The sequence below is a fragment of the Tinamus guttatus genome, unplaced genomic scaffold (genome assembly GCF_059628265.1).
Source record: "Tinamus guttatus ecotype Peru unplaced genomic scaffold, ASM5962826v1 Tinamus_guttatus_pri_ptg000222l, whole genome shotgun sequence".
Taxonomy (NCBI): domain Eukaryota; kingdom Metazoa; phylum Chordata; class Aves; order Tinamiformes; family Tinamidae; genus Tinamus; species Tinamus guttatus.
Genome location: NW_028288756.1, coordinates 297,741 through 369,829, shown reverse-complemented (window position 1 = coordinate 369,829; position 72,089 = coordinate 297,741). Strand labels below are relative to the sequence as shown.

The 72,089-nt window shown below is 39.1% G+C and overlaps 1 protein-coding gene across 1 annotated transcript; it reads left to right on the top strand.

Annotated features, from left to right (window-relative positions):
• Positions 1-19,016: 19,016 nt before the first annotated feature.
• On the top strand, positions 19,017-70,334 carry CDH6 (cadherin 6). The gene is made up of 12 exons (XM_010223173.2): positions 19,017-19,035; positions 21,991-22,346; positions 44,969-45,263; positions 47,832-47,951; positions 50,247-50,414; positions 51,948-52,135; positions 53,557-53,810; positions 59,411-59,547; positions 63,615-63,736; positions 64,533-64,650; positions 64,741-64,992; positions 68,971-70,334. Exons 2-12 carry the CDS (start codon positions 22,119-22,121, stop codon positions 69,459-69,461), a joined length of 2,373 nt encoding a protein of 790 aa, XP_010221475.1. The 5' UTR covers positions 19,017-19,035; positions 21,991-22,118; the 3' UTR covers positions 69,462-70,334.
• The last annotated feature ends 1,755 nt before the right edge of the window (positions 70,335-72,089 follow it).

The window sequence follows — 72,089 nt, the reverse complement described above, 5'->3', positions numbered from 1 at the left end:
CTGTTTGACTTTACAAAAGTTTATTTTCTTCCTTTTATTTTTTAAAAGAGTAGAAAGATATTGGTGTCACTGTCCTCTGCTATGAAGGTAGCTATTTTTGGAAGGATATGGTCAACATATGGTGTTATGATTTTCTGAAATCTCATTTGCTTAACCTATATAGTTTTCGCAAGTTTTTTTGTTCGAAGTCTATACTTTGCTTGAACCAGAAATTAAAGCATACATCATCCAAGACAAGGACAGAAAATTCCAGTGAATGTCACCTTACTAGTTCATGCAGCTCTAGCTGTGCTGCAGTTGCTTCCTTCCTAAAACCTTTCCTGAGGTCCCTCCCTGCAGTCCTGATGCGGCTTCCTTGAGCACCTCTCTCCCTAATACATATTAGGCTTCTCTTCCACACAACCCTCTGCCTCATGTTAGCTGCTTCCTTGGGAGCTGCCCTTAGCTCGAACCAGGTGAGGAAAAAGCAAGTAGAAGTACTATGCAATCCAAACCAGGCAGATAGGCCACGGGTGTAAAGAAGTAAAAAGACAACCAAGTCTCTACCTTCCCACTAGCAACATGAGCTCTAAATAGCTCCCACTGCATGCACCCAGCTGACAAGCTGACAGATACTTCACAGCCCTCTGGCTCCGGATTTGGTTCTTATGCAAACCTATGCCTTTGGATTGCATTAATACAAGAGGATATGGGGGGTTTAAAGAACCAGATGCGGTTTTTGGCAGGAGGGCTCTGTGTGCGTGTGTGTGTATGTGTAGAGGGTGGCATATTCAGGTTCAAATTCTCCTTCCTTTCCCTTTCCCTGCAAGGGGATTTGTTTACTCAAGGAAGACATTGGTACTATTATACTATTGTTTGCTTTTCCCAGTTCCAGAAATCCTGTTGTACTTTGGAAATGGTGAGACACAGTGGTCTCCAGCATAGATGATAAAGAGTATCATCTCACTACTGATCTGCCAATCCCTTTCAAGATAAAATGCTCTTTCCCATTTGCAAAAGAATAATGCTCCAGTCTCAGCACAAAGTTGCTTCTCACCTGGAGCCCTCCATTACTTGCAGAGAGGGCGATAGCGAAAAACTAGGGGCACCCTGAACTTGCAGAACAATCAGAAGAGTTCATTCACGTCCTTCATTACGAAACTCAAACATAAAATGTGTGTTTGGAAAAAATAAGTAAAATAAACTTGCTGGAAACATAAAACCATTCATTTCAATGAATGAGAGAGGAGATGCAGAAATCCATTTCTCACCTGCAATCCCTACTGTTTTTATGTGCTCTGAAAATGTGCTTCTACCAGCATGATGCCATCCCACAATTTCTTAGATAACGATCAACATTTTCCCCGTTATGCTCTGTTTCTTAGGCCTCGATTCAGCAAAGTGGTCAAGTACATCTTTATCTGCTAGCAGGCTTCAGCAGAACTATGCAGTTTGAAAGTTAAGTGCTCTGCTAAATTGGGTCTTTCAACAGGGCTAGGAGAAAAAAACAGCTCATACAAGAGCAAAGCAGCATTGCTTTCCTTCCAGCCACACTTGTTTTATTCACTTGCTCTGGCTGTGTACAGCTGTGGATTGCTGGCAGCATGTCTGCATGGAATTGGAGGGATTCACAGCTTCAAAGATGAAATGTGCCAGCCTTTACAGCAGGCTTGTATAAACACAGGAAACAAAAGCATCCATGTAAGCAGAGGGAGGCAAGACATATATTCACACCTGGGCAAGCACACGCACTTTTACATGCAGTCCTGCATCGACAGCGCTCTAGTAGGTTACACAGCATTTGCTGTATCAACAGCAGTAGAGCTCATTTCTGCTGTTGCTCATGATCTGCTATTGCTTTGCCTCATGATCAGACAAGTGTTGGAGCCAAGTTGGTTTTGCAGCATGCTGGAGAAAGAATGAAGGTTCAAAAGCTCTGTCCGTATCTAATTTACACTGGAATAGCAAAAAAACCTGCTCAAGGGTTGCAGTAGGTCCCATCCTCTTGAATTCCTACATTACTTTGTGTTGTCTGTGAGTTAACCATCTTTTTTTTTTTTTTTATCTGTAAGGATGGATTTGTTGTATCTTGGGGTTTCGGGGGAAGGAGATGCTTTGTTTTCAAAATGACAATTAGATTTCAAAACCTCCTTCTAATTCAAAAAGCTTATAGAAGTTGTGTGTAAGCATAGAGATCAGGAGAATAGAGAGAAATTGCATTGCAAACAGTGAGCATTTCTAAACTCTGTGCCACAAAAGAGCCACCAGACATCTCAGTATTCAAGGGCAGCAAGTTGCTCTCCTCATAGTCTTCACTGCCTCTGCTTCTTCCCTGTCCTGCCATCAGCTATGCCAGGAGGAAGCAAGGTCTCCATGCTAGCATGAAATGAGCTCGGTTTTATTTCCTGCTCTGTTACGGCTCGGCATTGCTCGAGTCGCCCTGGGGAGGTTAGGATCTGGGGGGCCATCCAGGCAGGGCTGCTCTCAGCACCAGGTAAAGAGCAAGCCCGGAGGCCCCGCCAGAACGTGCGGAGCGTCTCCGGTTGGAGCGCGCTTAGCCACAGCCCTGGCAGACCTCTGCCTCCGAGTGGTGCAGCCGACGTTTTGTGCAGCCCCAAATCCTGTTTACCTCAACGAGAGATGGAAACGCTCAGCGTCCATCGCAGCTGGCTCAGGCCTGACACAGTCTGCTCTGTGAGGTCTACAAAGACAGGACGTTACCTCGACAGGCTTGCTGAGGGCTCCGAGGGAGTTCATCCAAGGCAGCTAGGTGCCTTCATGGGATGCACAGGAGTCAACCAGGTGTCTAATTCCCATTAAGTTAACTCACGCAAGTATTTTTCTAAGTCCTTCTTGGCACTAATCACAAGCCTCTTGGCATCTCCCTTCCTTCGTCTTCCTTCCCCCTCATTTCTAAATACAGCTAGCACTTAGCTTAAAGAGGTGTTGCAAGGCTCTGCTCAGTGCTTTTAAGATCGTCTAGGAGAAATGCACAAGTGTAGAATATGCAGTGAAACTGGAAACAATGGGGATTTTATGGAGATAATGTGCAGGCTCTGCTTGATCAAATACATTCATCTCAAGCTTTCCTAGTGTCAATGCCACACAGCTAAAAGAGGGTGCCGAATCCCCAGGGCTCTCCCTCCATGCCTCTTGGCACTGTGATTAAATCCCCCAAGCCTGATTCCCATTTCATCCATTTCTGCATGACTGAAGCAAAAGATATAGTTTGAGGGATAAGAGGAGAGGAGATATTTTAGCCAAAGCAGTGTAGCTAAGCTTAGTTATACTTTGTTATCTTCAAAGAGAAGACAGATTATATTTAAATCAACTGCATTGCAAACAAAAGTTGATAGAAAAAAAACACATGGAAAGAGGGTAAGAAAGGGTAGAAACACACATTTGACAAACCTATAATTTGGTAACTGGGAGATGAAATACAACAACTTATTTGTTTATCAGGCTGCTCTATTAACCTTAATGCAACATTTCATCTTTTATAATTGAGCTTTCCATTTTTTTATTAGACCTTAATAGCTAAATTGGCAGCTTGCAGACCAGGCCAGGAAATAGAAGCAAGCACAGCCGCTCAGACACAGCTCAGTCGCTCCATCTGTTCTGCACAGAAGTCTTATCAGCCCGTCTTTCGTGATACAACCATAGCTTTGTCGCTTCGTCCCCTTCTTGCTGCACTGCGCTAGCTGAGGAGATACCCCTCTTCCACCTGCATCCTTCCTGGGAAGGTTCCCCAGCTATGTTGTGTCAGGACTATGTAGGTTAGCTGGAGATCTGCACGCTAAAATGAGCTCATTTTGACTGAAATGGCTTAGGAGGAAACAACCTCCTCTCCTGGCAGGGTGAAGAGATGAAGATCTGGTGACAAAAAGACTCTTCAGCTAACACAGCTGTGGCTGGGAGAGGACATGTGGGCAAGACCTCACTGCCCCATCTGAGCCCATTTAGTTGTGCAAGGAAGTGCCACGATGCACTTTGTGCTCTCTCCATTTAGACAGGAGCAGAAAAAAAAAGATAATAACCGCAGGAGAGAGACCTTGAGCCAAAACTTTGCCTTTGCTACTAGGCCAAAGGAAAGAGGCTTAGGGCTGGTGCTTAGGGCAATCAGGTGGACCGTCCTGGGTGCTGATCCCTGCTAGATGTATTCCAGTATGCTACTCACGCAATACAAACTGAAAAGGATCCGTCTCAGAAAATCTCACCAAAGCACAGAGGCAGGAAGTGGCAAATGGGTTGGAATGGCTGTTCCAAGCTGGTGGATGCATTTTGATGTCCCAGCTGAGGCTCTTGAGGTGAAATGGGAAAAGGAGGGTCCAGCTCATGAGTCATGCCAAGCTTTTGCTGCCACACTGCCTGCCTACAACAGACTTGGGTAATTTTGCGGTAGAAGTACAGGCACCTGAAGGGCTTTGATGGCAGGAACATAAGTGCCTGGGGAATTCTGGCACCTCTACGGTCAACTGGCAGCTGAGGAAGAAGTTCAAAGGCTCTAAATATGTAGCTTCAGGGCCCAAGTTCTTCAGATCAGACTTCCTAAACTGATTCTACCGAGTATTTTATTGCAGTGATTGGACAAATACCACCTGCATAATATGAAAGTTGCTTTTGTAGTTCTCAACCTTCTTTGTCCCTCATGTGTCACTAATCCATTAAAAATCCCACATAATAACCACTCTCACTGCATTCATTTCTCCTTTTATTTTTTTCACTGATGTACTCATCCTTCTAGAAGAGGACAGATTAATAAAGCTTGTTCCCAAAACTCTGCCGATTATATAAGTAGAGACTGTTATCAACCACATTTGGGAGAAAAAAAAAAAGGCATTGAATTACCTATGCTGTCAGCCAATGCCACAGCAGATTATACATAAAACTAGATACATTCACACCAGTGATTCGTTACAACAAAATAGGTCAGTCCATGGCCATCTTTGTATTTGCAGTGTGAGATGTTTCATGAAGCAGCAGAGAAAAGGGATAGCAACATTTGCTAAGTGGAACTGGATCCCACACTACTCTTCTGGAAATCCATGCAAGAAGTTCTTCAAGTATATGTAAGAAAAAGGAAAAACCCAATACAGAGCAAAGTATATTTCTCTGAACAGTAGGATTATTTTACTAGAATATTATTCAGTAGTAACAAACAAACACGAAAGCTACAGAGCTGCACTTGACATGAATGTCTTTTTAAAATAAACAACATATTTAATTATTTGTAATCCAGTATAATCCAGTGTGTAATGTTAAATATTTTAAGAGAAATTTTCTTCCATTCATTCTCCAAGCTGTTGGCCTGTTTTTTTTGTTTGTTTGTTTGTTTGCTTGTTTTGGGGTGTTTGTTTGTTTGTGTGTTTTTAAGGCAACATTCCACTCACTCTGGGTTCTGAAATTCTTTCATGTTAGCTCAATTTAAAATTGATTGTGCATAGCAAATTCACAAACAAGAGAAAAAGAGGAAAAAAAAAAAAAAGGCAGACGATATCCCCAATGTAGGTAAACTCCTGGCCTCATTTCCCAGAGTTCTGCATCAGGAAAGACTCTATAAAGTAGTTGCTAGGGGAAATAAAATAGGGCTGTAAGAAACAGGAAGAACAGTTAAGATACTGCTTCTGCACCTACAAAACGAAACTACTACCAGTTCTTCTGCCCCTGCCAGAGAAGGAGGTGGATTTTTAAAGCACTACAGAGCTGAGGATGCTGCTGATGAAGGTTTGGGAGACCGGGAACAACAAGGGGAACAAGCCTGCGGGTGGCTCGTGCTGGACTCTGCAGGTCAGGCACATCAGGGAGAGTCTGTGCAATGCATGGCTTGCTTTTTAACCCCCATGTCGACAAGTGACTCCTGTGTTTCATGTGACAAGTTACACCTTGAAGCCAAAAGATGGAGTGAATCAATCTCTGTAAGATTCAGGCAGTGTTTTGCATTAAAAAATGAGAAAATATACTAAATGCAGACACTTTTTCAAAGTGTTCTAGCTCTTGATATGCTAGCATGCAGGTCATATTTTCAAAGTTTCTCTGGCAAACATCAAACTAGAAATACACTTCCTAAATGAAAACGGAGATTCTCACACAGTCACTTGTCTCTGGGAGCTGAGACTTTAATGAAAACATCAGCTAGTGCAAGTTGTGCAATGAAATTGCAAGTCAGCTGTGCTGAATCTCTCAGATTCCTCTGCAAGCCATGCAGGTTTTTAATAAGGTAGCCCCCTTTTATTCTTAAAACTCCCTGCAACGTAAAAAATAATCTATACAAACAGCCCTGTTCTCTTGTGGGATATTTGTATAGGTCTGTAACCTCTTTCAGGGACTTCTTCTTAATTTGTATTCATTCACGAGCAGCAGAGAGAATGCAAAGTGTGGCAGGGAGAAACTCATTTCAAGAGCGCTGCAGCACCCTGCAGCTTAGCAAAGGTAATTTGTGTAGTTACAGCTCTTCTTTTATTGAACGCATCTGCAGCATTCATTGGTTGGGGATGTTTCCTTTATGCCTCCTTGAGAGCTAGGACATCTCCTAGGTGGAAGGTTGAATTTGAAAAATGCGCATAGAGCCTGTGACCCGGTGGGGAACTACAAAGCCAGACCGCCTTGATCTTATCAAAACATAGAAATATTGCAACACACACGCAAAAATGAGAAGCAATAGAAAGGACTCGTGGGTAAATAGCTATTTATTTGTTATGATCTAACCCTAAAGATTTTCTCATTAAGACTTAATGTGTTTTGGTACAGAGGTGAGTTGGGGGGCGGAGTTGGACAGCAAACCTATAAATAAAAGCAAGCAAGAAAAATGGTTTGGAAAAATTGTTCAGAGTCCTTTTCCTTGTCTAAATAGAATTTATAGATTTTGCCCTACTGCCACCACCTAGTGTTCTTTCCTATAAAAATGAAATGAAAATAGGATGCAATAGCTTTTAAAAGCAATGAAAATAATTCAGAAAAACAAACAAAAAAGCTAATCACAACACATGCAAGTACAAAGGCAAAAGAAAAGATCATAATTAAAATCCATTCTCAGTTTCTTATTTCAACATCTTTCCCTCCATGCCTAGAACTACAGGTATTACTTCCACACATACCCAGGGAAAGAAAAAGGCACATTTAAAAATGAAGAAGTGAACCTGTTCAAGGTGCAGCAGAGCTGGCCATTAATCTCCCTTTCCTCCCTGCCACAAGCCTTGCTTACATCCCACCGTATCAAAAAAGTACATTCACCAATTATCCACCTCCTCCTCATCTCACTCACCAAACAGCCACAATAAAAAGTTTCCCTGATAAAAATAGCCAACTCATTACAAAATGCAGATTTCCCTTTGTCTTCCACAATGTTTTAAGTGTTTTATGCTAGCCTGTACTTTCTAGGACATCTTACTTCATTCTCAATTTACTGCAAATGCTCATCCAGATTACTGCGGGGTCTTGTAGCAAATGCAGAAACAAATTAACATTAACAAGACACATATTTTCTGTAGGGGGTCACTATCTGTGAACTTTGTCTGACCATAACTATGGAGAAAAACACATCTCCTGAGGAAAAGATTGCAGTCTTATGCTGAGATTATGGAGGAGGGATGTTCTACTATTAATAAATCCAAGTGTTAGGCTTAGTTAAATATGCAGAGTTTAGGCAGGGATGATACTTCGTAGGGCCATATTTGGGAAGGAATCATTAAGCAAGACAGGCCAGGCATCATTTTTCCTTGAAGACAACTCATTTTCCTTTGCAGAATGCAAGGCTTGGGCACCTTGTAGCTGGGAGCCCCTCCATGAACAGGGTCCTGGCCCCCTTCTCACCACATCAGTTCAACAGGCTGGCAACCTCAGGAGATAAAATGCTCAGTGCTCCCTTTCCCAGGGAATTCCTATGGATCCCTGAAGGGTCTGTATTGCCATTAAAGGATCTCAAGAGCCCCGATCCCAGCCTGGGAAGATGCATTCCCTCATACCTCTTTGTTTACACAGGAATCGAACTTTGCATGTGGCTTTGCTCACCTGTACACCAGCATGAAGCACATGCCACTCTTGGGCTACTTCTACAGTGCTACAGAAATTCAGGGAGGTAAAGACTAAGCATTACAGGATGCTGCAGTGACCACAGGGATACTTAAGCTATGTGACAAGCCACCTCAAGCCCCAGAGCATGCCAGCAGCTGAGGATGCTTAAAATCACCTTGATCCATGTTCCCCTCTGGCCTCTAAATCACCGTTGCACCTGAGCAATGTAGTGCTGGGCTTTGGTCAGCCCTGACTGATGAATTGCCTCTGTCGGCTTTGGCATGGAGCTCATCCCCACAGTGTGGAACTCTGAGAACAGGGTCAAAATCAGAGGCTCCTTCAGGAGCAAAACTGGTGCTGTGGACAAGAGTGAGAGGGCAGCCCCCATGACCGCACAGTTCGATAGCTCCCCGTGGCTGGCGCCTGGGAGGGATGCCTGCCCGGGGCTCCTTGCAGCGCGGGTGCCTAAGGAAATGCCCACGCCGTGGTGTCCGATGTATCTGCGTGCCATCGGCATGAGCAGGGTGGAGCGCAGCAGCGCGTGGGGAGGCGTGCCTGTGGTCCTCAGTGCCTGCCCGCGACCCAGCCTCGCCGCTGGACAAGCAGCTGCAGCCCAGCTCTGAGGCCACGCGAAGCCAGGAGCCTCCATGCCGGCGCTCCCTTCCTTCCTCCTTGCTGCTAGTTCTCATTGTTTTCCTTTCTCCCACTCTTCTGCCTGTCTGACAAAGACTGTTACAGTCAAAATCTCCTTATGGGCACAAGGGAGCACACCTTACATACAGAGCCAAGAACTAGAATTTACTCATAGTCTAATTAATCCATCAGCAGCCAGATCAAGGTGAAGCAGCTAATGAAACAAAGAGCTACTCCTAGTCCAGTTACAACAAAGCTAATATTTACAGTCCGAGTTATCTCATTGTTATTAATTCTCATTAATAATACAATTCATTCTAATAGTTGCCCACTTCTTGGTGTTTACCTCACCTTTCTTATGAGCAGTAACAGCAAGTTTTTAGCATTCCAAGATATTCACTGGCAGAAGTATGCTGCTAGTGGTATGAGTTTCTTCCTCCTCCATCTTGGCCAAGTTGGAGCTTATTTTTACATGTTTTCAAACAGTTTGCTGCTAATTCTATTTTTTTTTAATTTAGTTCAGTTACACAAATTTAGTTTAATTTAAGTTTAATTACATAAAGATTACTTATGATTTGTTAAATCCTTACCATACTATGGTATATTTTCTTTGGGGTAAAATTATGCAATTGCACAAAATTAAACTAATGCAAAATAAAAACATAAATCAGACATTAATCACTTGTTGGGCAACTACAGGTTCAGCTAAAACATGCTAAAATAAGCTCAATGCCAGAGAAGACCTGAAATGGTTAATACAGAATCTGCAGTCTGCTGCTAGTAGTAGCACAAGAGCTGTTTTCACAATGCTACTGCTGTTGCCCATGCATTTTCCTCCAAATAAGCACATGTAGTATTTGCACCTTCCATAAACATTTTGCCACTAAAACTCTGCTTATCTGATCTTTTTGCAGTAACAGTCAAACAGACTACAGTCAAAGTGTTAGACATGATTCCCAAAACATGTGAGGTTTTCTTTCAAGATGAACTTGCTCAGCTCTATTCACATCTCACAGTCAGGCTTTCATTTCAAGCAACAGCGGCTTGTGGTTTTTAAAGCCTCCATCCTATTCTGGGTGCTAACATCAGGGAAATTCTTTAGCTTCTTGGCACTGAAAATCAAGGTTTGGGCTTAGATATCTATCTAGATATCTGTATTATATGTTTCTCTAAGCTCAAACCTATATATATATATGTATGTGCAGTATATGCATACTCCACTCGGTAGTAAGTTTCGCTCTTGGCATAGTTTCTAAATGACAGTATATCACACTTTCAACAAACTTCAAGCATTTATAAACAGAAAAGAATGAAAAGCTAAAATCATATATCTTACACTGCACATGTAATGAAATACCATATTTTTTCACAGACAGCCTGAATCTGGGATAATCCCTATTTCTTTATGAGTGCCCATGCTTGAAAATAAGTCTGCCTATAACCTACAGTTTAGAATAAGCTGCAGTAAATCAGAAGAAAGGGTATTGGTTAGAGATTATGGGGAAGCAGAGGCTGGGAACCTCAGGGTGGGTGCCCCCTCACATTACCTGCTTGTACCTAACGCTTGCATTGTCACTAAGTTGCAGAGGCCTTAAAGTAGAGAGCAAATCTAGTTTCTGGTCTAAAAGAGATAACTTATGTTTTGACGATGGAATTAAAAAGTATTTCAGTATTTCATACAACATAATTACACAGCTAATGTATACATGGAGCTAACAAACTGATGGTGTAATTTTGTTTTTGTTTCGAAGCTATCTTCTTCCGGTACGTGACAAATATATCAGTAAATGTCTTATCATTTATTTAGGAAAAGATCCTTAAAAACCAAGTTATGTAGAGTTGAATAGAAATATATGAAATCTTGCAGAACATTGAAAAAGATATATATGGGGGTGGTGTTTATGAGTTTATTCATGTTTGTTCTTTAAAGATTCCTGAACTATTAGGTGGCTATAGTATCTCCTGGTTTTAATTATTACTAAGATATCATGAAATAAAGTGCTTAAATTCCATTTACTTGATTGTAATATTAAGTTAGGTGTCTAAATGCCTTTAAAGGTTTGGTCTTTGGATTCACTCTGTTGCCATTTTCTGGAAGGGTAGTTTTGCCATTTTCACAAAAGGACTCTGAGAATACTTGCAATAAACACTACTAAGTGACCTGATACCTTGGTAGTTGAGGCTATGCAGGTACTTCAGCCAGGTGAATGAATGCCTGGAGGGCAACCTGGTAATTTTCACCTTTATAAGTTTGCCCCTAATTAGAGGTGAAAAGGGAAAGCAGAAAGGGGGAGGACTTTAGGATCAAAGCAAAGTGACCTTGACAGGAAAGAGGCTTTTTAGCTCTGCAGAAGTATGCAGCCTACATTGATATGCACTTAATCTTAATGCACTAGAAATGCATGCAATATTTAAGATTTGGGGCTGGAATATATTAAGAGTGCACATAAGTGCATTTTTAGGAATGTCTGGGACTTAGATGCATATTTTGTTTGATTAGATGCATATTTTGTTGCAAAGGCATGAGTTTAATTCTAGAAGCAGTCAGTAAATATTTTGCCATTTCACTTGATATTTAAGCCCCAGCGTATTCATCTGTAGTCATAAAAAATCAGGCTAACAGAAATTTTAGCAATAAGATTATTGAAAGAATTCATTGGCAACCTAAGAAATTTTTTTTAAAAATCAGAGTGACACTCTGGCTCTAATGAGACAAAATTTTAATCAGTTTCAACAAGGTCTAAGTTGGTTCTTCCTTTTTAGTGTTCTGTATAAGACGAGCACCAGAGAATTTAATATTTTCCTGATCCAAAGCTGAAGACATATAGAGTAGTTTTTGTAGTAACTTAAGAGACTTGCCCATATCTAAGGTAAAGAGTATGTCTAAGAGCCTATCTTGCCCATATCCAAGGTAAAATGTCAGAGATTGCACTGGATTGTATTGACCTGAGTTGGTCAAGTTTCAGTGTTAACTGGAATGGACTTTCTGAGTGCTAGCTGCACCTGCTAGTCTAACCACAGTTATCTGAAGGTTTAAATTTCAGTATGGATTAATTTTTGATTTGACTGAGATTTATGTTAAAGGATAGATACATAAACTGTCATGTCATAGTGAACTTCCCTCTAGCCGAAAAAGAATTTCTGAAATAAGAAGGAAGTCTCTCTTTTCCAGAATAGTATGCCCTTGTTCCTTTTTTTTTTTAAAGAGAAGCAACTGTTCACAGGCATGAAAGCACAAATTATGCAACCATAGTTTCTTTCAATTGTTCTCCCCCCAAACTGCTTTACCCTTTCTTTTTTTCTTTTCCTCTTTTCTTTTTTTCTCAGTCTTAGCTATCAGTTCTGGCTATTCCATGGAATTAACTCAGAATCAAAAATGTAACTCCAGTGAGTAAAGAATGATGATTTTCCATTTTTCAGTGATTTTGCACAGACTAATGTTACACTGAATCTTGAACACGGAATAATGATTTGCATCATGCATTTTGAAGATTTAGGACTAGCATCTTCAGTTGTCTGAAACATAAGAGCAGAGCTGTCCTAGAAGTTTCTAATCCCAAATTTGCTCCATATGATAATACATAGTTAGTTAGCATTAATGAAGTACTTAAGAGTTGCAGTGTGATTCCTCCCTTCCTTTTCTGGAAAGCAGTAGCAAAGAGTCTGGTGGGAAGAGAATTAAGAAAGAAAATATGAACTCTTTTTATATTCCAAAAAGATTGCACACACAGTTGCAAAGAACTTAACAATACTATGAACATCTATTGTTCTAAGCTGGTGCAGAATCTCTTCTAGTTTTTTCACTGCTTAGAAACCACGAGTTTTTGAGGATCTTATTGCATAACACTCCAAGGAACTTCATCTTTCATTTCAACAGACAGAAGAGCTGGCTTCAGTAACACATGCAGAGAAGCTAGTTGTGTGTACAGTCTTTGATGTTAGCAGTGTATGTACACACAGAGCTGCAGCTAAAAGAAAGCAAGAAATCACACGATTCATATTTACTCAATGTTCCTAATTAAAGAACTCATTAAAGCTTTCTAAAGAACTAGTGGCACAAGTGTCATTATTAAATACTTTAAAAGCTATTCAGTAACAGTAAATGTTCTTTTTATACATTTTCACATCATAAGAAACACAAAGTTACTAACAAAAACATATTAAAAGGACCCTTTCTAAGAAGAAAACCACCTCTCATATTAGTAATTTGAAAAGCAAGTATGCATGTGTCCTATTCAAGAAACTCAAGAGTTTCAGATACATCACTCACTGTTTACAAAACCTGTTAATGAGTCCTGATTGCTGGAATTACACACTGAAATAGAGAAGTTTATTGCCTCACCTGAAACCATAGGCATATTTCCCATACAGAGCAGTGCTAAGGTGAAGGTGTTTCAGGTTGTATGATGGCTATAGCTATATGATGAATGAAGATCATCCTGGAAAGACAAGAATGTCCTAGTGGTCAGCCCAATACGACATGCCTGCCCTAATGGCATGGTACTTATGACCCTGGATGAACAGCAAGCATGCCTGGTGCCCATTTTGAGAGCCCTTACCCAGACCTTGAAGCCCTGAAGTCTCAGAAAATGTTCAGATCTTCTAAGTGCTGCAGCTTCTTAAGCCCAAAGGACTTGCTGTGGGTATTTGCAGTGTCTGTCATCTGGACCATTCCTGCCTAAGAGGACACATAGGATCTTGTAGACCCTCAAAGAGATGCTATGCAGTACCAAAAGGTCTGTTACGGGAGGCCAGAAGATTGACATTAGCTGTGCTGTTTTTTTGCTATGGTTTCTTAAGCTGTGCAATTAATAGCAGTAACATTAAGAGGCTTTTAAAAAAGCCATAACCTTCTAGTACAGACATTTACTATCAGGATCAAAGAAACAGGAGACTCTTTCATCAAAAAGAGAGACATGACCTACTAATCTACAATTCTCCTAATAGCCCATTTGTAATGAAATGTGTTTTAATGGACATTCCTCTCTTTTCCACTTGATTGCTCCTGTTGGAGTGCATTTGCACAAATGGAGTTCACTTGCCCACAATAAGCCCAGCATTACAGACAATTCTGATTTGGTAGCAGTCTGCATCGATTTCATGGTGGTAAATGACCATGAAAGTCCATGAGAAATGAGAAAGTCCTTGATGATGAAGCACAAAGCCAAAGTTTAGCTATTTCTAGCCTCCCCAAGTTCAATACATTATGTCCCATCTACCTCTTGTTTTCACCTAACTTCATGGGTATTACCATATGTTTCTGTCACGAAGGAAAGAAAAATACAGTGAGCGCAGAGCCTCTAGCAGAGAGAGAGAAGCAAACAGCAGCTGCTAAATGGAAAACTACTTAAGAGAGGCAAGTGCTTTGCTCTACCAAAGATGAAATGAGGCATGCTGGGAATGGGGGCAGAAAGGGGTCCTTATAAGGCAGAAATGCAAAAGACTGACAGAAAAAAACAGGGTCACTAAAAAAAGGGAAAGTAGTAGTCACATGTAAGATGTGGCTCTCTCAGAAATGTGAACTTGCAGTGGTAAATAAAAACAGGAAAGAAAAAACTACATCTTGTTTACATGTAAGGAAAGTGTATAAACTCTAATATGGCTAATTAGAAATAGACAAACTCTGTTTACCTCTTTGTCCTTAATTATACTACTACTTTAACAATTTTGTTATCTCTATCTGTGGGTTTCCTGTATATGAAATAAATCAGGACTTTAGCAATTAATATCATATCTAACAATGATATACAATGCCCAAAGCACAACCGAAATGTTCCTGTCAAAGAAGGTTCTTCTGTTTGGGTCTGCTTGTTAGTGAACAGCCTAATTATTACTGTCAAAACCAGTCAGTCTTAGGAAGACAAGCTGGTGCCTGTTGAAAAAGAAATTCTACCTCCTGCTTTGCTTTCCTGGCTATGCATGTGGCAGTACAGCCTCTGCTTTAATTATCACACTGCAATACTTCGGGGAGAACTGCAATGCCACTAAAACAACTGCAAACCCAGATTTTTCTCTTGCGTTTTGAGGGTATTCTGACCACCTTGGATTTGCGTCATTTGTGATCAGCACAGAAAGGGCCTGTTGTTTATAGCCCTGTCTCTTTGATGGGAGATTGTGGATGACTTCATGGATGACATGGAGGCAGGTGCCTAAAAAACTCCTGGTTGACTGTTCATGGGAAAAAACTGAACTGTGAAGTCTTGCCAGCATTAAGGAGAAGCTAATTTTCATGGGCAAACTGTGTTTTTGTTTTTTGAAGTGTCTAAGGATTTGGAATAGTTCTCTTAATAGAGATTTCGGGGTGGTGGCATCCCAATCTTTCTCGGAATTACATCTTTCTAGAAAGACAGCTCTGTTAAAAAAAGAAAATAAAGCCTCAAAAGTCACTGCTTACTTCTAAAAGCCTGTCTTTAAGAGTATTCGGTATCACAACCTACAGAGAAACAGAGGAAGAGGTTTTCAAACTACCTGAAGAAGAGACAAAATGCCATGGGCACTTGTTGTCATCCTGTGAAGGAGCCTTAGGAAGGCTAGTCTCCCTCTCATATATCAGATCTCGATGCTTGAGGCAGACTTATGTTTTCTTTGATGATACTCCTGCTTTAAAGAACCCTAATTCCCTATCTTTCTTTCTTTTTGGAAATATAAGAACTCAGCCTTTTAAAAACATAGGCAAGTATGGTAGTCGCTTGTCGCATATCCAGAAACAACAGTAACTTTCACAAGAGGATGGCAAAACTGCAAGCTTCCACCAAGTACTGCAATGAGGTTTTTCTACTGCATTTTCATAGCTTTGGGGCTGTTTTTGGTGCTGCTACAAACCGTCTGCAAATTGAATTGGTTTCCATTTGGTTCACGTCTGCTATTCTCTGCATATAAGGTATTGATTAGTAATAAACAACCCATGTACCAGATATGCCCAGTTGTAGGAGTGTTACCGATTTGTTTTACTGGTGAATGTAGTTGATTTCTTAAGTGTCTTCTCCTCAGGGAAGAAGATAATGTAATTTACAGTATTCTTCTGCATTACCTGCTAGTCCTTTTTTTTTTTTTTTTTAGATTATAACACAGTATTAACAGAATGACAATGCAAAAAGGGGGACAGAGTGAAATACCATACAGGCCTGTCCCCCATCTCATCAGAATAAATTAAAGAAAGCTAAAAGTCCAACTCCTGCACGTGTCCTTCCTTCTCTGCACCTCTCCATGTAGCTGTTCACGGAGAACAGGAATAGCCTGTGTCACCAATGTAAGGATGCTGGAGTCCCTGCCCTTGCCTGCATGCTCAGGGAGCACCAGATCCCTTTCCAGATGTTTCTGCTGCCGTGTGGCCCATCCGGACCCTGTCCAGTGCACAGCAATGCGCAGCGCCCTGCTCAGTGCTGCAAAGGTTAACCTTGGTGATTTATGCATAGTGATTGATCTCAGTATCCCAAAGGATGCATAATAACTGTGTGATTAATAGGCTGGATGCAGGAAATTTAAGCCGCGACACAGACATTTTTGTAGGACCATAAATAAGTCACTTAATGCCACCATACGATGGATACAAGATTCCCTTCTCTCTGCCCTTTCTCTGCCTTGTGTTTTTAGATCATTAGTCACCATGAATAGAAGATACAGTCCCAGTTTTGCTAAATACAGACACTTAGAGGGCCAGCTCAAACAAAAAAGTGATAGGAAGGCTCTTTTCAAGTGACAAGTGGAAGAAATCAAAACGTGTAGGAGCAGAGAAACCAAATCATCAGTCCACTCACTAGCTGCTGAATAATCCTACAGAGTCAGACAGTCATCCTTTGCCACCACCATCCAGTCACTAAATAAAAAGATCTACTTCTCACTTTGCCTCTTTTGTCAGTATGTGCTTCTGTGAAGACTGGTGTTTGTGTGTGTTCAGGTCCACAAGGGTTAAGGCAGTGGTATTGTTCATAAGGGCCATCCTAATAGATCCCAATGCAGGATGAGGCAGTAGTTATCTTAACGTTTCTGCTGCATTCTTTTTTTTTTTTTTTTTTTTTTTTTTTTTATAGTTCCGGGCCTTTTTTTTTCCTGCTGAGAGAACTGAATAAAAAAATGACTTTGAAAGATACTATAATCAACCACTGCGGGCTGCAATTGCATTGTGTGCTTGATGTCTTCAGAAAGTGCCTCTAGTTTAAAACCACAAATCTTTAAGTTTGAATTCTCTCTTGGTCCTGTTCTGATCTGCAGTCTCAGAGGTGCATTAACAAAAATGATCACTAGAGCATATGGGTTTAAATAACAAAGATATCAAAAAAGAAAAAAAAAAGCGAACATCAGAAGATGAAAATTTCACCAGCTATCTTTACTCTAAAGAAATTGGCATTTTTTGTATTTATGACTGATATTTACAAAGGAATGTCTCATGGAGAGTGAGGAAAAAGGGCAATTTGATTTCAGAGCTGTAAAAGCTGATTCATATTTGAGAAAATTATTAGATGGAGACTTTCAGATCTGACTGGTCACAAGAGAGACATAATTGTAAAGTAAGCTCAAACTCTACAACTGCCTTTTAAGCCCAAGTCAATTACAGACAAGTATGCAGCTTCTGAGTAAATGAAACTTAGTTATTACTGAAAAGATCCAGCAAGAAATTCTATATTATGTATCAAAATGTATCAATATGATAGATATGGCTATATTAATATGACACTGAAAGTAAATGGAATTGATAAATTTGGAAGCCTCCATTTCTGAGGTTAGCTGGAATACTTTCTTTTCTCTGTCTAACTACTGCTACTTCAAACTTTTCCCCATAGGAAGAAAGTAATTTTCTGCAGATTTTCCTTACAGTCTTATACCTTCCTTGTGCTCTGGCTTCCCCGATTAACCCGATGCTGTGGCCAGGGGAAGGCACTTTGAGCAGGACCGTGACAGTCCTGACAGCAGCCCTCGTGTGCATGTTCCTAGTGTGGCTCTGGCACTTGTGTGTGGGGCTTGGGGACGGCGCGGTGCTGAAGAGCCTGCGGCCAGGCCGACTGCCTGCTCTGCGCAGCCGCTGCGGGTTGTGCGGGGTCAGTTTGTCTGGCAAGCTCACTGGTGCTGGCTGGGAGCCTGAGCAGAGCATCCAGGAGATATGATAGCAAAATATTTTTATTGCATTCCCCCATCTTTCATCTTCTATAAAAAATAAGTTAAAGCCTCCCTGACAGAACCTTCCTCTCTTCCACGGGCTCTGGTAGACACTTTATATGATGCAGTTGTTGATGAAGCCAGGAAATAGTCTGCATCTTTGCAACGACCATAAATCAGGCATGATTTTGGAGCAGTCGAGGCATATATACGGGTACATCCATAGCGTAGTACCACCTGAATGAAAGAGCAGGGTCAGTTCTCTGCCTTTCTTTTCTTTTCTTTTTTTTTTTTTTTTTTTTTAACAAGAGCTTAAGCAGGCTCCATGGGAGGGAATAAGAATGCTGTTTATTGTTTCACATGAATCAGAAAAAAAAATCTATACATATCAGATGAATGTTAAACTACACTCACCCAGGGTATATCAGTAACATTTCCCATGCTCTGTTTCATAAATTGCCATGCCCTAGCATCTATTAATTTTCACCTTCTCATTCATTCTTAGTGTAACAATAACTGGATTACTGATTCTTGCAATACAATTAATATTAATTTCAATGCACTAATGGACCTTAATCCTAAAGTGTGAAGCTTTGTACCCAGCCCTCAAACAATGAAATGGTGACAAGGGGATAAACGGTCTATTATACTGGCGTTTCTGTTTGTATGAAGATCATGTCAGAAATTTTAGAGACACTGATTATTGTTGATACATTTAGAGGATGTTCAAAATTGAATCATCTGCAGCCGGTAATGTCGGGGACGTAAATATATAGAGAAAAAATAAGTGAATGCATGGGATTCGAAAAGAAATGATGCCCAAGTCCAAAATGTAGAACCATTTTTAAAGCATATTTTTTCTCAGAGTCTGTTGAGGGGGGAGGTGAACAGAAGGGAATGGGGAAAACATATTTTCCATCTTCTCCCTGATGGCTCTGATAGGAACTGTCTTTACTAGTTCAGTGTTATTTAACCACCATCCGGAGCCCAGAGCCCAGAGCCATAAGTACCCAATACCATACGAAACCTCTTTGTAACTCTCTGTTTCAAGAAGCTGCACCTGATACCTGCCTGTATGAGCAGAGAAAGCCATGCCCAAGCAGTGAGTAATAGGAAGGACTTCAACAGAGGTATTTCTTCTTTAACTGGGGGTTGAAATAATTAAGTATTTCTCACTATACAGGTAAATTTGCATTGAATTCTCTCACTGGTGGCATTAAGGTACTAACTGCATTAACATTCAGCATACAACATACTGAAGGAGAAGGTGAATTGAAAGGTTGACTGTGAATACCATCACCTAGGGGAAATAATTTTGAAGTAAGTTGATATTTATAGTGATTAAGCAATTGTCTTGAGGTTTTGATCCTTTGGAGAGGCATAAACTTTAAATCTATGGCTTGTCACACTGAAGACAGTTTTTTGGCTGCAAGTGACATGGCATTTATGTTAATAACGATCATACGGAAAGTTAGACTGGGATTTTCTTTAAACTTGGGCATGCAGTTTCCTTCTGCTCTCACAAAAAGAGCCTAGATCTGCTGCACAGTTGAGCAGACTCAACTAAAGCCAATTGTTTGAGATTGTCGTATGGTAAAATTGTTTTCACTCTTGATATTTTAGTTCACTAGCAGTTAGATCCCCCACCAGCTGACCGGATGATAACTGAGAAAAGTGGGATGTTGAAAGAGACCCTTTTGCCACATTGCCTGTCTTTGTATGATTTCAGGAAAGCAAAGGCATTTTAGCCCCGTTGCTGCCCACCAAGCAGAAGGTGCCAGGAGCTATACTTTACACAGCTCCATTTAAAGTAAAAAATAGTTTTCAGCACCTATAGGGCAAAACCATCCTGGACTTGAGCTCCACTTACCTCTGCAGCCCACTTAGGCCCAGCTCTGTGACCTGTGTCTGCTCTTTTGGTGCTCACGCAGGAGTTACCAGGGCTTAGCTGGCCTGCTGCTGCGCGAGGAGCACCTGGGCAAGAAGGACATTGCAGGATCATGCCCTTCGTTCAGCATTTTGGACACATCTCAGCAAAGGAGAAATAAAAGGCTGTATTTCACAGCTATGATATCACTCTCACGAGCTATATTTCAGCATAAGCCACTATAAAACCTCTCCCATGACATCAGAGCGGTGAAATATAGCTGCCTTCAAGTGCAGAAATTTCCCCCCTAGGAATAATCACTTTCTGGCAAATGGCATTTACGGGGATGATGCTTTAAAAAAGGCTGGCGCGCAGCCTCTCCGGGTGATGGTGCTCGAGGCAGTACTGCGGTGTCACATCCAGAGGTGTGTGTGCGTGTGTGTATAGGTACTGACCTGTACACACGCGCCTCCCCGTCTCACAGCACACAGCCTTACGTAGACCACTGCCCAAGGACTACAGGACAGAGCTGTTTCTCTGCCTGCAGAAGGCTCCTGGGTGCTAATGGGAGCTAACTGCAAACCTTCCCTTTGCTCAAGGGAAGGCTGCACTGCTTCCGAAGGAGCTAAGCCTATTCCGCTCTTCCTCTTAATGATAAAAAATGGATCCCTACCCTCCCCTCCCCAGAAGTTAACTTTTTCCCGAATTTTACCTGGAGAATGAGTAAAATGATACTGCTTGAACAGCCTTGTTCCACGACCTACTATCCATCTAACAGCTAAGTGGTATTGCTTTAGAGGAAATGAATTAGTAAGAGGAACTGTAAGAAACTTGAGGTTATTTTATACAATTTACCACTAAGAACACTGCTGACCAAAAAGCAGCTAACCCGAGGCATTGTAAGTGCTTTAATTCCAACAGTGTAGCTCAAAGGCTAAATGCTGCCTGATTTACACCTTTAAAAAAGCAGACACACATAATACAGTGTAGGATTGGGCCTTTGATGTAGAATATGATCCAAATAGTATTGGGCAAAATGTTTATAAAAGAAAACACAAAGAAAAATTCTCTTTGTATTTTGGTTGGAAATCAACAGTTTCTATTTACAAACACTGATAGCTGCTGCATTGAATTTTGAGCTGTTTCAGAATGATTTTGGGTTTTTGATGAGGATACTAAAAGCAAACCAAACCAAAACAAAACAAACAAAAAAACTTTTTTCCCAAGAGCATATGTGCAAAACAAAATGAAAATCAAGCATATGATCAGGTGAAGATCTGGATCTGAAGTATGGATCTGTTTGGAGCAAAATGCCAAAAAAAAAAAAAAGAATCTTCAAAAAATATTCTTATATGTTAATGAATGTTTCTGTAAACTAAGCTTATTTCTTCAGACTTATAGAGTGTTCCAAAGTTGTTCATTTGTTCATTAAGTATTCTGTATGATTGGTCACCTAAGATGCATACTGTCCTTTTTCCTTCCTGAATAGAAGATTTCACCGAAGAACAGTTAACAACACACTATGGCACTGCCTGTATAGCTTCATAGAATCATAGAATCATAGAATGCTTAAGGTTGGAAGGGACCTTCGTTCATGATGGAATTTTTTAAGTCTTCAGAAATGAGCATTATTTTCATAATTATTTTGTGCATGTGCAGATATTTATTATGATCACTGTTAGGAAGCAATAGTTAAGAAGTATTCACAGATAAAGATGAACCAGCTGAAAGGCTTTTTTTTAAAAGTCATTAATTAAAATATTGACATATACAGCTGTGTACTTTAAGATCCAATACTCACTTCAGTAATACTCTGGCAACAGGTAACTTAGAAAATCAAATTGTCCTCTTAATATCCTATGCAATATGAAACAACTCTGAGATGTGGAAGATACAGACAAATAAGCATATTTATTTCACTAACCCATTTGCCTGTCCTTTCTCAAAAGAAATCAAAGGCAAAATTCATAAATTTGAGGTAAAAATCATGCATCCATTTTAAGTAAGTCCAGATTTTTCAGCCCACAACAATAGCAACCTAGTACCTCCTAGGAAGGCAATGTGCCCTCCTGCTAGCCCTTCTTAGTGCAGTAATGTAGCTGCAGCTACGTCCTCTATCAACATCTAATCAGTTATATCCCTAAGTCCACATGGCAAAAGAGAAATATCTAGTGTGCGTTAATCCAGCAAAGGAAGAAAATGGAGGTAAACAAAAAATAAACATCAAAATACTTCTTCCTACTCAGTAGAGATGCACTTAAGTTATTTGAAGGACCACTGGCAATATTTTTGAACCAGAAAGCCTAGCTTTTCAACAATCATTATTGCTTTTCTACTTTTTGGACTTACTTGCTGTTGTGATTAAGTATCTTTGAAAATGCTTAAAACGTTGTCATTTTTATTTTCAGATATCATTTGAGACTGCAGAGACTATTTAAAGAAAGAAGAAGGCATGAGACTGGATTCGGTGCAGTAAAGTAGGTTAGTTTGAGGACAAGAAAATAAGTCATTATTTGCACCTCCCTGTGCTGCCGTGATGAGAACTTACCATTGCTTCTGGTTGCTGTTTTGGGCTGGTCAGCCCCACCAAAGTTTCTTAACTTTGCTGTCCAAAAGGACTAGTGGCTTTCCAGAAAAGGAAAAGGTTTTGATATTGTCTGGAAACAGCAAGAAAGACTTCAGTCGTTCCAAAAGGAGCTGGATGTGGAATCAGTTCTTTTTATTGGAGGAATATACAGGGACTGACTACCAATATGTTGGCAAGGTAAGACTTTTTTAGACACATATACATTTTGATTTCAAAACACTAAAAAGACAGCAATAACAAGTATGTATGAATGATGTGTACTACAAATGCTAGTGCTCGTTCTTGCCTATCCGGGGTCAGATGGAGAAAAATAAGCATGTTTCAGCATCGAAATGTTATCAGCAGCTGGGAAGGCAAAGTCCCCAGTTCAACCAGGGCAAAACATACAGAATTATTTTAAAGATTTTTTTTATATACATATACATATACATATATATATATATATAGTCTGGAAATAATGCAATTCCATTTTAGGAGGATATTCTAGACCAGATTCTTATTTTTTAAATTGAATATGCCTTTTCCTTTATGCTCATTAATTTTGGTAGAATCCTACCATAGAGACCATAAGAGGGTCCAAGATATTTAGAATTCACATTGCCAGTATTTTGGTGAGGTTGCTCTGTCTGTACTTTTGTGAGGTTTCTCTGATCCATTGCATTTATCACTCTCCATTGTAGATACCTCTCGTAAAGTTCTGTGGTGCCACTGAAGACCCTGTAATATGAACATAATACCACAAGTCAAGCTATTAAGAAGAGTTGAAGCACATTGTGCTTATACCCTGTGAAACAATAAGTGGCTGAAAATTTCTATGCTCAAATTGTGATAACAGTTAGAAAAAGGTCTGCCTCCCTGCGAAGCAGAGTCCCATGTAACCAGCAACCTTTATGTGAAGTGCAGAGCTAATGCAACTGTGGTGAAGTCCAGAGAGAGTTTATACTGTCCGAGATGCCATAGTCTATAGCATTGCACAATGCAGAAAATGTGCTATTAATGACACTCGGAGTAGAAAGCTTAGTTTTCCGAACTAAAACGGGATTGTGTCTGATCTAGTTTGATCTTTTCAGCCTCTTAGCAAAGCCAAAGATCGCTGAGGTTTGATACCTTATCTCCCTCAGCAAGATTCTGAGCATCCCCAGGAGAGATGATGGCTGTTTTGCTTGCCTGCCCATCAGCTGTTAGTCAAAGCGGGATGTGACACTCCTTTCCAACTAAACAGCTGAAGGGCTTGATTCAAATGAAGAGCCACTCAGCTGGTACAATACTCAAAGAGCTCCAAGAAGGATAATCAGCATTCATAAGGAGTACCATTGAGCCCAGTGAATCTACAGGAAAAGGCCAAAGGCAGAGAGGCCTCAGAGAGAAGTAGGCACAGAAGTGGGCAGGAAAATGAGTCAGGAGGGAGTAAGAGGGAAGAACTAGGAAGAAGAGGTGGACTGAGAGAAAACTTCACAGAGGAGAATCAGGATAGAGGAGTGGAAAGAGAAATCAAATGGAGATAGAGGTGAGGTAAAAGTGAGGTGAAAGTGAGGTGAAAGTGAGTAAGTGAGGTAAAAGGTTACCTAAAGAGAGAACAATAAAACCAGAAGATGAGACGGTGAAGGAAAAAAAAAAAAAGCTTTAAAAAAATAGGTAAGAGGGAAAAAGAATAGAAACTGAAAGACAACCCTCGGTGACCCACTCTCCTGTCTCATGCTCTTCTTAGAGGGCAGGAAGAACAGAGAGCTCTCTCCCCAAAGATAAAGCATAGGGTGCAGAGTCAAGCTCCACAGCTTCCTTGTTCAAACTGCAGCCCCACTCCTCTCCACTGCAGAATTTGAGTACTGATTTCAGATAAAATAATGGGAAAGCAAATATCCTAGTACAAGAAGGCTAGGAAACTTCTATAAAGGGTCCTGTGTAAAGCTACAAAAATGATTGATTAAGTGGAGTGGCTGGAGTATCTGTCTTATGAGGAAACACGAAGTGAGCTGGGACTGCTTAGCCTGGATGAGAGGAGATCTTATCAACATGTACAAATACCTGAGGGGAGGATGTAAAGAGGATGGGGCCAAACTCTTCTCAGTGGTGGCCAGCAGCAGGCAAGGGGTAATGGGTACAGATTAAAACACAGGAAGTTCCATCTCCATGTGAGAAAGAACTTATTTCTGTGAGGGTAACAGAGCACTGGAACAGGCTGCCGAGGGAGGTTGTGGAATCTCCTTCTCTGGAGATTTTCCAAACCTTCCTGGATGCCACCCTGTGCCACGTGCTCTGGGTGTCCCTGATGGAGCAGGGTGGTTGGCCTAGATGATCTCTAGAGGTCCCTTCCAACCTCAACCATTCTGTGATTCTGTTATTACCTCAGGATGAGTTTGCTGAGAGATAGTTAAAAATGGTCTAGCTGGACCAGAAAGTCAAGACAGTTTCAACAAGAGTCACAGAGAGAGAAAAAGATGCAGTGGTCCATAGAACTATTTTAAAGAATTAGTCTTCCATCTATTGGTTCTCTAATACAGTTACTATTATGAAGCATAGAAATGACACATAATGTATAAATGTCATTGATTCTGTGTCCCTGAGCTATTCACAAGTGGCCTTTCACATGTCTTTCAAATGCCAGAACTGCTCACACCCTTGTAATTGAACAATTAGCCAAGAGGCATGAAAGAGAAGCCATTTATTATTACAGAAAGTTGAGTATTGGTATGAGGATAAATGATAGAAATAGCTGGATGCCTCTAAATCGAGGTAACTAGGCAATTTAACTGAACAATTAAACTTGATTGGTGTAGGCAAAAGAGGATAATGAATATGTTTATTAAACATATTTTATCTCAGAGGATGTTAACCTTAAATATGACCTGACAATGATAAGCATATTTGGTTATAATATTTTATATATTTAATATTTTATTATAATATTTAATATATATTTAATATTTTATATACAAATTTATAATGTTTTTATATCATTTTTATTTTTATTGTAAAGATCTGCAAACAAACAAAAAAATCATTAACACCCTTGACAACATATATATTTAAAAGGGAGTTTTACTTACATATTTTACTTATGATTACTTATGCAGTCAGATCTGGTTCTTGTTTTTTGCATTCAATAGTTCCAACTGGTGGGGTTTAACATCAGAGTTAGAAAAATTATCCACATAAGCTACCAGGAAATTAATAAAAAATCTACTTTTCTTTTTCTGTTGTTAACATCTATTTAATTCAATCAACTGCATCAAAAATGAGATAAGAGAAGCCTTTTGTAAAATATTCCAACAGCATTATTTCTATATCCACCCAAATTCCAGCTGGAACATCTTGTAGCTGCTTATTAACAAGCTTGTGACACTATATTTGGAGGAGAGAGGGAGGAGAGAAATACATTTAGGTATGAGGTATTAAAAATATGGGACAATCTCTCTTTGAAGGTATCAAACAGACCAGCAGATTTCAGGGCACTACTAAAGACAGTGCTGAAGCAGTATCAAAGTCCTGAGCCCTGTTGTGCTAAGGACTATCTGTCCAATGTACTTCAGAAAGCATCTCCAATAAATGTCCTTCAGGAACTTACTGTCTCAGCACGCATGAAAAAAAGTAGTGCTTATTTTGTACCCATGGCCACGTAAATATTAAACTAATAAACTATTAAAAAGTAGTCCGGTATGTGTTGCATACAACATACAGACCAAATATACTGCTATATCACAAATGCAGCTGACAAGAAAAAGCAGCTTCCAATACTATCAATACAAGTTGATTGCATGCAGTGGTTCTGACCCCAGATTTACTATTTTATAATCCAGTCCTTGTATTACTAAATTTCATTCCTGTATTTTCAAAAATGAAGCCTTAGAAGAAAAATAGAATGTCACACCTCCAGTGTTGGACAGTCTCAAACATAACAATATAAGGAACTTGCAGAAAAGTTCTAGACTGGAATTATTCATTGTGCCACTGAATATCTTATGAACTGCAGCTATTCATTATAGTGTGATTGATGGGCACGGTGACATTTTAACCTGAAGATATCTTTTCTTCTGGTTCAGACATTATGGCAGTTGGCCAGGATTCAATCCCAAAATAAAATAAAAGTTTTACATGGGAATCAAAGTAGAGAGGTACCCAGCACCACTCTGCAGCAAAATTTGTAGCACTTGAGTTAGGTTTGCAAAAAGACCTGCATGCTCCTGTTCCTGTTTAGTAGGGCTTTAAAGGGCTGGAGTGGATGCATTTCTAAATCCCTAATAAACAGTGAAGTGGTAGTCCAGCTGTGTGTGGAAATACACATTATATTCCCTAGAGATGTTCAGATTTACCTGGAAAACAGAGTGCAAAAATCTACCCTGGTACAATAGTATAAAACTACAGTGACGTCATCTCACCACTTATATGCAGTTGATATCCTTACCCAGCCATCCCACTGGCTACATAAAATCCATGTACTGGCATCCATCATCAAGTGGTCTTGTTAGAGCACAAGCTTACAAGTCATTGTTAAATATGACGCATCTTCCTTTAAGACTAAAGAAAGGTCTGAACAAATCTTAGATCTTATTCATTAACCCAGAAATATCTTCTGGCAGCCTGCAGTGGAAAGGAGCAACTTGCTTTACTGATAACAACTTGCCTTCCTGATAACACTGGGGACAGCAGTAGAACAGTTCTGTCACACTCCCTCTGTCTGGCACTAAAGGAAACTTCCAGACATACTTTTCATTTTTGCTATGTCTTATTGATGTTCATATAATTCAAGCAGTGTGCTTGCCTGTAAGATATCTGATGTTACTACCTGTACGTCCCATCATAAACAATCATTTGCTGCTGACAACTCCATCTTTCAAGAAAGATAAAGTCAAAGTCCTTCTGCTATGTGCCCTGGCAAAGCAGAAAGGATACATCATTACTCAGGGCAAAACCAGAATCCTTTTGTTTAGTTTCTTTCGTGTCAAAAGAACCACTGGCAAAGATAAATTTTCTGTGATGCTTTAGGTGAAGAGGAGATGAACTGAGTGGTATTTCAAAATATTTTCAGGTACTGCTTTTCTTTCTTTTCACTGATTTTACTTCTGGCTACAGCTGTTTTGAAGGCACGGAGAATGGTTTCCTGCAGGGTATTTCACCATAATCAAATCAAACATAAGCCAGAATCCCTCCAAACCATTACAGATGGCGAGACTAAGAAGTTGCTTATAGGGAGAAAATATATTTGACTGTGAGCACACACAAAGGGCTGTTTAAACAAAAAAGTTTTTAACATATAATACAGTCCATGTATTTTTAGCATTTCAGGCAATAATGGGTCATATACTCCATCAGTTAGAACATATAATATCTTAGTTGGACAACATGATAATGAACAAGAGAAATCTTCATTAACTATTATTCCTCGGAAAAGCAGGGTGTGAAAAATTAAACTAAAATGACTATTTGCATCTTCACTTTTAACACACTTCATGCAATCCTATTGGCAAACACTTTCTCTTCCTTCCTCCTTGTGCTATGATATACTCATGTTTTCTTTGATTTCCTTTTCCTATGTGCAGCTACTATTTGTTATCCTTGTAAGTCTTAACATGAAAAATTCTATTTGTGACTTCTGTTTATTTAGGCACTCTGTTAAAAAGGGTTTTCAATTTCTCTCTGTGTTCAGAGTATCACTTCCCATGGGCTAGATCCTGAACTCTGCTTCCAAGAGAGCTGGCAGCCCAAGAGACAACCTTTGTTGTTTCCATATGGACTCTCAGTCCTGGACAATTCCTGGCTTGGAGGGGCTCACAGCAAAACTCAAGAGAGCCCTCAGTGCCTGGAGGACACTGGTGGCTGCCTGCGCTGCTCCTCTGTAGAGACTGTTCTCTCCCATCATGGTATAAGACTTCTGTGGACCATTAGTGACACTTCTGCCCTTGTTCTTAGCAGGAAAGTCAGTTCTTTACATGTGCCAGTAATAGTTACAATGGTAAATTTAACACCATGGTGAAGTAAGCAAAAAAATCCAAGTTCCTAGCCTCTACCCTCCTGTTAAGATGATCAGGGCACACGCCTTTCACTTCAACAAGCTGAATACTTGTCATGTTTTTAAAAAAGGTAAAAACAAATGCCCTGGTGCATCTGCACTTCCTTTATTCCTTATCCATCATCCATATTTTATGTTCTACCACTTGACTTTCCCAACTGCCCTTCATTCCCATGCTGAATTGCATACACATACACACACTTGTCTCTTTGAAAGATTTACTGGCGTTGGTAGAAGTTCTCTCCACTGTCGGTCTCTGTGGAATAGAGATAACTTTGAAATGAGGGACAGTTAAAGAGGTTAGAGGCCCAGGAAGAGAATCTAGAAACAGCCTGCAAATTTCTAGATGTCATATGGGGCTAAAAAAAGAGATAATGAGAAATGGGCAGGATGGGCAAAAATGTTATTCAGAAAATGAAACGGCAGGGCACATAGCATATTTAGTATTTATGATCTTTATAATTGTGAATCTACTTAGCATCAACCTTGTTCCCAAACATATAACACAATATTTGAGCCTTACAACCATGAGTCTTAAATAAACCCCATTTCTTACCCTACGGCAGATTACAGTGTAATCTTGTACAACCTCCTCCTCCTCTTTCCAGTATCCTAGGGAAGACAAAGCAAGAAAATACCAGGACCCGCAAGCTAAGATTTCTCTCTGTTAATTCTTTTCTCATTTTTCATCTTTTGTGCCCTGAATTAAATGATTTTGTTTTCTATATGCTAATGAACCACTTCCATCGGTGCTTGCATTTTGGGCCATGTCTTTATACAAATCATCCTTGCTTCTCTTGCCAGCAATCTGCATATCTTCTTGAACTGTGTGCCCTGAGACTTCTAGCTGTAGGAAAACAACCGAGTGCATTAATCTTTCTCCCCAGAAGCGTGGTAGGATTGCAGGTGAAGTCCACGTTTTATTCTAGGTTACTTCCTCTTGGTCTTTGAAGCTGTGTTTAACTTTTTCTTATTTGTTTGCATAGCACAGCAGAGTTCTCACTGTAATGCAGCAATATGAATACAGAACATGCAGGCTAGCAACACCTCAAGCAAATCCCTCATCTGAGGTTCAAGACAAAGCACAACTGTTATTCCACCCCTAGTAGCTTACAGTTGGCTCACCAAAAATATTAAACCATAAAGCTTAGAGAAATGTCTTTATTAAATTAAACTCTTATCCGCTGTGGCTCCCTTTGCTTTTGCTCCTGTTTTTCCTCACTGGAGAACATAAGTTCACAGTGAGACAGCAGCAGAGATGGAGATTGAGAGCTGTGGCCACTCAGCATACATTTCAAAACACAAACTGAAAACGTGTTGTGATATGAATAGCTACCGTTGATCCATATGTGCTAATGCAGACTGCGACTTCCTTTCACCATTAATGGGGTGAAACAAACCTCAGCAGGCACCTGCAGGTATTTCAGGGTTGAGTGAAGCTTGTGATTATACTGCAAGTCTGAGGTGGCAGGTGAAGGGAAGACTCGCCCTCAGGAAGGGAGGAAGGACAGAAGAGCATCAGCCCTTTCTCTTTTTTTATTTTCACCAAAAAAAAAAAAAAAAAAGAGCAACAAACATTGTAGAGACATACAGAGTGAGAAGTAAAATGTAAATCAAAGGAGCAGGGGAAAAGCAGCTAAGCAAATCTTTTTCTGGAAGTACCATTCCCACTGCTTTTTTTCAGAGTTACTTATTTTGGACTTGTATAGTCCAAACATAAACACAGCCCAGCCTTTCCATCCCCAGCTCACAAATGCAATGCCATAGAGAGCAGGATGTGCCAAACACTTCCTGAAGATCCCTGCTCTAGCAGCTGCTCAGTATAAAGATGTCATCTATCTGGCACTCGTTCCTCCTTTGTCTCTTCATGAAGCATTAAATGTTGTTTCACCATTAGATGTCTGCTGGAACAAAGATGTTTTTACGGCCCTGTACAAGGTCACACAGTAACCATGCAGGCCTTTTGGCATGTTTGTCCACTTTGTCCGTGTTATATCTTTGTGTTCGAAGGCCAGATCAACTTAAGACATTTGTAAAACTTCTGTGTTTAGAATCATGTGATCATTTAGAAAAGATTAAGGTCTCTCTAAGAGACAGAAGTAAACAGAATAACCTTTGGTTCTATGGCATCTTTCCTTGTCCCTAGCATCCTTTGCAATCAAGTTCACTGAAGCTCCAGCAGTGGATTTAAAGGGCATGCAAGCAGAGGTGTTGGAGCATTCATAGCTTCTTTCCATTCCATGTTCTTTCTGTGATTTTACACATTTCAGGTCAGTTGCTTAACACAGAGTTAATGCTGCTTACAGCTGCTAAAATTCCTCACCGAATGCCCTGTACAAGTGGCTGCTAACACCCTCCAAGGGAGTTGATGGAAGAAAGTAAATGCCCTGTGCATGAAAATCTTGTGTGTATCCAAAATTATGGTATGAACTTGGGCCTCATGTTGTTTCCAAGTAACAAAACCTCTCAGAACTTACACTACACATTCTGGTAAATCTAATTCTGTAAATATCTGTTTGTTTGTTTAGTTTTTTTTTTTTTAACCTAAAAAAGAGTAAACCTCTTTTTAGATAATTTAGACTGTTTGGATTGTAGCAATTCTGTATGCTTCTTAGGGAATTTTTTAAATCCACAAATGCTAGACATGATATAAATTAGGGAACAAAGATGTCAGTGTTGACTCATTGAAAATTCCAAGCTCTCCAGTCAAAATGAAACCTCATTCCCAGATATGCAATGTTGGTTCCCAAACTATTTTTTCAACCGTGTTGTGTATAGAATCATAGAATTATTACAGAATGAAATAAACCCCTTCAGGTTATACGGTCCACCTTGCTCAAAGCAGGTCCAATCAGAGCAGGTTGATTAGGGCTTGGATTAGGTTGATTGTGTCCTGCCTAGCTTTCAGTTTCTAGAAGGGTGGAGACTCGTTTAGTCTTGCTAAAGTCATGCAGCATCTACTGCTCTTTACTTGGCCACAAGGGCATCCATCTCAACACAAAAGGCAATCAAGTTAGTTAAGCCTAATTTGCCTGTGGTAAACCTATGTGGGCAGTCCCAATCACCTTTTTCTTCATGCGCCTGGAAATGGTTCCCAAGAGAATTTGCTCCATAACTCTCTCTGCAACTGAAGTGAAGCTGGTAAGGTCCTTCTTCTTGCCCTTCTTGGGAATTTGTGTGACTTCTTTGCCTTTTTTCAGACACTAGGAACCTCCACCAGCCACTGTGACATACCAAACACTATAGAAAATAGCTTTATAATGATATCAATCCACTCCCTCACCATCCTCAGGTGCATCCCATGTTTTCACATGGACTCAAGTTTGCTTAAGTGGCTCCTCATTTCATTTTCATCTGCTGAGGGAAATGCTTCACACTCCTTCCCCAGTTCCCCACCATAGATTCTGCTCCTTTCAGGCCTGAAGGCAAATTGTCATCATTTTTCACATCTCAGAGCTATTCTTCTTTGTTCATAACTAACAGTCCAATATAGCACAGCAGCAGCATCAATCACCTACGGCAAGAAATTGCTTTTTTCTCCAGCTGTCTAAAAAAGGCTTCATTTACTTTCTCTTTGTGACCAGGCAGTCTGTAGCAGATGGCTACCATAACATCACTCATGTTGGTCTTTCCTCTGAATCCTACCCAAAAGTTCTTGATTGATTTGCCACCTGTTTCAAAGCAAAGCTCCATGCACCTGAGCTGATCTTATGCTACTCCACCTCCTTGTCCACCTGGCCTGGCTTTCCTCCAGGGCCTATCTCCTCCTACAGCTGAACTCCATCACTCGAGTTATCCCATCATTTCCTGACTAATTTATTTTGAGGAATATTCATCTGAAAGAAGAATCTACTAAAGGGCAGCCTTAGCTTAGATTTCTCATAAGCCTATTCCTAGTGGAGTGGCCTTCCCTCAAGAGGATCTGTTATATGTGAACTTTTAAATTATATCCGTTTTAGGTTATACCTCTTGTATCACAAGATCCTTTAATTAATTATCAGTTTTCATGGCACAAACTTTGGATAGAAGCAAAGTTGAAATGCACAATGGTATGGAGATGTTTTTTCTTTCCCCAGCTCCTGAATTGTAAAGCTATGACTGAGGAACTCAATTAGATTAAAGATTTAACCAAACCTGCGGATAAGAATTCATTTTCTTCTTGTTAAGACTTGGCTTTAAATCTGAATGTGGATTCTCGTTTGTTTGAGTGCCTGTCTATATCCTCTCTTTTCTACCCATCTACTTTCCACCCTGCCACACATACTTCTATATAGTGTATAAAATTCATACACATACCTCTGGATTTGATTGTCAGCCTCAAGTGCTCAGAATATCGAGGGGTCACCTTTGTCAGTAAGCAAAGAATGAGAATTTGCTTTCAAGTGCATCCATCGGGGAGTAGTAAGAAGCTGTTACTTGCTGAAGAAGCCTGATGTTTTATTCAATTCTCTCCCAGCAAAAACAATTCTGGATATTAGGCCAAAGGGTATTTTTTTATTTATAGTTCATCTTTAAGATATATTCCACCCCCACTGGGAGAATACAAGGTCTCACTGAATTAAAAATGAATTTCTTCATTCAACCTTATGCATCCATGGTAAATCCACAGAGAAAGATCAGGGGTGATGTAATATTGCTAGGATGATGTAATACGATAAGGTGCTGTGTTTGCTCAGCAACTGATTTGGGGGCATTTTTGAAAGTTATAGTTCAAGAGTCCAAGGAAAAAAGTGAAACAGTTAAGATTTTTTTTCTTCAAATGATGATTTCAAGGATAATTCTGACAATGGATAAACAGTAAGCAACTGTTCTTAAGCTAGCTCACTGAGATATCAAAAGCAATCCAAGCTGGATATATATTTAAAAAAATGATGTCACTAGCTATGCTTACAAAAATCTAGAGATTAAGGGATATATCCTAAAATAAATTATTAGTTATGAAAGTGCATATTTTTGAATATATTAAATTAAACCACTCTTTAAAAAATGTTTTTTTTTTCTATTTACCCGCTGTCATCTGCTGTTTTCTGAGTTTCTTTTTCATTGAGTAATGCAGCACAGGATAGAAGTCCCCTTAAAGTCAGTTGGAGACTTTCAAATAATTTATATTTGGATCAGACCTACAAAAGGATTCTTCCACAAAATGCTGATTTTTTTCTTTGGTGGAATTTTTAGAAGATGGGATATAAATCTTCCAGGTGTAAATCTGGCCTGCTGCCTCAGTGAGTACCTTTTCTCACAAAAGGAGAAGCTTTAAGTTTAATAGATAATATACTAATTATTAAGTTTAACCAGTGAAGGTATATGAAGTATGCTGTATGTATCTCTTCCTGTACACATACTTACCTTTGAGATATATGATGATGTCAGGACATTATAACTATTTTGCTTTGAAAAAATACTATAACTATTTTGCTTAAAAAAAGGCAAGAAATACGCTACACGTTATAAATTGTATGTACGATTCTTGAAACATGAGGATTTAGGGAACAAATTTTTATGGAGGCATGCATTCCTTTTGGGATTCATTGCAGTCTCAGTGAAAGTCCCTACAAGTTAGTCATTTACCTGCCATTAACCCTCCAGTTCACCTGGCAGAATAGAAAGCACATATGCTTCTGTTCACTTTAGCAGAGTCATAAATCTTCTAACACCTTCAGATATTGCCTAACCTAATATAGCCAGTCTCATACTGTAGAAACTCCCGCATCTATCCCATTCATCAGCTGAGCTGTGGGGACAGTAACCTTCAGCTGGTGAATAATAACCACCTAAGAATATATACATTTTCTAGCACTACAACTAAGTTAGGAAGAGGACGTCCACCAGCCTTCTAAATGCAACAAGCTGTGCCAACATTTTGCTTGCTGATCTTTATTCCAGTTAAACAATACTCAGTCTTTCTACAAACTAGCATAGAGCAAATTATACCCAAAGCTCTCAAATCACATTATAATCATTACATACAACATTGGACATTGTTAACAACCCGCATTTTACTGCAGGGAAAATGTGGAAACATCAAAAAGTGATCTGTCTAAGACCAGGCAAGAAGACTGTGACAGAGACAATATTAAAATCTGTCAGTCCTCTGTTTTCAACTACAAGGCTTTTTCTTGCATATCTTATGTTTTGTTAGACACACACATAAATACGCTTCAGTCCTTATTTCCTTTCTTTTTTATTAATTCCAAGAAAATCATCAGTGAAACAGTGAAACTGATTTTTGCCATTTAGTCTTTAAAAGTCACGTTTGAATGTTGTGACTGACTATTCAGCTATAGTGGGAAATTTACAGTGATGAGAATGTCTGTCTCCTTAAACGGAATAGCTTGTACAGTTCTTAACAGTTTTCAAGGCTTCAAAGGTTTGAATTTTCATTCAATAACATAAAATAGGCAATAAAATAAATTCTAATCTCTCTTAATCATCTGCTCAGATACACATATAAGAGAATTCTTAGTATCTGGGTTAATGTACGACAAGTTAAGGTGGCTTTTTAGTAAGTGAAAACTGATGCCTCTACTAAAACTAATCCTGATGTCTCCTGGCTACTGTTTGTACCACACAATCTAAAAACAGTGGCAAATAAAAGGGATGATGGTCACTGTAATAAAGAAATCAAAAATGTTTAAATAAGTGGACCAAAACACATAAAAAGTTCCTCTAAATAGTCCTGGTCTTAGTTAGTAAATTGAGAACTTCCTAACTAACAGATCTTCAAGCTTTTGTGAGGGCAGTTCTATAGGTGTATACAATGCCATTTTGTTATGATCACCACTGTTCAGCTAGAGAGGGCTCATTAATCTTTCAGATAGAGGCATAAGGAAGCCCAACAGCTGTAAGTCAAACTAGGGAAATTCGGTTTACAACTGCAGAACCCTTTTTTTTTCAGGTGAGGGAAATTAGAAACAAAATGGCTTTGAATTCCTTAATTCTTCAAAGTGAGATTGACTCTTTCTTATAGATAGAGAGTAGTTCAAAGAAAAGCAAAAAGTTTGATGGAAGAACATGTAATTGAAGGGTCCTTATGTATAGAAAAGATCAAACTTGACAGGGCAGTCTCTTGGGCCTTATAAATTAAAAAGCTATTTGTCTTTCATAACTTTTTAAATTCCTGTTATAACTTTGCTTTGAGATATTAGCAAAAGGAACAAATATAAACTACATTATGAACAGAAGACTTGAGCAGCTGTCAGCTCAGAACATGGAGAGGCTTATACCTAGTTTGCAGTTTTGCTAAATACTCATTAAGAACTGATGATGAGATGCCCCTGGAGAGAAGGGCCAGCAGAATAAGTGACCTTTCCAATCTTACATAGCGCAGTGCAGAACAAAAACTCTTATGTCATTGTCCCTGTTTAATCACAGTGAAGAGCAGCAGCAGTTGGGGAGCCCAAGTGGGAAAGGAGTTGATAAGCCCTAGGCAATGTTGAAAAGACTGACACCTTCCAATTGATTTCCTGCCCCATCCCTGAAAGTTGATTAGGTCTTGCAGCATGTTTGCACTTCAGGTTGGAAAACCCACTTGCGATTTTGAAGGGTGGATAATAAAGGTGTGAGACATCAGAGCATGATTTCATAGCTTCCAATGATTAAAACAGAACAATGGGAGCTCAGCTACTGTTTGGTCAGCCTATTCCACACTGTGACTGAGGATCACACCATCAGCAAAATTATTGCCCCTGTTTGTCTCAGGCCATACAGTCCCAAATAGCCCTACAAAAAAAGAACGGCTTTCCAGGCTGCCTGACAGGTATGAGTCTGGATCTGGAGGGTGTTAAGTGAAAGCGCTTTGTCTCTTGTCCCTGGTCAAATCAAAATTTCTAACTCCAGTCCCTTTTATACTCTGTTTTTTTACATCATAGTCAAGTGTTTTGTTTTTTGTTTTTAATTCAAGCACCCTATATTCTCACTATAGTGACGTTTCCATGTCTTGTTGGATTGCTTTTAAATCAGATGCCACCACCTTTTATTCATAGGTTTCTTCTGAATCTTTAAGTGTTCTTAGTGCTTTGGTCCTTTTTTTTGATGAGGATGTTCAGCAGCACAAAACTGATTTTAGTTTCTCTCAATGATGTCATTCATTTTCAGGGAATGGTTTGGCAATGTTACATTTGAAACTGAATGATAAATATCAATGCTATTTTCGTACAGTCAAGAAATAGAAAAATTGCAACACCCTAGTGGTCTTTTTGTAGATGTTTTTTATTCCTCATAAAATTCCTGCACTTAGGACAATCTTCTTGCAGATGATACTGCTGTTACTCAACACTTCTACCTGACACTTGGCTTTTTCCCCATTTGCACTGGGGGTAGTCTTAAGAGTTTTCTCCATGAATCTCATGGAATATATTTCCTTTGTGAAAATCTCAGGGCTAGAGCTAAGAACTAATACTTGGGTTAAAGGGGTCCCTTAGCTACTGGCATTAGTGTTTTTTTCCCTTACTTACTATGCTCTGAAGTGGCTGTCTTAATAAAACATTTGAGTAGCATTCTGGTATTCTAAGATGGATCCTTGAATTCCCTACAACATTTTTCAATTTTACTGAGTTTTTCTACCTGAATCTATCTCATTTCATACAACCAAGGCTGATACGGTTTCCCTAAAGAAAACAACTTGTAACTTTGAATCTTATATAAAATTACAGACCATTATCTATTATTAAGTTAACTCCACAGCTGAATGACTTAGAGTTTAAAGTATTCCTTGGTCATACAACCATTTATAGACAAAAATAAGAAGCAAATATGATACAAATAGGACCTAATGTATCTCACAGTAGCTCCAAACTAACCTCCCCAAATTCTCATATAACCTCAGTAGTTCCTTAGTGCTGTATGTTTCTTCAATTTATTATAGATTTAATATTTGCATGTCTAATTTCACTTTTTTTCTTTTTAACTGTATCTTTTCCTTTACTACGGGTCAGAACATCTTACAGGAAGAAAAGGATGATCTTAGGGACAGAAGAAATAGAGAGAGAAAAAGAAAAAAAAAATGCAAGGTTCATAAAACAGAAGTTATTTTAAAAAATCCACTACACAATGAGGACCATAAATTAGAAACAGCAAGAGAAGTAGTAAGACCTGAGTGTTTTTGTCAGTCATGGGATGACAGGAATAAGCTAGTTCAACATGACAATGGAAATGGCAAATGTATCCACTCGTTTCTAATAGAAATAGGAAAATGCTAATATTACAGATCAAAGACCCAAAATGAAATCCTATGTACACACAAAATCATACAAAAGGAGGGTCAACTGAAATGCAGCAATTAGAGAGAAGGACTACCTAGGATTATCAACTGGCTTTTCTTTCACTTGCTCTATTTAGAATCCACTTATTTTGAAAATGAGAAACTGTAATTGTAAACTAGGATTTCACCTGAGGACTCAAAAGTGCCTCTTTTATGAAAGAACACTGGATATAGGCTGACAATCTAGCAAAAAGAAAATAATGAGAGTATACATTATTATTATATAAAAGTGTTGGGTGAGGAGGAATGTGCATGTGCAAGAAGACACATGTATGATCTCCTTAAAGCTGAAGAACAATGCTGGCATCAGAATATATGAGTATAAAGTTGCAATGGACAAATTTAACCCAGAAAATAAGATTCCTTCTAATCATCAGAGTAGTGGTTTATTCCAACAGGAACAGTGCACCTTTTGCACCTTTTTCTTCAATAAGCATGGTGCAAACTCAAACACTCAGGAATTCCTTACAGGTATTTTGCTCCAAATGGGGTAGTCTTTTAGACTAAGCAGTGTCCTTGATTATGTTAAGCCTTTCAGTAATCATACGATGTGGTTCTGTTTCTTTTTTTTCTTTTTTTTTCCTATAGATACCCCTTGCATGTAGCAATCTCATTGCTATCATCACACTGAGCCATATTCAGGTTTACTTACTATAGTAAAATAATTCAAGAATTCTATAAACTGTAACATCTGTCAGGCCAAGAAAATGATGAACAAACAAGATTGATGATTGCTTAGGACAACACATCTTGAGTAGGTAAAGAGATGTAGAAAAGTGAGTCCCTATTTTAAGCACATGTCATAGCTCTTTACCAAAAGCCCCTGTGTGGAAGTATTATTTCTGATAGACATATATCTAGAATCATCATGTTGTGTTCTGGTAAGCTTGTGTCTGTTTGTATTTCTCCTTCAGCTTGATAAAACTTACTCTGTCCTATCCTATCCTATCCTGTCCTGTCCTATCCTATCCTATAGAAAAAGACAGTGCTTGAATTTGCTTCAAAATTCTGCTCCCCTCTCTTTTGAGGCTGTGAAGCACAAATCTTCATATAAATTTCAAATTATTTTATACTGTAATGAAAATGAATCACCTCTTCTGGTTTCTTTAAATACTATTTTCTCTGAAGAAAATGTGGAATCACTGTATCATCTTTCTCTCACTCTTTTCCAAATTCTTTATTACCATCCATTCTTCCATATTTATCCGAATCTAGGGCTACATTTTTGAAATAGTTGATCTCTAAAGGTAAATACTCAAGTCTCGACATAGCCTTCTAGATATGTGACATTAACCTGATTGATAGCTAGCTTTGGAGTTCTAATATCTATCTGTGTTCATTAGCCTTCTCTAAGCCCATTAAGCACTTTCAATTAAATTATAGAGAGGAGTAGCAGTGCCAAATCTATTAATTCCATACATAGTTTGCGGAGGGAAAAGCAGCTATGAAAGACAAAGAAACCTCTATCATGCCTTGACTGCTTGGCCAGCAGAGTGCTCAATCCACTACCAACCAGCCAGCATTTAGGAGACAAGAGAAAAAGCTTGGCATTTTGCAGTCAGGAGATCTTTGAGAATACAGGCAGGAGCTGAAAGTATAAAATACTCTGCAGTGGGCTAACTTTTAGGGGAAGAGCAAGAGGTTTTGCCTTGGAGACAAGCCAGAAGGAGAAGATATGTAGACTGTGAAAGGAAATGGAGATTAGCACAATGGAGGCCATAGGAACATACCTCCATGAGAAATAAAGCATCATCATTTCGATTGATGACGGATCTTCCTATGGCTCTTGTGGAATATCTTTTTAGAAGGAAGATTTTTTTTAAGACTTGAAATAAATTATTTTTTTAAGTATTTTTTGCCTTGATGATATGTGATATAGTGTATGAATATGTATGGCAACATAATAAGTCTTAAACTTCAGCAAAATACACTCAGTTATTATCTATACACACACAAACAGCTCCTTTCCTTTTAACACAGACTATCCAAACAGAGCAGAAACTTTCAGTGCTGATTCATTTATTACATTAATGGTGCTGATTATGAAATAATTGAGGAGGCTAGTTGATGTGTTGGGATACAAGGTGCCAAGAGGGGCAAGGAAGAGTGCAAGGTGGTTATGACTGAAGCAGAAACTCTGTGTGATGTTATAGTATGTATGGTTTCATTTTGAGTTTTGGTTTTTCTGAATAACTGTGTAAGCTCAAGCAATACATGTGGTTGAATTAGTACATTATTAGACACATCTCTGCTGTTTGAATCTGTTCAGTTTGCATTGAAATCATGTGCTCTGCATATTGCCAAGAGTAAATCAATGATTCTCTTCGCTAGTCATCTACTAATTCCTACTTACTATTTCAGGTAGCTGGTCTTTATTTCATTACCCTGTTAGGAGACAAAAGTGCAACCACAGCAGCCCCAGAATAGAAAGTTCCTCTTATAAATACAAACAAACAATAAGACACAGCAGGCAGCTTATTTCTGGATAATTATGGGTTGATGGTTCAATGTGTACAACCCAAGGTCAATTGGCTCTGATCTTTCCACAGGATCAGTAACTGCTGTGAAATTCAATGAGCAGGGAGGTATGTTCACAACAGGAAAGAGAACCTGGTCTCTTTAAAATATATGTGCTAGAAAGCTTCTTCCCTTGAAAATATTCCATTTAAATAAACAACAAAAAAGTAGATTAATCTTAATCCTATTAAAATACAGAGGATCTCACTTTTGCTATACAGTTCTGTTACTACTGCTTCACACAATTTCTTGTAAAGGTGATTTTAGGAAGATTAGTACAGGTCCCTATAAAAATCTCTGCTTCTTGCTAGAACTTACAACGGGTTATAGTGAAGCCTTTACTAAGGGACCTGCCTTCAAATGCCCAAAATATTAGAATATTTTGGGCCAGAATAATCCAAGGCAAGAAGAGCGAGAAAGACAGGATAGTTTCTTCTAACTGTGCATCATTAGAAGTAAGCCAAATGGTAATGGGAAAATGAGTAAAAGTATGCTTAGGGCACAGTAAAATCTTTAATTTGTCATTCCTCCTCAACCTTAGCCACTGATCAATGGGTCCAGATTAAATCCTGAGTGAATTAATTTACTGTAATATTAATACAATGCAATTGCTGAGGCATTTGTTTACTGCAGCAACACAGACATACTTCTACATGATTTTGCTTACCTCTTGGATATTACTCAATTCAATCACCCATTGAAATGAATGCCATTATGTAACACAGAGTTCTTGAGGAGATAAAAAACCTTGCTGTCAGTGGAGCTCTAAAAACCTTTGGCTGAAAATATATTGCATGAAGGAATGATAATGTGATGCAGCCTTGCTGAGAAGAGCACTGTGTACCAAGGCTTTCTATTCTGGCCCAGGACTATCTGCCGTGACTCCTTTACATGACCTACGGGTGACTTTTGGCCAAGGATGAGGGATGCTCTTTTGCCACATGGGTTACCACTTGTGGAGCTAAGTCACACGTGAACTGAGGATTTTCCATCCTGAGGCGTGCTGGCATAGTGGGAATCACAACATGGGCTCCTCAGCACCAGGGTCAGAAAGGATGGGTGCTCAAGTGGAACGACAAGTGGAGCACATACTGGCATAAAGAGAACCTATTACGAACGGTTTCCACTTACAAAGGAAACTTTGGAGTAATATGATTAGAATGAAATTCTCTCTCCTAAAATGTGCATACTGCACTGCAAAACGTAGCCTATTTCTGGGAGGGCTACCTATCCTCAGATCCTCTTAACTACTCTAGGAACTGACAGTGTTCAGCTACAGCTCTTAAACTGGTGAAGGTGAAGGAAGAAAAGCAGGGATAGCCAGCATCTTGCAGTTTGGCTTAGAGAATGATAGTAAAAAATCCAAATTGTTCTACTGAGGTTGGAGGTATAGGTAACTTTGTCTCCCAAGGAGTGATCCACAGTTACTGTCTGTTACCTTTACTTCAAAAACAAATCTGAACACAGAATGAAACTATAATGTCTTGCATGGGGTAGATGCATGCTGCAGTATATTCAATATGCATATCGTATCACAAAAACCTTTCTCTTTAAGTAAGTGAGGTGTCTGCGTAGCAAAAAAAAAAAACTTCGGTTAAAAGGCAAGAGAGTTGTTTGTTAGTACTATTCATTTTATCTTCAAGGTCTAGGTTTTAAATACAAAACTGCTAATGGTATTTTTAAGTGCATCTCTCACCCCGGACTTTCTTTTGGCCTTTTTTTTCTCTTTTAAATTTTACTCTTTTTTTTTTTTTTTAACAAGGTTAGATTAGTAATTTTCCTCTTTATGGAAGGACAGTATATTCCTTCCAGGATAAGCTGATCCTTAAATAAATAAATAAATAAATAAATAACTTCTCTACAACAAGGACAAGGACAGATAGCCTAATATAAAATAATAAATCATTTTTTTTCTAGGTACTTTCCACACAAGTGAATGTTACAAATTTATCATCTGTAAGAGCTGGTTGTTTTTTCTAACATATAAAACCAACATTTTTTTTCTGAAGAGTACAAAATCAAAGCTATTTTGGCTCAGTTGATGTTGGGGTACTGCTATTGGCATATCTCACAAAACCCGAATGTTTAGCAGTTAGAGAACCATCCTAGTTTACTGAAACCCAGCAGGTTGTATTCGCAGCTTTTCAGAGTCTTTGTGGGTCGTTTTCCGGAGGCTGCGTGTGGTGACACGCTGCAGTGTCAGCGTCAGTCTGAAGGACTCGTGCTCAGCTGCTCTTAGCTCCGTGTGACACGGAGCTGCGGGGAGCATGACTTCTCCCACTGCTCTGTCTTACAGTAAATAACCTACTTGCTACCTTTCCAGCATGGTCCCTCATGTCTTAGGATAGCTGTAAAACGGAAGGTATTAAGGTTGAAAAGGGTCTTGTTTATTTTCAGAAGCTGGTGCTTTGGATGAAGGGCTGGACATTGCACTTCTGACAAAGATGAAGCCATTCACAGCATTAATGATGTGTTACAGAATCACAGAATCACAGAATGGTTGAGGTTGGAAAGGACGTCTAGAGATCGTCTAGTCCAACCCGCCTTGCGCCAGCAGGGACACCCAGAGCATGTGGCACAGGGTGGCATCCTGGCGTGTTTCGAAGATCCATTGACCTAATATACAAAGTCATACTCCATCCTACACTGGGGGATGAGAAGTGGCAGAGGAATGGAAATACCACAGACTGCTGATTTTAAAACTCTGACAAGTTTGTTTGTTATCTCTTTATCTTTAGTTTGCCTGGGCTGCCTAAAGAATATTGTGGAGCACAATTCCCAGTAGTGCCAACACCTTCTGTAAACTGCCCTTTTCACTACCTTGTTGGATGAAACCAGGCTTAATTAAAATGATGATGAAAATGAGTTTGGAAGTTCAGTCTATAATATTTCTCAGAATAACACTATTCTATGATTCATGTAATCAATGATAGGCTGTTACAGAGGGCGGCTTTTTTTTCCCCAGTAAAATACTGCAGAGAAAATCAAAGAAGCTATCAAGGCAAATAAAGTTAAATTTCAAATGTGAAACATAATCAGAAAGAAGTACATGTTTTTAAAGACAGAATTCTTTTCAGGCCTTTAGCTGTATTTTCTCTTACAGATCGCCTTTGAGAAAATTAGTCTCAAAGATCCTATGGTAATTATTTCCCTCAGCAGACTTCCAGTCTGACTTTTTAACAAGCAAGTCTAACAGATTTTCTTCCAAGGCTTAGCTTATATCCAGCAAATCATCTAATTCCTCTAGGTCCTGTGGCTGAGTGGATTGGCCAATTGAGCAGGACTCAGGAGAGCTGAATGCTATTCCAGGCTTCTGCACAAGCCTTCCAGGGAGCTGCTAGTCTCTGTGCTTTGCTGTCTGCAAAAGAGAGCAAATGATAAAGGCCATTTTTGTGATGGGTTTTGAAATCTGTTGATGAAAAATGTTGCATATAAGGTGGTTATTGGTATTCATATTATCAAGAGAAAGGGCACTGTGCAAAATTACATTGAATGTCTCCCTGAAGGAGAAAATGAAGAAACAGTGCTGCAGCACGCCTGCTCACGATTCACTGTGCTGCAGCTCTGATTTTCTGTATCACTGGGCACTTCTGTTATGGGTAGAGGCAAAGAGTCTCACTCTTAAGTCTCGTCTTGTTGCCCAGAGAATACTTTCTGTAGGAAGCACTGGCAGCAGCACGCGTGGCCAAACACTCTGTGGCCAAGCGGGTTGTCAGTACGATACTGACCTGGGCAGGAGGTTGGAGGCTCTCCAGAACATGGTGCCCATGGTTCTGCCAGAGACTGCCCTTCCCAAATTGGAAGGGCATGGCCATGCTCCATATGGTCTATGTGAAGACCATAAGGTTCCATGCTCTTCCAACTTGAATTTGCCTCTTCTACAGAGTCTGCTGTGCAGGAACAGTAAGTACTCTCCTGCAACAGTCAGCTAGGTATTGCTTTTCTACTTTCGTATGCAGAAAGACAAAGTAAAGAGCTGATCCAAAAGGTCCAGCTCTCCTAACTGAAAAACATATGTTTTTTCTATGAATCAAGCATTTGTGGAAGTCTCCTACCTAACAGATTTTTTTTTTCCCTCATGAATTTCATCACCTTACCTTGGCTTTAAAGATCATTTTAATGTTTCCTGTTTTCTTTATATTCTTGAATGCAATGAATGACAGAATAAAAAGTAGTTGATTAGCCTTGACTTACCAACAGATAGATGTGCCCTTATCAGAACAGCCATCAGAGTAGGATTTAATCAGTTGTACCTTCCTTGAGCAGCACGCAGCTTTTCAACAGAGAAGCGGAATTCTCCTAAGGAAAAATGCTGATAGTTTGGGCAGCTCATGCTTTGCTAACTCCCACCCTTCTCTTCCTTTCCCTGACCCCTATTATGTTCTGGTTTGGTCCATTTCTCTATGGAAAAGGCAACTGATCTCTTCATTGCCAGTACTGAAATGTTCTAGCATGCCCACCTCAGCTCTTAGTTTGATGCAGCAGTGAATGCATGTACTTTGCTGTTATCTGTGTGTGTATTTCATTTCTTACTATGAATTCATGTGTTTGTGTGGCACGCTATATCATGTCCAGGAGGAGTAACAGCAGAGCAATCTGAATTTAAACTCAAGAAGTAACTAGCTTGGCATCTTTCTAATTCTGTGACTACTGTTGTTCCTGAATCCGCTCTTTTTCCAACTGTAGGATTTCAGTATTCTGTATGTTCATAGAATTCTACCTAAGTCACAAGTAATTAGATCCAACAGACGTATGCTTAGCCTGAGATGGTGATCTGCAGCTTTATCTCATGGTTTTCCCCAGAAAATTTCTTGTAACATTGCAGGGCAGTTCTGACATCAAGACAGAGCTCTACCAATTCACTGCTCCTTCTGCGGTATCATCTTATTTCCCCAAAGCAGTGTGCAGCCTTTTGGCTGGACATTAATAATAGTAACGAATATATCATGGTAACAGATAAAGTATCTATTATATATTTTTTCTTTTTTTTTTTTTTTAATCCCATTTCACCACCAGCTGCATTCAGACCAGGATAAAGGAGATGGATCACTTAAGTACATCCTTTCTGGAGATGGAGCCGGAGACCTCTTCATTATCAACGAAAACACCGGTGACATCCAGGCCACGAAGAGACTAGACAGGGAAGAAAAGCCTGTATACATACTTCGTGCCCAGGCTATAAACAGGAGGACTGGAAGACCAGTGGAACCAGAATCTGAGTTCATCATTAAGATCCACGACATCAATGACAATGAGCCAATGTTTACAAAAGACGTTTACAATGCCAGCATTCCTGAAATGTCAGATGTTGGTAGGTGCTGACTAATAGCTGATTTCAGTGTCTGGTCTGGATTCGTTCTGCAGAGTTACCTAAGGGCCCAACGTGTGCAGGCACTGAATGCAGACACGGGCTGCTTGAATTTTGGGCAACAGCAACACAGCCACTTAAAAAATCTAACTGCAGGAGGACAGTGACAACAGTTTACAGATATCAGAGATGTCAGTCTAGCTCACAGAGAAAGAGTTGAGCTAAACTGTCCTATGCGACACTTGCAAAGACCTTAACATGCATTGATATCATGATTTACCACCAGTGTATTATTAGTATGTTAGGCCATTGTCACCTGACTGTTGTCACAGTCCTAAATGTATTGAGCAACACTTGCTTAGCTCGGGATGATAAAAAAAAAAAGTGGAAGAGGGCAGGTCTAGAAGAGGGAGGTCACGCTTCGGGGGAGAAACTCTCACACAAATCAACTCATTGCTGATTCTGAGCTATGCCATCAAATTCCTTTGACCTTTGTTGCTCTTTTTGTTTCTTTTTAAGCAAAAAATAAACCCCAGAGTCTATTGATGTCAGCTGAAATATTGCCTTCGATTTAAAATGTATCAAGCTAGTGTATCAAGAAAATAATTTCTTTCAAATATGATGTTAAGATTGAATCTTTTTTTTCAGAGAAACTGACAGGTTTTGATTCTTTGGTTCTTAGAAAGGTCATTTTGATTTCTTTGTCAGAGAGAAAGGGATGCTCAAACCACATGAAACATGTTTCTAATCTAAAATAATACCTAGGGAGAGAAACATTATTAACCACAATCAAGAAAGAGATTAAAATAAAGCTCAAGCAATGTGAAAATAAAGACTGTGGGGTATACTCTCCTCTCATTCATGGGACTTGCCACTTGCGTGTAACCTCATCTGGTGAAGAGAGCAGCTGATACTCCTAATGTTTGCTGTTTAATATATGATGTGAACGCATTCTTCATAAATCCATTTTAGATCCCAAATCTGGGCTCATTTTTCATATGTGCTAGCACTTCACTTGGAATTCAAGACCATTTCTTTTTCTAGAAAGCAATTAAAAATTCAGATTTATCTTCTCACATCAAGTACCTCAAGACTAAGCTTGTTAACATTGTAAATTTTAGTTTGACCTGGTAAATGAATGAGTAAATTTCCAAAATTTTATTCCTCATATACATTCAAATTTTCAATGCTTTCAATATCTGAGGGAGGTGGATTCTCAATTCTTACTAAGAAATATAACAAAGTATCTCCATATCTAATCAATAACTGTATTTTGATGGACTCAGAAGAAGCAGGATACATTTTGTAATTGAATCTATGTCACTTAGAAGCACAGACTTATACAGAATAAGAATTATTCTAAATTGTTGTGATTGATTTGAATTGAACCTGAACTATACTTATTTTGTTTTAAAAAGTCCTCTTAAAAAGCACACACTTTTCTTATAAATATTCCATATTGTCATCCATATTGTCATACTGCCCATAGTAGTGCTCAAAGCAGAATTACAAGAATATGAAAAATATACATTCCTGATGCATTTTGAGAGATGCTTTAGAAGCTTATAATATCCAATTACTTATAATAAGCATCCAATCTGTGATTTTTCCTGAGATCTTCTTATCCATAATTTAGAATCTGCCTTTTATACACTGTTATATTATCATTGATTATACTATCAATGCAGATAGGAAGACTTGGTGAATATTTATAAATATTTTTAAATGTAAAGAATCCCCCTGTTTTCAAGATCTCCCTGTTTGCAAGTTCCAGTGCTGCTGCAGAGCCTTGTGCAGTTTCTTTCACCAGGGACAACAGAGGATGTTTAGCAGCATTCTCATCCCTGGGTTGGATGAAGGTGCCCATGCACTCAGCTCCCTGGCTAATCTCAGTGAAGGGATAAGCCTTTTATATGGAGGCCCCATCACGTTTCCTGGCCATACAACTCCAGTGGTGCATCAGCTATTAGGCCCTCTTTCACACACACACACAAAAAAAAATGTTAATACAAATACAGCCTATAATTGGGTTGCATTTCCAAAGGAAGCAGCAGCAGAAGTATCCTTGGCCTGTCTACCTCCAGAGGAGGAAAGGAAAGGCAGAGTACGCAGAAAAGGTTATTTTATTACAGGTCATTGCTCCCAAAGAAAATACAAAGTCTGCATCCACATGCCCCAAATAATCAACTTGGATGTTTTCCTTGATGGAAAAGATTAATTTCATTCAACTGCTGGCTAGATCTTGGGCACAGGGAGATGTGAATTTTAAGAAGACTAGTGTTGTCTTTTGGGTGCTCTCAATTTGTGTATTTCTATGGCAGCATTTTCCATATATTTAAAACAAACTCCTTCTATCAACTGTCAAACAAACAAGCAGGGATAGGAAATAGTATTTTTCACCCACAAATATTTGTTATGACATTTAGATTGCTTTAAAGATGCTAAAATAAAGACCATATCTCATCTCATTAAAGAAAGTCCAACTGGCTAGATAGTACAAACAACTACAATAAAAATTGCATTGTTAATGGGGAAAAACGGATTATAATTTTCTTTAATTTATCATTGCAGGCACCTTTGTTGTACAAGTCACTGCAACTGATGCTGATGATCCTACTTATGGGAACAGTGCTAAAGTTGTCTACAGCATTCTCCAGGGACAACCGTATTTCTCTGTCGAATCTGAGACAGGTCAGGAGACCTTATCTGTCATTCTCTGACAACGTCTGTAATTTAAAATGACATGCTAAGCCAAGCTGGGATATATTAGACAAAAACTTCAGAGAGATTACATCTTACTCATTGCAAAATCTGACAAACTTAATAGAGCGATACATCTGTAAACATGACACCTACGTTATTTTAATCTTACCAGTAAAGTCTAATAAATGAAATTAGAACTAGATGTGAAGCAGTTTTCAATCTCTTTTAACAAAGAGTGGGTACAGAGGCTGTTGTAGATGCTTAAATTAAACCAAATAGGTTTGCTCTTAGAAGAAGAGGAGAAGCAGGTGGGTGTGAAACAAAATGCTTAATCCTCATAGATCTTCATAATGGATGAATTAAGACTGAAGGTTTGTTCATTTTTTTTTCTCCTTATGCTTCTTTAGAACCCATTTAAAGTGATTACAATTTCTGTACATCTGCATCATATCACTTTAATGCTAATTTTATGAAAGAAAACTTAATTAAGAATAATGATATAAGAGGCAAAATTGGCTGTTGCTCTACACAAGAAGTTCACAAATAGAATTTCAAACTGCAGAGTTCTGTTTTTGGAAGATGCTTAAGTTACACACAGTGACTGGAATTTCTTATGGGCCCAAGGCAGCTTTGGAACCTGTGCAGGTAAAACACATGAATTATGATTGACTCAAAGAAACTGCAGTATCACTGGACTACTGCATACACAGTCTCCCTTCAGAAGAAAACCCTATGCTTTTTGAAATCCTAAATCCCCAAAAATGAAACATGAAGAGAAATCCCTCAATGATGGTCTGAAGTGATAGCGAAAGTAAGGCTGGGAGAGATGCTAAACTTGTTGTCCAAAGGTACACCTAAGACTATCTTACAATGCTTGAAGGAAAGAGTCATCTGCTTTGGAAATCTTTACAAAGTTTTATTTGTTTTCATCAACATATGCCAAGTTGGAAAGTGAATTGTAAGTCAAAACAGACACTATGTGAAACTCAGAGAAAGCAACTTTTGCAGGAAAGATACGCTTGCTGTCCAAGGCTAGCAGAAACCCTAGTCTCAGAACTTAACTTCTCAGATTGTAAAGCCAAGCACAATCTGCATTTAGAAATGATGCACAAACACCCAAAAGCAGGGGTAGTGCAAGGCTTTCTTCAGTCTTGACATGCTTTAAAAAAAAACCACCAAAATAGTTTTTCGATCCCAAGCACATTAGCTGTGAATCAAAAGTGCCTGATACTCTGTGAACTGAGAGGAATCTGGGTTAATCTTTGCTTCAAGCATAAGTGTATTTGGATACTACCAAAAGCAAGTTTTCCTACTGATGCTCTCATTCTGAGTTGGGCAGCAGACTACGTGTTCTTCAGTTCAGAGATAACAGCAAGGATGACTTCCTTCAGAGTTCAACAGCAATGGCCTTTTAGTGAGAGGGCTGTATGGGGAAGAAGGGGAAGCCAAGCAAATCACAAGGTTGAACTTAATGCCATAGAAATCAATGACAAACCTACCAGAGTGAAGAAAATCTCCATCAAAGCTACTATCATTTTTGCCATTGATTTCAGTACTATCATTTCCCCCTTTTTGTCTACCAAGGAGTCAGTTTTTAGCCCTAAGAGACCCAGTAAGAACTAAAACATTTTGCATTCACAGTAAATCTATATGATTGAATGTCAATAGGTATTGGGATCATAACCAATACTCATGCCTCTGACGAAGGAAGTGCTTGGCAAAATCATTTCAATCAATGTATAAATAGAAATATAAATACTTGGGCATGCTTGGGTGCTCACAGTTTTCATAATTAATTTCTCTTCTCCTGTTTAATGTTGCTGTACTGCCTCTTTAATGATATCTTGCTGAATTTTGCTAGTTTGCTTTTCTTTTCTTTTCTTTGCCATGCCTATCAAAGTAAAAATATTGACAGAACAGGGGAGAAAGGATGCAGCACATTATAATGTGCTGCACAATAAGCCTTTTTCCAGATCAGTGAGGGACTTCAGCATGGAACAGAAAGGGGTAAATAGTTATGTAAAGTAACACTGCTCACAAACAGATAGCATATCTTCCTGGGGATGCCACTAATATTGTGTCTGTCATACAGGCAGCAGCCTGAGATATGATATGACAAGCCTGTAATTTAACGTGCCATCTCATAACAGTAAATATTTGTACTGGGCAAAGTTTATTCATTATACAGACACTGTTTTGTTCTTTAGACTCTGTTTTTTCTTTTTTCTAATATTAGTTTTAATCAAAGTCAACACTAGTGAATTTCTGCTCTTCAATTTTCAGGCATTATTAAAACTGCTTTGCTGAACATGGACCGTGAAAACAGGGAACAATACCAAGTGGTCATCCAAGCTAAGGACATGGGAGGCCAGATGGGCGGATTATCAGGAACCACCACCGTGAACATCACCCTGACTGACGTAAACGACAACCCACCGCGCTTCCCCCAGAGTATGCAACACTTAGCTTCTGTGTCTTTACAGTAGAACAGACAGGAATTGATATGTTTTTTCACCTCACTTATTCTTTCTGCTGTCATTAACTTATGGGGTATCAGACTTCCTTTGAGGAAGGAAAAAAAAAAAAAAAAACAAGAGTGCAGGGAGACAAGCAGTAGCATCATGTGAAGGTTACTTGCAGTGGCTGGGAAGCATATCTTTAATAGTTTTGCTCCAGTCGCAGTAGATAGTCTGAGAGGTTAATAAACGTATAGAAACAACTCCTGTTTTTTCCACTCATGAAATAGCATGGATTTATATCACTATATTTCTAGGTCCACATTGTTTCTGAAATACCTTGTAGCTGACTGTGTTTTAAGATGGATGTTCCAACCTAGCATATCTAGATTTTTAAACATGTTTACTTAAGTAGGTAAAATAATCGCCAGAGCAGTTCTATCAAAATGAATATTCACTCAGGAAGTATTTGCTTCAGTAAGTTTTCCTGTATTAATTGCACACAGAAACAAAGGCATATACATAAATATACTAGGTATTTCTGCCTGTTTTTCTTCCCTTGCCTCAGGTCAGTTAGCAGGTATCTGTATGAGATTTAAAGGAACCAGTTGAGTCAAATCTCCAATAAACACAGTCATTTGTCATTATTCATGGCCATAAGTGATTTTAAAAGCTTTTATTCATATTCTCCTCTTTCTCTTCTCTTTTTCTCCTCTCTTTTCTCCCCCCCTTTTTTTTTGCTTTGTCTACTACTGCTATGTGTATGTGCATCTGCGTGTGTGTGTCAGTGTGTGTCAAGTCAAGAGCAGCTGTTCTAGAAAATAATTGCAGATACTATCAGACAAATCAGCAAGCTTTGGCAGTTAAATCACTGGGAAAGTTATTGGAAGCAACTTGTCATTTAAGTTCAAAGTCTGCTCTTAGCTGTGGGCAAACCTTTTCCATTTATATTAGAACAACTTAAGAGGAAATATAGCACTCTGCCTCCAATGAGTTAATTATACATCTCTGGAAATAAGTGTCTTCAATGCAAAAGCCAAAGATACAGCTTCATAATGTCAATATTCCCCAAGTATTTTTTTTCTCAGGGGAGATTTCAGTGTAGCACATTAGAAATACGCGTTTGGGCTGGATTTGCTTTTGCTGGATTTGCATAGTTCTATTATATTGTATTGGCCTCTGGCACATCTAAGTATTTTATTTGCCTATTGACCTCAAGAAGTTTTTCATGTTCCATTCTCTTATGGCCAAAAGAAATGACAGTAATGTCTTGACCTGAGTGTATGTTTCTTAAGATATATGTAGGCAGAAAACCAAAATGCCCATCTGTCCTGGAAAATAGGTAAAAGAAGTTACTTCTATCCATATGGCAGTAAGGCAGAAGCTGAAGGTTTTTGCCCAAGGAAGACCTGAAGACACAGCAGCTCACTACCTCATCTATGAATGCCCAGTAGAGATGGTGGGCTAAGAGGTGGTACCCAAAATGCCACAATCCTGACTGACAAGGTTCCTCCTCTATCTGCTGCAGGCACGTATCAGTTCAGAGCTCCTGAGTCTACCCCACCTGACTCACCAATTGGCAGAATAAAAGCTAATGATGCTGACGTGGATGAAAATGCAGAGATCGAATACAGCATTACCGAGGGGGATGGATACGACATGTTTGGAATCATTACAGACAAGAACACACAGGAAGGAATTATAACTGTCAAAAAGGTACACATCTTGAGACACTTAATCCCAGCCTGAAATACCAATACATATTTTCCTTTTTCCTTCTTTATAGCGCAGCATGTGTTGTTATTGATTTGAATGCTACTTATTAGAAACCTCTACAACACTTCCTATGCAAAGCTTCTTTTATACAACTCATCTGGAGCCCTGCTCTTATACTTGCCTTTACTAAACTAATGCACGTGCTTTGAGGGAATCTAAGGAAATATACTGTAGGTCCGAGAGAAAATTCTGCAGTCTGAAGATATTCACATAGCAACTCACAGAAGTACTCTCTGACTGTGATTTTGTCACTGCTGTGCTTACAGGATTTGCTCACTTATTAGAAAGGTGCTGTGCTAAGACTACAGACATAATCGGTATCATTGCCTACTTTGCACTATTAGAAGGTGTTGAACTGTATAGGCTATAGAGTATTAAAGCACATAAACAAATTTCTTTTGACTCACATCTTGTGAAAATGTAATTAAGAAAATCCATCAGCGTGTTTTCACTTCAGAAGAAAATCAGAGTGCCTTGCTGGATCACAATGGACATCATCTATTAGGTTGCACATTGCCTGTCAGGAAAGGTTTGAGAAATACTGTTTACAGTGGGTTATCAGGCGAGCTTGATAAGGTTACAGATATCATCCTCCATCAGTTCAAGTTCAGTCATCACTAAATAGACTTTGTGTAGATTCTCAGAACATGGACTTTGCTTGTTGATATCAGTACGACACCTGTCATTACTTGTTTTTTAAGAGATGCCTTCCAGGGGCTGATTATGATACCCGTCTAGTTCTGTTTGTGTTTCTGTCTGTTGTTGATGGAAATGCTGGTTTCTGTGGAATTCTGTACAACATAGTGCAAAAATGGGGGGACTCCTCTCTCCAATTTCTCTAAGGAGGTACTCTACAAGAAACAGTCCCTACTTGCTTCTCCTTCATACTTTTAAGAGAGGATAATATAATCCTATCCTATCATAATATCATGTTTTCCTTGATGGGTGTTCCTCGATCTCCCCTCACACCAGACAACATGCTATTTCATTTCAGTAATGGAATACCAACTTTTAACAGGCAGCTCCTATAAAATCTTTCCCGCTATAGTGGGTGATGCTTAAGGCCAACGAACAGACAAGAAAAATAACTAAATGTCAAAATTAACAGAATAAAAAGCATGAAGAGTTGGGACTATTTGAGAAGGAATTATTCATCCAGGAGTTTAGGAGTTCCAGGCAAAGAATTCCCTGCAAATGCATGTTTTTGTGGAGCTTACTGTCAGCGGCATCCAGCCCCTCTCTGCCAGCATTTTAATCCCAGTTTGGGCTCCTGATACTGCACAGGCCTCTCCCTGGCACACCTTGCTGCAAGCCGAAACAACCCCCAACAACCTCTCAGATTCTTTTCTTTCTCTTCCAAGGCGCTGGATTTTGAAAGCAAAAATCTGTATATTCTGAAAGTGGAAGCTGCCAATACTCACGTGGACCCTCGATTCCTCTACTTGGGGCCATTCAAAGACTCGGCCACAGTCAGAATTCAGGTGGAGGATGTAGACGAACCCCCGGTGTTCGGCAGACCAGCGTATATAATTGAAGTGAAAGAAGATGTTCCAATAAACAGCATAATAGGAACAGTAACAGCTCAGGATCCGGATGCTGCCAAGAACCCTGTCAAGTAAGCTTTGGCTATTTCACCTCATGCTTAAATTTTTTACTGCTTAATTTTGTTTTATTCATGTCAGTGCACCAAAAAAAAAAAAAAAAAGAATGAAATTATACTTAAGAATGAAAGGTGCACTTAAATGCAGAGTGTTGTAGATGGCAAATGATCTCTTACAGTAAAGCATATATATGTATGCATGATTGTGTGTGCATGCCCAATGCATCATTGAATTATACCCTAGCTTCTTCAGTAACTAATGCTTGTGATTATTTCTTAATGACACTACATTCATGGGAAGATTTATTGATTTAAAAAAAAAAAAAAAGGGCGCTAGAAGAGGTTAGTTTTCTCTATTTAACACTTTCCAGTGCAGTGCATCCTCTTGGCTGTGTGACAGGAGAGCAACTCAACGGCCCTTTCTTCGCACATCTTTCCAGCCCTGGTTAACTGAGGTCACGTTTACCGCCTCTAAATTACCAGCAGAAATGCCTTAGAAGCAGCTCATGTGCATACAGACTGTGATCTCACTTTGTCAGTGTAAGGCTAGTGAGATCAGAATCAGGATTGCGGACTTCATAAATTACACTTGCCATGAATCCATACACTAAGCTTAGACAAAGTGGGGGAGACTTTAAAGTCAGAGCAGGTAAACCTAAGCTCTCATTCTCTATACAGAATGAGAGCTTAGGTTTGAGCTAAACCTAGTGTCACAGTTATGTTGTTGGTTTATAAAACACAGATTTCACTTAGAAAGCTCAGTGCATCTGCAAACATACTTGAGTACTTAAACAGTGTTGGCTAGAGTAGGAAAGAAATGTTAAACAGCTATGCCTTTTAATTAAAGTTCATTGCTACTGAGAGGCCAGTATAAGGTGGAAATGAAAAACACAGGGTATTAAATTCAGTATTAAATTCAGGTCAATTTTCAAAATGTCACTGGGTTGGACACCTTGTAAGTGCAATAGTTGACTTAAGATCAAAATAGAACAATGCGAGTTTATTAAAGTCCATTCCACTGATATTTTGCACTTCTGCAAACAACTGGCTTTCATCAAGATATCTCAAAATGCTTATGAAAGTCTTACTCTTATGAGTAAGTTTTAAGCTCTCGGCTCATCTTTCAGGATGGATAAATATTATCCTCTCAATTTCCGAGATGATGAAACTAAATCTAAAAATCTTTTGTGGCAGAAGCTTTCTTTGTCTTCAGTTTGTGTGCAGTGTTTTGCACAGAAATCCTAGTTCAACACTTACTTAAACCTTCTCAGGTTTGGATTTATTTATATCATGACATGCAACAAGTAAATGAATTCCTGGATTAGCAGAGCATAGTAAATGACCACATTGTTTTTTGCTAATCTGGAGAAGCCCAGAGACTCAATAAACACCTTGTACAGCCGGCATTTTTGGGGCATGCTAGCAAAAAAATTAAAACCAGGTCATTGTGGAAACCTGACCCCTTCCAGTCCTCGCATGAACCTCATTTTCATATCTGCTGTTTGCATTCACACAAGCACCAACTCCTAACTGTAACTGCTTTATATTGGGTAGGGATTATACTGTGCATTGTTGAATGTTGCCTCCTGGCTCTTTTTCTGAATATGGATGCTAGAAGTTGTCAGCCTTTGACAGACAGTTCTTTAACACTGTATAGGTACTCTGCCTATTAGGACAAGGAGATATTAGATAATTACTGAGCAAAATATAATAGAGGTGTCAAAATTCATGCAGAGCAGCAGAAACCCATCTCCCTTGTACACTACCAGCATGTAAAAATCAAGGTGAAAGGAGAAGAAAAAAAGAAGAAAAAAATGAGGAAGAGGTTAAAGTAACGGAAATAAATGCAGTAAAAGGAAACGGGGAAATCAAAATGGGGGAAGGAAATCAACAGACAGCAATAGCCTGTGAGATGTAAGCTTGCAATAAGATGTGATTTTATGGTGTTAATATCTTCCGTATCTCCTAGACTTTAGGGCCACAGGTTGCATCTGCATCTTTTGACAGTGATTTTGTTTTTCCATCATGCACTGGAGATGCTAAATCCGATTTTCACTCTGAGCTTCGGGAAAGATGCAATTAGGCTGTATATATATATGACTTGTCACTTGCTTGTCAATTTTCCTTGACATTTTAAAATAAAATCTTTAGACACTTGATGTTACAATGAAAGCCTTCCATTTTCTCCTCCGCTTGAGTGAAGAGTTCTCTTTTTAAACAATCTGAGCCCTAACTCTGTTAGATGAAAGATCCTTTGATCTTCCATTAAAAGAAACCTTCACAATATCATTATGAAAATGCATTATGAAAAATTCACACACACATCCCGTCCTGACCCACAAATCTTCCTGACTCACAGTTGCATTAGACAGCAAGCCGCTGAGTAAAAGAAGACAATGAAGCAACAGTAGAAAAGGAAGTGCCTACCTGCCCTCGTTGTTAAAGTGCATCATTCACACCCATGTATTGGCAGAGCCTTATTTTATCAGCCTAGCTCTGATAAATAAGCTTGACTGCAATGTGACATTAAGAAAATGCAAAAGTACACCAAGATATATTTGTCTATATGTAAATAGTCATCCATAGATAAACTCATCAATAAACTCCTGATTAACACACCACTGTTAACACTGTTGTGTTACAAAAAAAGTTTTGCACACTTGTGCTTTATCTAAACAAAAATTATATTATTACCCACTGCTTACCGGGCAAACAAAAATGCTGCAATTGGCTGTGTTATACATTAGATCTTCTTAAATTGCTAGTTGAGTTTTTTTGCTATAGTAACTCCTGAAAGGCATAATGAAGTTCATCAGTCACTGCAACTGCCTCCCTGCTGTGATTTGATTTACTAAAGTATCCCAGATGAAAATGATCTGCAAACAAATGTAAGGCTTAATTTTGTTTGTGTATTTTACTGACTATATTTGCATGTGTTAGAGTCTTTCTCTCTCCCTCCCCTTCATCCTGTTGTATGCAAGGAGAGAATAGAATCTGCACAATTACCTTTGAACCTCCTGGCTTGTCAAGTTTTCAAGGTTTGAAAGGGGTGAAGTCCTGCCATCTGACAAATATGCACCAGTGATTTCATTAAATAAATGTAAAAATGAGTTTGATGTTGTCTGCTTAATTCTTAGTAGGTTATGAACCATTAAGTCAGAATCGCCACCAATTTGACATAATTAACAATGCTTGATCAAAGGAGACGGGATTATATAAACTGAGAAATAGAAGTGACAGTCTGGCTTATTAAAATCATTCTTCTAGGCTAGGGTTAATGATATAATTAGAATATACTTTAACGGCATTGACCTTGTATGTATTTTCTCTTGAATATGAAGAAATAAAATTAACATTTCATTAAGAAGCTGTCCTCTGTTATTGCTTTTTTGAGTTTACAAATGACTTGAATATATATAGGGTTTTACAAAGACTTACATTTTAAATTCTGGGCATCCTGAAGAGAAAAACCTCTATGCTACCTCCTAGTAAGAGTCCATAAAGAATTGTTTTCATTTCTCCCAGATACAATATTACAGACACAACGGAATTTAGGAAGTTTTACAAAGTAATCATAGCTATTAGAATATACCAAAGCATTAAAATGTGCCAAAACAGCAAGATATTTTAAGTTCATTCATAATATGAAGTATAAGCAAAAGCATAACCAAAGAAAAAAATGGACTACTCATGCCTAAAGCCAGGCACTTGCTTAAATATCTTGCTGAATGAGCCTAAAATATACAATTATAGTTGTCTAGAATTGCTAATCTATGAGAAATCCTGATACTTAATTTCAAATACGAATGAAAAATCTAGATTTACTGCCAAATGGAAATAGTACAGTGTTCCAAATATATGGAAATGAGATGCAGAATATCTTAAATATAACTGAATTCAAAACATAACAACGTAATGTCCTATAAAAGCCTGAATGTATGAAAATTAAAATGAAATGTTTGCCATATCAAATGCTTAGTTTGTCAAAAAGTAAGAGATTCAGATCAGTTTTATATAGACTTGCTTCCATCAGAAATTTCAGCGCAGTCAATGAATTCACACGTAATACTTAGATTTGGAAAAAAACACATACTCTTTTGGATCTGTCCCATTAGTCAGCACTGCATTTTATGTACACTTTTGCATGGTCTTTTCAAGCTGTCAGGAGTGTCATAATACTGTGTAACCACTTAGTTTAGTTGACAGCCTATACCTCAAATTTTGTTACCATTGGTCCAGCAAGAGCAAGAACAGTAAATCAACTGCGAAAGAAGTGCCAAGGCAAGCCTATGAAAATCCCCTCAAACTCTTTAGCTGTGTGAGTACCTTTGTATCTCATTTGGCTGCATTCGTGGAATTCAATGCTGAGAAAGAAAAGTGATTACTAGAGGTACAATTTTGTTCAGGAGAGTACAATAAATTCTTCAGCTAGAACAATCTCAGGCTAAATGACTGCATATTACATCCCCTTTTTTTTTACTTGCAAAGAACCAAAAAGCATTTGTTTACAAGATAATTAGCATGTTTGCCTTTTAATTTAAACTTTCCTCTGTAGTACATGTATGAACTGGGCTCCTGTATTCTCTGAAGCAAAGAGACACTGCACAGGAACTGGGAAATCTGCGCGGGATGAGGGACAACACATTGCAGAGCTGCTCCTAGAGCTGTCCATTCCAGCAGGGAATGGACATTTCTTTCTTTAGCCTTTGCATTCTTCTGTTCTACAGTGGCACTCTACTCAATCTATCACTCTCCTAGCACAGTTTTAATCCAACTACGCTCTGGCTCTCTCCTTTCTCAGACGCCAGGGACAATAGTAGTTGCTTTCCTTCCATTGCTACCGCTTGCAAGGAGATCAAGGGACATCCTGGCTTTCCTAAGCGCAGGTCAGCACGCACTAGGGTTGAACAGAATAATGCAGTTGTACAAACAGAATAATGCAGTTGTACGGTTGCTTTAGCAGCATTAGAGACATGTATCCGTCAAAACGTCCATAATTAATGCAAGAATTTTCTTTTTCACAAGAGGTGGAATCAAGTCACAGCATTTGGGTAAGGATAGTAACACACTCTCCCATAAACTGGAGATTTTTACTGTCACATCTGGCTTACGACATTAAGTAGCGCCGAGCGATTTGGTTTTAATGAATTACAGCAAGCCTTTATGTGGCATGTACCATGCAGCAATGAATCTCTTTCTTGCTGACTTACTCGGAGGGTGGGAGCACTCTTTTTAAACACTGGGAAGTGAAACAAAGAAACGAACCCCAGCTATCAAATTTTCTGTCAGAAGGCCAACAGCCTTAAAATAAACTTCACAGACTTCACATTTCTCACTAAAACCAAAGCTTTGATGAGTCTCAGGGGTATGAAAATTCCACAGCAACTCATTTATGCAGTGATAGTGCCCACCTTCTAAATCAAACCTCCAATGTGTCATTATCTAGCAGTTCAGAACAGGCTCTTTGTGTGAATATAAAAAGATGCTGAAGCCTGCACTGAAAACAAAAGGCAACTCCATTTACTAGTTGTTTGATGTGTAGTCTTAGAAAATGTTTTAAGGGCATAGAAATTAAAAGAAAAGCATTCTTCTAACCACTGTATCTGTATTTGCAGGTATTCTGTAGATCGACACACTGATATGGACAGAGTATTCAACATCAATTCAGGAAATGGTTCGATATTTACTTCAAAACCCCTTGACCGGGAAACATTGCTATGGCACAACATTACAGTAATAGCAGCAGAGATCAGTAAGTCAAACTTAGAAACCACTGCTGACCCTGATGTAATGAATTTAGCCTTCTAGCTGAGTGTGTGGAAAGCATGGCTGGGCAGATGTCAGGTTATACGGATAGACCTGATCAATAGCAACAAAACAGCAGAAAACCTGGAAGAGACGGTTTGCAGTTTTCTGTTTCCCAGGGACATCATTTCGGAAGAGGTAACTTAGCTGAACAGAAGGAAAGGTGACACTTCTGTTTTCTAATCAGTAATAGCCATTTTTAAATTTGAATATAAATGTTGAATTCTGAAAAGTACTGTCCAGCACAGTTTAATATTGCACTCCATTGTCAAATTTGTTCTAATCTAAACTGAATTCAGCACAGGCCGGATGTTTTCAAGTAGCCCTAAGGAGGAGGTATTGATAGAGGTGTCCACTTCTTAATCAGCTTTAACAGGATTTCCTTTTCTAACTTTTTTATTCCCTTGAAATTTGAATCCTTTGTTACAACCATCTTGTTGTTTAGTTCAGGACTGCTCAGAAATCATCTTGTGGTAGTACTAATCACACTGACGTTAGGAGCTAAAATGCAAGAGATAGATAGAGATGAGACATGTTATGCTAGGTAGACAATAAACAGTCCTCTTTACTGTAATATATTAACTACAAGCATGTGACCCACCCAAAAATAAGTGCAATCCTACTCACTTTAGAGTCACACTACCCACAGTTGGGAAGGACAGTGGAATGGTAGGTAGATCTAACACTACCACCTGGTCCGCGACTCTCCCAAAGGTTTTGAACAAGTCAGAAGTTAAATTTTGTTATTTTTTAAACATGATCAGACACAAAAACATGCTCTACTTTTTCATCTTTTGTTCATGTGTATATTACTCATTCAGCTGCTGAATAGGGAAAACAATGCAACCAAGGAGTGCTTGAGTGCAGCTCTGTTTTCACCCACAGAAATCCCAAAACTGAAAACTGCTTCATGCAATACAACAGGATTGAGGCAATCAGATGGAGTTACATAAAACAGTAGTGGGCTAAAACTTTCCCTCTCTTGAAAGCTCTACCTGAGTCACAGTCAGGTTGCATTTCTGTTAAGTCTTTGAAGCCGTGATCTAAATCAAAACTTGGCTGACCCTACAGTCTGAGTTCCTGGGGAGAGGAGGAAAGATAAACAAGTAGAAAAGAAAGAATGCTAAGAACATGTACTGATCACAATGGAATTGAAATTACTGTATATTACCTGTAATATGTGAAAAACAAGTTAGATCTTATCTGAAATAGCCATTTCATTGCCTCCTCCCCCGAGGATGGAGTTTATATAGAGTAAGACAGTCTAAACTAAAATTTTTGTCTGACACAGTTTTCTATCTTAATTACATTCCTCTTTAGTCTGAGTCCTTCCAAGGTGCAACAAGCAACATCCCAGGCTGTGCTTCACTGAAGCTAGACTGAATTTGGTAGATGCCATCCAAAGCCAATGTCCTTGGTTGAAACAGAGCTACTGTTGAAACAAATCTGATCCACACGGCAAGGCTAATTTTTAGTCTCAAGTGACTTAAGTACAACACTATAACCTCACCTAGCTAAAACTAGTGATGTTAAGCAGTGCTAGCATAAGTTCTACTCCACTAAGTCTCAGCTGATTGTTAATCACTCTCAATGACATACCATCACATCAAACTGCGAGAATATTTCCTTGAAATAAACAAAACCAAAAATCTAGTTTAGCTACAGCCAGGGCACACATTCAGAAATGAACTTCTTGAATATAAAAATTAAAATCAAAATGAATTTCTTTGATATAAAAAGTTATCAAATGGTTTTCAATGGTGCAGTTTGAATGCTCTTCCTGAGACCCTTTGAGGCCTTTTTTTTCCCAAACACAGACCACCTATGCCTTTGTGTTTCATCAGTGAGAGCTGCAGTTCTTCAGCAACCATGAGAATCACCCTGTGAATGCTGTAAGAAATATTGGGTGAAACACTAGGTCAGAATACCAAATAGAGTCAGAAGAGAAACTGATAACACAACTCAGAGCACAGGGCTCCCAAATCACAGCTGCAAAATTACAGCTGATTCATCTGAGAGAATTCTACTCATATTAAAAAACATATATTCTTTGCTTAGAGGTAAGGATAAACCAAACACTGGACGGACTTCGAGGCCACATTCAGAAAAACTTCCAAGTTTGCAGATTGGTGGATGGCTAAAAAGAAAACAATGCTACAGAGATTAATAGATGAATAGACTAAAGGAGCTCTGTGCATCTGTTGTGTTTGTTAGAAATTTTTGTTGGAGCTCAGCAGTAATTAAACAGAAATGCAAAATCTACCCAAATTTGTTACAAAACTAGTTTGAAAAAAAAAATAGTAAAAAACTAACCAACCAACCAATCAACAAACAAAAAAACAACCCTTAAAGTTATAGCATTTTCCACTTCTATGAAATCCAAAACAAACAAAAAATGCCCAGGGTCCATGTCCACAGAGGATATGGTTTTCACGCAACTTGGATTTGCTACAATACCTTTTAAATTTTTTTTGAATCTTAAGCACCTAGAAAAAGTAAAATAAAAGCATGTAGTTAATTGTTTAAAATCCAACAAATAAAGCGATTGTAAATTTTGAGAGGAAAAACGTACATTTGGCAACATATTTCAATGCCTTTGTTAGAAAGGTACACCCATACAACACAGTCTTGCAAGCAGTCCTCCAAATTCAAATGAGTACCTTTGATTTCCACCTATTACAAAAATTTAACATTTGTATTGATGTATTTTAGCATAGAATTCAGCTAATACACATATTATACATTAACTGAACACATATTCAAGTAAATTGAGTGAATTTAGACCAATAGCTCATATCAGAGTGTTTTATGCCTAATGGAATCATATTAACTTAAATGGGACTGTAGAGCTTTAAAGTATAATATTTTGCCCAAATGACTGAGGTTTGTAATACAAATACAGAGTGGCAATTTTCAAGAAGGCATTTTTGAATTTATAGAAGCATGCTAAATTCAGCAATAGAGTTTGCACTAAAGCCTAACTTAACCACTATAATGAATGCTCATAGAAGCAGAGAGAGTCATAGATCTGCTATATTGTATTCAACCATTTTTTTTTCACTTGAAACACAGTTTGAAGTGTATGAATAAACTATAGCCTGGGTATAAAATTAACATAACAAAACTCAAAGCAAGTTCATAAAAAAGAGGGAAGTAATATTTATTTTAAATAAAACTAATTTCAGTCACAACTATTTTCTTATAGATTCTACCACATACACATATGTGTTTGTCTAGCCAGTCTGTCCAGGATCATTTTTCTTTGATACGGACAACAATGGTTTATACATTGTGATACATTTCCAGTTGTTCTCATTTCTGCATATGAAGATAGCAAAACTTTATTGAAGACTATTCTAATCAAACTCAATCCCTTGCACTTACGTAGTCCTTATGGGAGAAACAGCATGTTTATATAGAGGGATTTGAAGGTTCTGTGTAGCGCTTCTGTTCTTCAGCCAATATGTTTTAGCGTCAGCTCTAGAACATCAGCCAACTCATCCCACACAACATTAGATAAGATCTATGACAACTACAACAGCTGTGATTTACATATTGTAATGGTGGTTGTAGTAGCTTAAATGTAACATAAGATTTGTAGCGACAGGGAATATTGTCTATTACAGAGAGGTAAAAATACTTCATGCCTGTTCAGACCTCCTATTTCAGCCCCAAAGAAACCTCTAGAAACCTTGCTTTCTTCAAGTATGCATTATTTAGGTTAATACATTTATTCCGTATAATTTCAGTATTTTATTTTATATGTGTATAACATGTACATACATAAGCACACCTGGAATGTTCAAATGAATTTATAAATCCTGGACTCATTTGTACCCAGCCTTGGCCAAATAGTTTACACAGAACCAGAGTAATGACAACAAAGCCTGATTTTTTTGTGGAGAGTTATGAACAAGATTTAAGGTCGTAAGCCCGCCACTCTATCCTTTTCCTGCACTAAGTCAGTAGCTGGCCTAAATAAATTCTCTTTTCTTTCTGTTTTTATCATTTCAGATAACCCAAAACAAAGCAGTCGCGTCCCAGTATTCATTAAGGTTTTGGATGTAAATGACAACGCTCCAGAGTTTCCTGTGTTTTATGAGACTTTTGTCTGTGAAAATGCAAAGGCAGAACAGGTGCGTTGACTGCTTGTGCTAAGAATATATTCCATATGAATTGAGTTTTTGGTACTACTCTTGCACCACCTCATCAAGAGACGTTCTCTGAATTGCAACAAACTGTCAGCTTTGCAAAATCAAATTAAACAGTGACTGCACAGAATCTGATTATACTTACTACTCTTGCAGCTAGTGTGACACTATGTTTTACACAGTTGTTTTCTGTACTGTACCTTGTTATCCCTGATGCATTTTCCCTCTGAGATCCTCTGTTATCTTCAGGCATCTCCACTGCCTCCTTCAGAAAAGCATTACAGGTCTGCACGGAATCCCCTCTCTGATATAACTGTGCTGCCAGATGACTCTCACCACTAGTCCTACTGTTAAGTGGTTCCAAGTAGCCGATAATTTAAACAACCCAGCAAAAAACAATTCCCGTAACATGGGACTGGGGCAGAAAAATATACAGACACCTTGCACTATCTCACTTTTCATTTCTACTCCTTGTCAAATGTTTCCAATCCAGCTAGCACGGCACCAGCCCAAGCCTGCTCTTGAATTCAATGTGATCCTCCTGCCGATTTCCAAATTCATTACATTACTGGGCTGACAGCCTGGGATACAAGAGAATGATGATCCTAAACAGCATCAGCAGCACATTACTCACTTTTATTAAGCTCCCTGTAGCAGCATCAACTGCCTTAAAGTAGAAGAAAAAAGTTAAAACAACAAGATCACTTTACAACCCTGTAGTGTAGCTGAATAAGTGTAAGTCCTAAAGACTTTGGAGATAATGTTTTTCTTATTGTTTCAGCTGATACAGACACTAAGTGCTGTCGATAAAGATGACTCTTTCAATGGACACCAGTTTTCATTCTCCTTAGCTCCTGAGGCAGCCAGCAGCTCAAACTTTACACTCCAGGACAACAGAGGTGAATTTCTAGGAAGACCTTCCTTATTAGCTCATCCTTGCTTTTGCTTTTCAAATGAGTACTCCTAAAATGTTTGTTTTGTGTTTCCAGACAACACAGCAGGGATTTTCACTCGGAAAACCAGGTACAACCGGCATGAAATGAGTACCTACCTCTTGCCAGTGGTAATATCGGACAATGACTACCCTATCCAGAGCAGTACCGAAACAGTGACTATTCGAGTATGTGCTTGTGACCATCGAGGAAAGATGCTGTCTTGCAATGCAGAAGCTTTGATTCATCCTACCGGTCTTAGCACCGGGGCTCTCGTTGCCATTCTTCTCTGTATCATCATATTATTAGGTAAGTGGCAAACAGATATTGTTCCTTTCAGAGCTGCATTAGGAGTGAACATGACACACAAATAAAACATGGGAAGTTTCCCTCCTAAGTACTTGTAAGGCAAAGAAATAAAACCATCTTTCCTCAAAATAAATGTTACTCTTCCAGATCAGGACAATGCCTCTTACAGGTATTTTGGCTAGCTGCAAGCAACTATGCCAAGGCTAGGGAAAAAGCAAAGCAGAGACAACACGTGTCTTATGCTACATTTATATTATTTTATTTCCTTCTTTAAGGGCTACTGCAGATGTGGTGGATACAATTCATCCTATCTGGCCATAGTTATATTAAAGTTAGTTAAGTCCAAAAGTCCAAATATGTCAATGGAAACAGACAGGCACCCCTGGAGAGCCTTTCATCCCATGCTCTTATTGGTATCTGAGGTAGATGAGACAAACTAGCCATTGGAGGTGTCTGTCTATTTCTAATCACTACAGAAGGTGGCCAGATAATTTTGTTTTAAACAATCTTCCAGGTCTATAGTGAGGAGAAATGAGTCTCAGGCAGTGCTTTTAGGACAGTGAAAGGGGGTGACTATAAAAACCCTCTCTCCCCCAAACACACTGATCACAACAGCAGAATCAACTTGATCTTTACCATTCATAAAAATGTCCCCTCTCCAGTCATGAGTTATGGACCACAGGGCAACTCTCAAACTTCAACGCCATGGTCATAGCTTGCCCAGATAAAACACTACCCCTTTTACAGAAAGGATTCGCACAAGGGAATGCAGTCAGGATTGCCAGGATGCTTAATTTGCCATTAAGATTACTTTTCAAAACATGCTATGCCTGCATCTAAGGGCTGAGCTTTCTTTGTATCAAATTCCTTATGAGACAAAGAAATCTGCTTCTGAATATAGTTTTGCGCTACTTAGGACAACTGTGCTCATTAATATCAATCTGACATTAAAACGATTTCCTGTTTTATGTCAATCGAAAATAATTGATTCTGTGTGCTAAGCAGCACTTTATGTCAATTATTGCTCACACCACCATGCACCATAAGCAGATTTTCAATTAACTCTACTATACAGTTTTCTATTTTCAGGCTGGTTGCTGGGTTTGCATGTGAAACTACCACTGAGTAAAATGCAATATTCTGGGCAGACCTCAACCAAATTTTATTTAAACCAAAGTTTAGTATCAACAAAACATACTTGAAAATTGCTAATTTTATTTGCCGAGTGAGTAGGCCTAATGGCTTATTAGGAAGGTTGACCAAATAAATGTGATATACTTTAACATCTAACATCTAGAGTAGTTTTTTTTCTACAAGTTCAGCGGAAAAAGAAAAGAGAAAAACTCAAGCATCAAGGATGTAACGTAACTATAAATAAAAGTTAATTAATGATAGTTATTGTGCCTTGACTCTCACACAATTTTAGGAATCATCCTAGCATATTCTACATAGCACCTTCTGTATTAAAGGGATACTTCAACCACGTTTCCATGCAGAAAAAAATGCACCATTCCTACGCTTTCTCAGACAATTCTGTAAGTCACTATTCTAGAAGCCCATTCAAAATTGACTCTGCGTTTTTCAAGTTCTCCATGATTTTGTCCAGATGTTTTTGTTTTCTCTTCTATTCCCAGTCTTCCCACACAGTCATATAGCTTTATGCTCTCAAGGACTCTCTTACTATGTTTTTGTATAGCTACATGAGGAAACATCATTCAAATTAGGTCCCCTAGGTGAGTGTTGGGCCGGACAGTGATGCATGCTATACGTAAGCTTTTATTGATCAAGCAGGTACAGTACTTCAGACCCTATGCTTGCGCGTGCACATACATGTGCGCTCTCTCCCCCTCCCGAGTCCTTCTTTTATATCCTTCATCCTCATCATGGCTGCATGTTGACTCGTGCTCTGTTTAGTTCCTCTTCATTGGAAACTTTCACATCTTCACTTCCTCTTCATTGGCAACTTCCACGTCTTCACTTCCTTTAAGTTGTTTACTTGCTGCAGTCTGGGTTTTTTCAGTCTTGTTCAAGGACATGGTAACTTGAGAAGATCCCGGCTCTCAGACAAGCTGAAGGCCGTCTGACCAGCTCTCAGCCCCCACAGGTGACACCATTAGTAAATCATCATCAGTGGGAGACCATGAGGCTTTCACCATCTGAGCTGGCCTTTCTTTCAGTTTCACCACTTGACAGATTTCCTTTCAACTCATACTGACAGATATTCTGACACTAGTCTGCAGCCAAAACACAGCAGGAATTAGGAGATCATTCTTCTACCTTATCCTGTCTTATTGAGTGGAGATAGACGGTGGAGAGAAACAGAGCGTTCTTTTCCAGAACGTGCTTCAGCTCACCTATAAGCAGGATCTTGCTCTAAGTTATCATTTATCTATCTATCTATCTATCTATCTATCTATCTATCTATCTATCTATCTATCTATCTTTGAGCTTGACAAAGGAAATTAAAGAATAGTTTCAACGGGCAAATTTTATTTTGGGAATATCTTGAGTACTTGACAATGTCTTCAGCACAGTTACAAACGAAGGAGGGACAAAAAGAAAAAAAAACAGCTTTGGCAGTTACTGCACCTTGACTCACAGCTTTGAAGTACAGCTGACAAGAGAGATGACTTTGATCCACACTATTATCTCATATTAATGAGCACAGACATTTTCCGATTTGCTTTGCTAAGAAAAATCTACAAATACAGCAGCAAGATATGGTTGTTTGTTTGTTTGTTTCCCGAGTTTGCACAGCAAAGCTGACATACTGGGCCCTGTGGGCCTCAGACCACCAAAGCAACAGTGATAGTAGTAATAGATAGTAGTAATACATCCCTGCTCTTTGCCACTATTCATTTTAAGTATTCAATCATTTAAGAAAGCATCCAACTAAAATAAAAAACCTTTCTGTGCTCACGTCTCTGACAGTATTAGGGATCATTATTGAGTGTGAAAATGCAAATCTGGATTAGGATCTAGGAAAAAATCCGCGCTTTCAGAATATAATAAATATATATGCATATATACACACACACATTTCATAATGTATATATATGCATATATACACACACACATTTCATAATGTATATATATGCACACACTTTATAATAACGCATAAGACATACTGTTTTTATATAGATGTATACAGCCTAAAAGGCCTGTTTGAGAAATCTCCTGACCTTAGTAGAGTAAATAATACCAATATCCTATCACTCGTTAAGAATTAAGCTATTTTAATGGGATGTATATTGTAAAAAAGCCAGGAAAGTTAACAGTACTTTGTGCTGGTTCAGAATCCATCCCATTTCACACTTTTTTTCTGGAGAAGAAGATGAAGCATTGGGACAGATTGTCCAGGGAAGTGGTGGAGTCACCATCCCTAGAAGGGTTCAAGAAACATGTAGATGAGACGTGATTTAGCAGGAATGTTGTTGAAGAGCTTATGGTTGGACTTGATGATCTTGAAGGTCTTTTCCAACCACAATGATTTTATGATTCTGATTCTGTGATGCTTACTGTTCTTGCAGTGCAGTCCTGCTAACCTTTCATGGCAGCCCCATAGATAATAACCTTAGCACAATTTTCATCTCACCCCTGACATTCAAGGTAATTAACATCTGATGTTATTACCTGTTTTTTGAAGGTGTTCCTCCCTCCCCAATTCTTATCAAACTAAGTCTGTTTTCAATGCAAAAGGTCTCTAGGTAAAAGCCATGACCTCTGACGAAACGATGCTCTGCTTAGCTTCTTACACACTTGCCATCTCCTTTCCTATAGCGCATATCCACGACATCTCATTTCACAAGGCACACACAGGCAGGCAAGGCGCAATCTGAAAACCCAACGTTTGCGTTTGCAGTTTTGCAGAACGTGTTTTACAACCTGGAGTTCAAGCGGTGCAGCATTTCTTGTGGGTGTTAATAGAGTTAGGGGTTAACGCACCCCCCTCTCTCCCTCTGTTGTTTTTGTTTCCAGTCACAGTGGTGCTGTTTGCAGCCCTGAGACGGCAACGGAAGAAAGAGCCCTTGATAATCTCCAAAGAGGACATCAGGGACAACATCGTCAGTTACAATGACGAAGGCGGTGGAGAGGAAGACACCCAGGCGTTCGATATCGGCACGCTGCGGAACCCCGAAGCCATCGACGACAACAAGCTGCGCAGAGACATTGTGCCGGAAACGCTGTTCATGCCACGGCGGACTGCAGCAGCGCGAGACAACACGGATGTCAGAGATTTCATTAACCAAAGGCTAAAGGAGAACGACACGGACCCCACGGCGCCCCCGTACGACTCGCTAGCGACATACGCGTACGAAGGCAACGGTTCTGTGGCAGAGTCTCTCAGCTCCTTGGAGTCAGTGACTACAGACGGAGATCAGGACTACGATTACCTCAGCGACTGGGGGCCTCGGTTCAAAAAGCTGGCAGACATGTATGGCACCATGGACAGCGACAAAGACTCTTAATTTGCTGCCTTTTTTTTCTTTTTTTTCATTTTCAGAAACAGCATTGAGATACGTGAAGTGGCTCTTTCTTTCTATTTCCCCCCAGCTCTGTGAACGGGTTCTCTATTCTACCAGTTCTAATCGTCTAATGACTGCAGTCTGTGTGGCTCAACTGTCCGAAACCTTTTTCTATAGCATCATTTTATGAGCTTCCAAGAGGCAAAGTTATTATTTTCTAGTGTATCCAGTTTACCAAGTCTTACAGGCACATCAGTAGAGGAGGAAAAAAAAAAAGGAAAAAAAAAGGATCAGATGGGAGCAATATTTTTACTTGTTCTGCTTATATTGTAAATCGGAGTATATAACTGTTTAAGCTCACTTACTCTTTTTACTTGTATTCAGACTATTCAGCTCAGACAACTGCTCTGTTGATTGTGTATTGCACATCCTTATGTAATGAAGGTACCCTAGTTTAACCTATGTATTATAGTCAAAAGTAGTGGTGGTGGAATGGAGGTTTATTACACAAGTAGAGTCAGCTGAGAAAAAAAAAAAAAAAAACATCAAATACACATTTTACTCATGGGGAAGGTAGACAGGCCTAATAGTCATTCAAATCTAAGTGTTTTTCTAGATCTTTCCATTGCCCCAATGCACTGAATCATACTAACACACACATATATATATTTCATTGACTGCTATGTATATATTCTTCTGACCTAGCATTGCTGGAGAGATGTGCGTGCATGCATGTGTGTGCGGTCAGCAGCCCCTATATCTAATTATGAGACAGTATCCCAGGACTTGCCTTGTGATAGGGTGCAAATCCTCTAATTCTAGTCCAGATTAGACTGTGACTTGGAGGAACGAGCAGAACTAAAGCTTTTCTTTCTACTTCCGATGGCTTCCACTTGCTGGCCGCTGTGCTGGAGGTGTGGGAGTCGGGCTTCTCATATCCATTTACTTCTGCCTGTTCGTATGTGCAGGAAGGGGGCCGCCACTATAAAGAGACAGCTCTCGCCCTCCCACCCCACTGGGGCAAGAGAAGCAGCTGTTCGGGAGGAAAGGTGCTTTCCTGCCCTGACCTCCCCGGTTCAGATGCCCAAGGTGGCTCTCGGACTGACTCTCTGCCCAGTTTTGCCATCTGTAACGTGGGGAAAACAACGCCTACCTCATCAGGAAGTTGCAAGGATTAGACAAGTCATTTGCAAAATACTTTAGAGAGAGAAGATGCTGGCATTCTGCCGTAGGGAGTAATATAGGGAGTAATTCCTCATCTTTGGAGAGTAGTTTTTTTTTTTTTTTAATGCCATTTCAGGCTCTAAATGGGCAAGTGAGAATCAACTGTCATTCCAGAGGCCTGGAAAGTAGGGTTTATAACTATAATTCTCTTAATAAACTAGTCAGCTATGGTTGTTAAAAACTTCATCAAAAGCCAGCATTTTAAACCGAAGTCCTCCATGGCTGTATTAATCCACTCTGCCAAACTAAGGAATTTTTCTCCCAGCTGGGGCAAGGAAAAAGGAAATGCTGCAGTACTCAGAGCAAAACCTTTTCCTTAGAGCTTGTGCACCAGCCAGGACTCCTGTTGGTTTGTCAAGAACAAGCAGTGGCTGCTACTCAAATCCAGCTACTTAGGAGAGGCTATTTGGAGGAAATCCAGAGGAGCAGCCTTGGGGCCCCCCAGCTCTGGCAACTAAAACCACTCCTGAGTCCCACAGTGATACCATACAAAGGAAAGGCGCAGGGGGTTGCGTGTGTGTACATCCTCTCCTGCCCAGTAATTTCATTTATTTCATTTTTGAAATGGTATTTCATACCAGAATTACAGTCATGGACTGGTTCTCCACCCCCACTCCCTGCAAGAATCTTCAGTGAATCATTTTGAAAACCAGAAGCTCCAAATTATTCAAAAAATGAAAGGGAGAAAAAGAAGTTCATAAACAGAAAAATTAAAAGGGATTAAAAAATTAATCCTTGGAATTCATTACTCAGAGTTAAATGGAGTAGTAGGATGCCAGAGTATTAAACCTTTATGAGCTTGCTGACACTATTTCATATTTTGCAGACCATCTCACAGCTAAAAGGACACAAGTCTACACAGAGGTGCCCACCCATGACTGGATAGGACTCCTTTGCAGTAGAGATCGTTTCACAATTACGGGTTTAAATCAAGGTGGCTAGTGGTTCAGAGATGCCCCGCATTATAGACAGGATGGTGCTATCCATAGGACAGGTGCCTATTTCTTGCCCTTCGCAGACCTGGGAGCCCGGAGCAACCTGCATCAAACTGGGAGTGACACAAGATGCCGGGGGCCACTGAACACTCCCATTCCCTCCACAGACTCCCAAGAAACAGAGCTGCATGAGGAGCGGGTGCCAAGGGGCTCCTAGATCTTTCAGACCTGTGAATGCCCATACACTTGGCCTCATAAGACATTCCCATCCCAAAGACTCCATACAGGAGCCTGTCCTTAGTCCTGAAAGGAGCGGACCAACTTGCAAGTAAACTTGCCTTAGTCGCTCTTTGCAGTGGAATAACAAGAGAGGGGTGGATCACTGGTGCCCTTGTAACTGTTTTCCTATGCTCGTACACTGTTTTTGTCTGATTTAGTGATTCTAGTAGCACTTTGAGCTCAAGTTTTTCTT

What these genes read in the sequence shown, in the direction of transcription:
- CDH6 (XM_010223173.2), top strand. Translation starts at nt 22,119, where the DNA reads ATGAGAACTTACCATTGCTTCTGGTTGCTGTTTTGGGCTGGTCAGCCC. An exon ending in TCCTGAAATGTCAGATGTTG is followed by an intron (nt 45,264 to 47,831) that starts GTAGGTGCTGAC and finishes TTATCATTGCAG; the next exon opens with GCACCTTTGTTGTACAAGTC. An exon ending in AGTAATAGCAGCAGAGATCA is followed by an intron (nt 59,548 to 63,614) that starts GTAAGTCAAACT and finishes TTATCATTTCAG; the next exon opens with ATAACCCAAAACAAAGCAGT.